Source organism: Sinocyclocheilus rhinocerous, unplaced genomic scaffold (assembly GCF_001515625.1).
Source record: "Sinocyclocheilus rhinocerous isolate Xijiao unplaced genomic scaffold, SAMN03320098_v1.1 scaffold820, whole genome shotgun sequence".
Classification (NCBI taxonomy): Eukaryota; Metazoa; Chordata; class Actinopteri; order Cypriniformes; family Cyprinidae; genus Sinocyclocheilus; species Sinocyclocheilus rhinocerous.
The window spans coordinates 432,546-498,752 of NW_015670386.1; the positions used below are offsets into that span (position 1 = coordinate 432,546).

The window sequence follows — 66,207 nt, forward strand, 5'->3', positions numbered from 1 at the left end:
GCACTTCATGAAGACGCGGAAGTTTCAGCAAAGTGTAAATGGATTTGCAGCACTAAAAATCGCTTGCAGTAGCTCTACTACTAAATTTATTTTAAAAATGGCTATCCCTGTACAGCTATGATCAGCTGTTCCTTCATCTTGGCTGAGCTTTCAATGTTGTTACGGGAAAGGATGAAGCTGATTGGTTGGTTCTTGTCACATGACCCGCGGTGCGCTTGCGGCATTCTGAAAAGTTGAAATGTGTTTATCTCGATGTGGCGCGGTCGCACCTGGAAAAAATGAGCGCGTCGCACCGCGTGCGCGTCGCGACCGCGTCGCTTCCATTATGAGCGCGCCTGCCTCGCGTCTACATTTGAAATAACGAACTTGAGCGCGCAAAAGACGCGATATGTGAACGGCCCCTTATCAGGCATTTTAGGCATGATGAAATGAAAATGAGACTAATCGGACCAACCATCGCAGATTAGCGTCACACAAAGGAGGGGTTTGGAAAATGAATCGTTGAGCGAATCGTTTGGGAGTTGTTGAGCAAGTAAGGTTAAAATAAATGCATATTATAAAACAATGAAAGCTTGCATGCAAGTCAACCTGTTGTTGGGGACTCCCAAAACCAAAATATGAACCTTTCACTACGAGTTATGTCGAACGACATAAGGGGTCTCACTTGGGAGGCCAATCATCTCTGAGTTTAAGAGAAAACGGCAATGAAAATTGGCTAGTGGATTTTGCATGCTGAGCCACTCCCCGTGCTTACGGGTACATAAGGCGACAGTGTGCATCCACTCATTAGATTTTTGCTTCGGAGCCGAGTGGTTGTATGAAAAGCTGTTATACTCCACAAAGCCATTCATCTGCTGTGTGTCGGGAAGCTGTTCTGGTTGGCGGTACGGCACAGACAGCGGTGTCCCTTTCAGCGATTCCCCTGGGCGCTTCAACTAAAAGAGCAGATTTCCTAAAAGTGCAAATCATGGACAATTTGCGTCTTTTTAAATACGCCGTTTTGTCCGTGTTCTTCGGGATGCGGTCGTTTCCTGTCCTCTGACGGCCACGAGTGTTGTCACCTATTACGGCGGCATTCAGCACGCTGAAGACACGTTCGTGGATGGTTCATACCCGCAGTGCGTGACCATGGCAACGCTGCGATCGCGTCTCTCTGTTCTTAAAAGGAAAGGAGCAGACCCCTCTGTCACTACCCGTCCCGGTTTCTCTGCCACGAGCAGAGGACCGCCGGCTAGTGCTCTGGGAGATTTGAGGGAGACAGTGAGAGCTTCTCCGCCGGGCCACGCCCCACGGACCTCTCACTCCTTCCACAGCGCTTGTCCTGTGCGGCTGCTGAGTGATTCTTCTGGGCTGTCTTATGGCCATCCCAGCATTTAATTTGGTGTGCCGCCGGGGGATCAGATGTCGATTGCAGCATCGGGGGATGGGCTATTGACCTCTGTGGATGAAGATTCGGTGGGGCTGCCCCCCTTAGGTGTTGTCGCCACTGCCGAATTGGACCCAGAGTTTGACGGCCATGCTTGTCCGGGCAGCTGTGAGCATCAGGTTGGAGGTGAATACATCGCCCAGCCCTGAGTGCTCGCGGCTGGACGATTGGTTTCTCGTGTAGAGTGCGGCTCACAACCGCATTCTGCTCTGGTTCCTTTCTTCCTGGAGGTGCATGAGGAAGTGACATAGTAATGGACGGCCCCTTTTACGGCCAGAAGCCACTCGTCTCCTTCCTCCGTCCTCACTACCCTCAATGGTGGGGCGGCTAGGGTGGAGAGGAGGAAGGGTGGATTCCCCAGGAGGAGAGAACGATTGCAGTGCACCTGTGCCCGCAAAACGCCACCACTTGGAGGAATAGTCTGCGTCTCCCATCCAAAGCCTGTAAGCTGTCGGCGGCTCTCGCTGCCAAAGCTTACAGTGCTGCGGGCCAAGCTGCCTCTGCCCTGCATGCCATGGCAAACCTGCAAGTTCACCAAGCCAAGGCCTTAACAAATGCACGAGGGTAGTACCGACCCGAGGTTGATGCAGGAGCTGCGCATGGCAACTGACTTCGCCCTCTGGGCGACGGAAGTCACGACGCGGTCCCTCGGGAAGGCGATGTCCACTATGGTGGTCCAGGAGTGCCATCTCTGGCTCAGCCAGGTCGAGATGAGAGACGTTGACAAAGTGCGCTTTCTTGACGCTCCCATCTCCCAGGCTGGCCTATGCGGCGACACTGTCGAGGGCTGTACCCAGCAGTTCTCGGCAGTACAACAGCAGATTGAGGCCATACAGCACATCTTGCCCCGACGTGATCCTCCAGCTGACACCGTTCCGTCGCGGGCCGTGTCTCAGCCTGCTCGTCGCCGTGGGCGCCCTCCTGCGTCAAGCCACACGCAGGAGAGCGATGGCCCCCGTGTCGCAGGCGGCCGCTAAATCCTCAAGAAAGATGATGAAGCGGCCCTGACACGGGAAACCCAGAGATGTGGGAGACTGCTCTTCAGGAGGTGGCGAAGACAGCACCGCTCCTTCCCCCGGAGGAGGGCCGGGCTGAGAATCTTGTGTTTCATTTTTCTGTTCCGCTGCTGGCTCAACGGCCAGCGGTAACCACATTATCAAAGAAAGAGCAGTTTCCTTTTCCTCCGGGTTGCAAGGCTTGTGGGGCGACAGTGAGCGGCGCACCGCTTCCTCACTCTCACCCACGACGCCCACTATCGCCAGTGGCCAAGAGATCACGGTTCGGAGATGCAATGCCTCTCCACGTGTCTCTGGCCAGTCCCTCCAGGGACAGGGGGAGTTTTGCTGGGATGACTCAGAATGCGATGCCTTCTGGGCCACCCAGCGCAACTCCCCATCGCTGCACCACTGCAGGCACGTTGACTGTCCCTTTGGTGCCTCTCGTACGGAGTTTGGGAGCGTGGCTTGCATTGCCCAACCCATCCTGCTGGCTCATTCGGACGGTTCGACTCAGCTACGTGATTCAGTTCGCCAGGCGACCTCCCAAGTTCAACGGCGTTCTCGAGACTTTGGTGGCAGTCCGAGACGCCTCTGTCTTGCGTGAGGAGATTGCTGTCCTGTTGATGAAGGATGCAATCGAGCCGGTCCCTCCAGCCGAGATGAGGAAGGGGTTTTACAGCCCTTACTTTATCGTACCCAAGAAAAGCGGTGGCCTTCGACCTATCTTGGATCTGCGAGTCTTGAATCGGGCCCTGTGCAAACTCCCATTCAAGATGTTGATGCAGAAACGTATTATCAAATGCGTTCAAACCCAGCATTGGTTTGCATCGATCGACCTGAGGGACGCGTACTTTCATGTCTCGATTCTTCCTCGTCACAGACCATTCCTACGGTTTGCGTGGCAGTACAAGGACCTCCCCTTCAGGCTCTCCCTATCCCCCCGTGTCTTCACGAAAGTCGCGGAGGGCACCCTTGCCCCACTATGGGAAGTGGACATCAGGATCATCAACTATCTCGATGATTGGCTCATCATGGCCCGGTCGCGTGAGGAGTTGTGCGATCACAGGGACCTGGTGCTTTAGCACCTCAGTCAGTTGGGGCTTCAGGTCAACTGAGAGAAGAGCAAGACGGTTCGGAGACGCAACACCTCTCCACGTGTCTCTGGCCAGTCCCTCCAGGGACAGGGGGAGTTTTGCTGGGATGACTCAGAATGCGATGCCTTCTGGGCCACCCAGCGCAACTCCCCATCGCTGCACCACTGCAGGCACGTTGACTGTCCCTTTGGTGCCTCTCGTACGGAGTTTGGGAGCGTGGCTTGCATTGCCCAACCCATCCTGCTGGCTCATTCGGACGGTTCGACTCAGCTACGTGATTCAGTTCGCCAGGCGACCTCCCAAGTTCAACGGCGTTCTCGAGACTTTGGTGGCAGTCCGAGACGCCTCTGTCTTGCGTGAGGAGATTGCTGTCCTGTTGATGAAGGATGCAATCGAGCCGGTCCCTCCAGCCGAGATGAGGAAGGGGTTTTACAGCCCTTACTTTATCGTACCCAAGAAAAGCGGTGGCCTTCGACCTATCTTGGATCTGCGAGTCTTGAATCGGGCCCTGTGCAAACTCCCATTCAAGATGTTGATGCAGAAACGTATTATCAAATGCGTTCAAACCCAGCATTGGTTTGCATCGATCGACCTGAGGGACGCGTACTTTCATGTCTCGATTCTTCCTCGTCACAGACCATTCCTACGGTTTGCGTGGCAGTACAAGGACCTCCCCTTCAGGCTCTCCCTATCCCCCCGTGTCTTCACGAAAGTCGCGGAGGGCACCCTTGCCCCACTATGGGAAGTGGACATCAGGATCATCAACTATCTCGATGATTGGCTCATCATGGCCCGGTCGCGTGAGGAGTTGTGCGATCACAGGGACCTGGTGCTTCCTATTCAGCCCCTGGTGGACCTTGCTTTCTATGGGCCGGGGTGCTATGGACTCTGGGTCAGTCCTTATCAATATCTCCAAATGTCATCTCCCTACGGGTAGGATGTGGTCTCTGTAGCTACCTTTTCCCTTAAGACTCGCTTCTCCATCGTTTGGCCAGGCTGAAAGAACAAATAGGAAAGATTTGAAGCAATCTTTGACTGAAGGTTGAAATCCCTTCCAAAAACTTTTTTGTGGACGGAACAGCAGCATGGCCTTCTCCAGCAGCGATGTACTCACCATTTGGTCCCCTTCGGTACCAAGGTCAGTGAATTTGCACTGGGGCTTTGGGAAGGTTACGACCTTAGGGTAGCTTTTGTCTTGACATGCTATGGCTTGTCAACAATTGCAGCGCCACAGGGTTATGACGGTGTTCAGGTTGTGGTGTTTTCCATAGGCCCCATATGTCGTTCGACATAACTTGTAGTGACCGACAGATAGGGAACGTCTCGGTTACGTACTGATGGAGGGAACGAAGATGTTATGTCCCCATGCCACAACCTTGAACCATTCGCTGTTGCCGGAGAGTACAGAGCAAAGACAAGAAAAAAAAAGAAAAAAAAAATTGGGAATAACAATACACCACTATAACGAAACCATCAAAACCAATAAACACATAACAACAGCCTTGGATGGGATCAAAATGTTCAATAACGACAAAGAGTTAACCAGCCAATCCATTCAAATGAAAAAGAAAGAAAAAAAAAGGTGTTTAAAAGCTTCCACCTCATATCTCACCCAGCTCTTTCATTAAGGGTTTCCATTGTTCAACAAACAGACTCCTTCTGAGTCGTAAACTGTACGTTATTTTTTCCATCTCATAGATTTCTCTCACTGTCCGTAAGCATTCATCAAGAGTAGGTGGCCTTCTCTGAAGCCATTTAATTGTAATATTCTTCTTTGCTGCAACTAGGAGTATTCGTAGGAGGTACCTTCTCTTCTCACTTTTTATTAAATCTGTCTTAACTCCCAAGATAGCTATTAAAGGGTCTCTGGGTAAATTAACTTGAAAATTTTTATTAATGAAACCAAATACATTTGTCCAGTAAGGGACTAGAATAGGACATTCCCAAAAGATGTGTGTATGCATTGCTACTTGTTCTCCACACTCCCTCCAACAGGCACTGGAATGACTTGAATTAAACTTGGCTACGATTTGGGGCGTTCGAAAATAATGATTAGTCACCTTCCAATGGTATTCTCTCCAAATTCTACTACATGTTATTCTATGTGTTTCTACATGTATTTCAGCCCAATTCTCGTCAGATATCACTACCTTGAGCTCCTTCTCCCATTTTAACTTTATATAACATGTGTTGTCTTTCTTCATGTCTTCCAGAGCCCTGTATATACAGCTAATTGGTCTAAGGATCTTGTTACCATTCTGCACATTAATCAACAAAGTCTCAATTGCTGATGGGGTAATTTTTAACATTTTCCAATTTGGATGTTTAAAATGGAAACTTCGAATCTGGAGATACTTATAAAAATCAGCCCTAGGGAGAGGGAATTCAGTAGCAAGTTGTTCAAACATTTTAAGTGAGTCCCCTTCAAATAATTGGTGGACATACTGCAATTGCTTTAGGGCCCATACTTTGAAGCCAGAATCCATTTTCAAGGGAGTAAAGTTCTTTATCTGTGTAATATTTGTTAACAAAGAAAGCCCCTTAGGAAGATTATAAATCTTTTTTTTTTTTGTACTTATTTTTTATTAACCAACATCATAACTACATTTTACAGAATGACAAGAAGAGTACAGAGCAAAGACAAGAAAAAAAAAAATTGGAATAACAATACACCACTATAACGAAACCACTATAGCGTTTTCTCTTAAACTCAGAGATGATTGGCCTCCCAAGTGAGACCCCATATGTCATCCGACATTACGTCTCCTTTCCCTCCATCAGGGAACGAGGGTTACGTACGTAACCGAGACGTTACCCATAATAGGGGCACTTTAAGCAACTGTTTTAAGCTGTGCAATAAGTAATGTTCTTCAGCACCAAATCAGCATATTAAAATAATTTCTGAAGGATCATAACCATACATTAAAACACAAAACAGTTAGTTTAAATTATATATTATATTTTATATATTTTTTTTATTAGTAATTTTCTTATTTATTAAACATATGTCTATTTTATTTATTTATTTTTTATCACTAAATTATCATGAAAGCCTGGCATATATGCAATATGAATCAAATATAGTATCAAATACAGTCTATTTGTATCCAAAAGATCTAAAACGTTTACTCTGGAGTTTTTCTTCTCATAGTTGCACTTGATCTTTGCATTCAAAAAGTTCAATGTTCAATGAAAAGCCATTTGCTCTTAGCTACACAAAAGGGAGGAAGCTTTTGGATTTCCTGCACGTATTGGAGAGTCAACACAGCAAGCTAGAAGCTGAAAGGAAATGAAAAAACAGCAACTTTTCAATGAGAAAGCTTAATTGCAAACTTCTGAGGCACAGGTGGACTTTACAGTGGTCACATTAAGCCCTCCGGGCTGGCAAGTGTACAAAAAAAGAGTGTTCAAACATGCACTGAATTGCTGTTACTGTAATTCCTACAAATTTATTCTATTATACTTATTTATCATGTTTTAGATAGTAATAGCATAATAGAGATATATGCCGATGATGATTTGTTAGCTAAAGTATGATGCATCGCTTCAATTCAGGTTTGATTGTATCTTGTGTACACCTACACGTACTCTTATCCTCATCATCTAAAATGATGAGGAACGACCTCAGCAATAAATACTGTAAGTCACGAGGGATCTGGAACATCTCCCCTGAACAATATGTCAATGTATAGTTAGAGACAAGCAGTGGATTTACTGTCTGCACTGCTGTTTAGATAAAAACATCAGCAGCAGCCCTGTCTCTCTCAACCCGGAGGAAAGAGAAAGAGCTCTTGTTTCTGGCTGCTCTTGTCTGTTAAAGGGCAGTGATTTACAGGAGATCCTCCTACTTTTGCTTTCAGTTGCAAATGAGTAATGGAATAATTAAGTGACTCACATGTTACTAATAGGAACCAATCCGCAGTTGCTTTTTATATTGTACTATTATACAAAACCATATAGCTACGTTGTTGGAAACAAGCAGGTCTCACAGTCAGGTTCTCTGAGGGAGTATGGACATGTCATCAGGCGGAGTACTACTGTAAACTAGTACTCCCTTCTGGCCCCCATAAACTAGAAGGCCAAAGGGGAACACAAGAGAGCAAGCAAAACTTCCAATGCTCCTGTGAACAGCTGCCAGCTATGCTTCCTGCTCTGGGCCTCTGCAGGAGAACAGGAACCTTTGAAGTGGTCATGCCGTGTACAGTAGGTGAGCAACATGCAGTGTTAAGAAGCTGTAGAGAGGAAGTACTCAAGTGTGTAAAAACAAGGTTCTTAGAGTGGTCTGCTCTCTAAACTAATTATAATCCAATTTAAGATACCACATAATTGAGAGAAGAGTTTGACAGTATCAGTGATTCAGCTGTAGGCATGAAGCCACAAAATTGATATTTAGGCATTGTGAGTGTAATATTTCTTTTGTACAGCAGTTCAGTAAACATGAAGTTAATATTTAACAACTTATATTTTAGATACAATATTGGCTATTAATGTGTCTGTTTTTGCTTTGCCAGTGAAAACGGTCCCAAACAAACAATTCGGAGACACATACTGGCATCTTATTTTTCTGCCATATGAATATCTAGTCATGAAATTTGCATGGTGCAGGCTGATAGGTCTTTCACAAGCAATCTGCTAGCAATCACATCATTCACTACATGGCACAAGCTGATTGGCCTTTGCTGATTCTGCAGCCAATGAGATTGCTTGCTCAATATCTAAATAGTATGTTCAGTGCAGAGTTCCTCTGAAACCTTCTACCTCCCCCAGCTCCACTTGTCTAGAACTGCTAAGGGATTTATGTACGGAGCCCCTAAAGGGACATGGTGGTGGAAAAAACCTGGGGTGGGAGGAAAAAATATTTTTCAAATGTTTTGCCTTCTCTCACCAAAACTTTTGCATTCTCTCGCAAAGATATTTGCGTTCCCTCGCAAAACCTTTTTAAAAGCGTTTTATGAGCTAATATAGCAGATATGAGCTGAATTGCACGAAAAGCGTTTTCTAATGTGTACATAACATTATTGAACTTTAACGATATCTGCAATACATTTATGTTGGTTTTGTTCTGTTTACCCTGGGGGGTTATTGCTGCTCTCCCTGCTCTCATCCATGCTAGGCTGCATAGATGCGCAGGGAGTTTTTGCCCAGAACAGAACCATACCGCCAATCATCTTTGACGATAGTGGTTCTGACAGAAATAGCCTATACACTATGTCCCAAAACTGTGCCTTGAACTAAGCACTGGCTGTATTTCCAAGTTCCAAGTTCAAAATAAAACTCTATGAACCGCTTCATTGTGAACATACAGAGCTATATGAACCCCTGCAAGCTGTAAAGTAAACAGGAAGTGTTTGTCCGAACGCAACTGGTTTTGCAAAAGAACGCAAAAGTTTTGTGAGGGAATGCAAATATCTTCGCGAGAGACTGCAAAGTTTTTTCCACCACCATGTCCCTTTAGGGACTCCGTATTTATGCATATGCCTATTCATGCAGCAGCATCTTACATGTTCACAGCAGCATGTCTGTATATCTATTGGCAGTAGCGTGCATAGGGTTTTATGCTAGTATCCAGTTATGAATTTATCTGTATCTAATGTATATATACAGTATACATATACAGTGTGTGTGTGTGTGTGTGTGCTTTACATTACATCAGGACGCATAGGCTTGTGTATTTCCGTTATCTAATTTCTATAATCATTGAAGGGATAATCATAACCAGACGCCGCACAGTGTATCAGGGATTACACAGTCCACCCAAAGGAACCATAATGTCTGTGGAAACTAAAAGATGGCATTTTACTCACAGGCTCGTGCTGTCATGATTGATCTGATGATAAAGATGAAAGGAGCAAGAGCATAAAACAGAAATTGCTCAAAAGTATTCCCTGGCAGGTGCAAGCGTTGACTATCAAAAGGATGAAACCATGATGATCTATTTTATTGTTGTATGCTCCAAACAAAATCAAGGTGTCTATTGGCATACTTTTTGTGTGCTGAAAAATATACATTTATGTTATTCTGTTTCCTGCTTTACTGAAATATCTGATGATGATTTAACAATACCACCTTATACTTAACTAATATGATAAAATATTACATTATTAAGAGTATTTTGATTATGGGTCTTTGAGATCCAGGCATCCAGAGTCATGGGTCACAAAAGGCCTTGCCTTGTGTAACTAAGGCTTCTGTAGTGACTATTCAATCATATGCATTGCACACAATTCACTATAGACAGTCTATGTGAAATTGCAATGGCTGCAAATGCCCTGTCTATGCATTTTAATAATATACTGTAGTGTTTAAAAGGAGCCTGTCATCAGCTGTGATTAACTCCTGGGATTCCCCTCACCTCAACATCCTAGTTCACAGGGTCAATGTCCCAGCATTAAATCCTGATAAACACTTCCTCTACTCAGCTTACACCAACTCTGAGTATCTTTAAATTGCCAGAGGGATGATTCTGAAAACTTGAATATTCTATAGTTTGCTGTTTTTTTTTCTTCATGAATATGATGGTCCACCAGATTAAACAACACCAAACCATTCTGGAATTTCCCAGTGATCTTTCCCAAGACTCAAGACTTTCCCCCTATTGTGAGTTAGAATTGGTTACTTACATTTAATTGAATCATTAATTAGTAAGACTTTAGTGAAGAAATGTCTAGTAACTTTGGCTTCTAAAATAATTATTGACTTTTTAGGATCAATATCATCTGTTTTACCACTCTGTAGTCTCATTCCAAAAGCATCTCTGAACAGTTTATAGTCCCAAGTTTATGAACTAGAGAGTAGAGGGTTTATGAAAAATCATCTTGGTGCCCCTGAGCTACTACAAGTAGTGTTTAGGTCCCCTGCTGTCTTTATTTGCTGCTAATAATCAGAGTTTGTGGGGAGCTATGGAAGCACTTACCCCTCTGACATGTAATCATTTCCATTCTCTTTTTGGTTTAGCCTGGAGAAATGGCACAGTAGAGCTTGCCAGTATTGGTTAGTGGGGATGCAGACACAGAAGCCACAAAAACAACTTTTAACCTCAAATCCTTAATACACTGTGACAGATGACTGACAATATAGAGGAACAGACTCAATGACTTTTGTATAAGCTTTCAAAATGTCACATAAAAATTGAAGCACATGTGCCTGATGAATCAGTTTTGAGCATAAGCTACACATTTGCTGTTTGGAGACACACTTGGAAGACACTAGATATTTTTTATACATCCATATCTCCAGTGTTTCTGTTGTTTTGAGTCCAGATGCTTAGCCTATCGCACTTACAAAACACTTTCCAAAAGTGGACAAAATATCTGCTGTCACAACAATTTTTGTATACCAGACTTTGCATGTTATATTTAATATGACTTGAGCCAAATCAAAGCTTTTTGAATGTGCCTCTGATATCTAGGTTAAGATAATTGGTAAGATACATATTACTCAATTATGAGTCATATTCACAAAATTTCATTTCAGTTCTGATTTTAATTTAAATCCAAATCATTTATCGTATACTGACGTGAGAATCGCTAGAAATAATGCTATATTTTCTCTCAGATGTTTCTCTCAGATGTCATTTGTAATGTTCATTTTGATTACATTGTCTTGCATTAGAGATATAAAGATAAAACGTTTTTTATTGTTGCTAATACTGTTACGTAAATTTCACAGAACTGTGATTCAGACTGATTCTATAGAAACTTTTTTCAGCTATTGGATAAAAAAAAATTAAAAAGGTAATTATGAATTTTTATCTCACAATTCTGAGATTATACCTCAAAATTTGGACTTTAAACTTGCAATTCTGAGAAAAACAGGCACAAGTATGAGATATAAACTCGTATTTGTCAGTAAATAAGTCAGAAATGTGCGATAAAAAGTTGTTTATTTTGCCAGTGTTTTTGTTGTAATATGTTCAGGTAAAATATAATTTATTTGCTGTGGTGCAGAAGATTAATCAGCAGGGTACTGAAAGTGTTTTTGAGATATGAGTATGCATGAGTGTGAACCATAAAGCAAGAAAAGCACACAGGGTTAAATCTCAGGTCAGGACATAATGTCTTCCATATGCTGCTAGAGCTAATGACATGTATGCGCTCTCCTCTTTCTACCTGCATTCCTTCATCAACACAGAGCACTAAATCTCTGATAGCTCCCCCATGCAGGGATTGATTCATTGCAAGGGCAATCCTAAGATATCTGTGCCTTTTCTCTGCTTCCTCTGAGTAGCAAATGTGCCCTTACATGGAGCAGCATATCTGATTTGTTCTGCTTTCAGTTGTAGGCTGATTTTGTTGCTTAAAGTCATATCAGTGTGTGGAATCAAAGCTCTCTACACCTCATGACAAAAGTGTAAGGTTGAGTGGCAAGGAGCAACTGCAGCACTCAAGAACAGAACAGAACAGGACAGAGCTCTCCATTGGCCTTTATAAGCGTGTATTAGACATATGTACATGTATGCACATATGCAAATAAGATAAACTAAAAAAAAGTATTTTTAATTGTTTCTAGAGGCGATTTACAGTAAGTCATCTTGTACTACATTTCTATTGATATCAATTATAAGCCATTTTTATTTTTGAAAATTCAGTAAGAGTTCAGAAAGGGTTTGTCAGTTAATGAATAAATGTAGAAATGTAAAATATAAGTCTAAAATGTGCAATTTCAGCCCAAGCTAAGCACTGGAAAATCCCAGCCGGAAGTTTGTCCATCCTGCAGGAGGAATGCTGTTCATTTTCAGGAAGGGGAAGAGGATGCATCCACATGCAGATCCAATCAACGTAAGGATCAGCACTGTCTGGTTCTTTAGGGACAATCCTATCGTCCTCTGTTTACTTTTATTTCCTCTCATCAAATCTGTCTCACAGAGGATTTCTATGCCAGGAGGAGTGTATACCTGTCTGAATTAAAGACCCGCACCACTGCCGGTAAAAACAAAACAAAACAAAACATATCCATCCAGATGTTACGTCCAAGAAACACATGTTAAAGGTTTCTAGCCAAACAGTGGCTCATCTACTATACTATATCAGCATTATCCTGCATCTTCTGAATGTGTGTTAACTCCTGCTGAATAGTTGCTCTTCTCTTTCTAGATTTTCAGCATTATCCTCTCATTTGGTAAATTTTCTATGTGACAATCCTGTTATGGTTGCCACAGTTACTGTGTTCAAATTCAACAGTGAATACACTGAGCTGGGTCTCCGTTCTGAAAATCAATCATAGTAACTTTGAATTAAACAGCCTAACTGGATCCACGGATGAGAGATCACATTTTACATCTCATTACAGTGACATTTAGTCTATGGCATCACAATAACACTGACACAAGAAGCTGTCTGTTTGAAATACTTCAGTTTCCCTCATGCGCAACTGTAAGTGCTATGATTTCTACCTTATTCTTTCCACATAATAAGGCAAACGGAAAAATGTGACCAACAGATATCGGTAGAGTGTGAAAGTCATATATATAATAGCATAATTCTTTCTATATGGCTGATATATTGCATATATTGCACTGTATATCCAGAATGTTGGCTAATATATCAAGCTTATGAATGTCATTAATAGATTATTTCTGTGGTTTCTGTGGTACCACAGGTATATTAAGTGCAAGTTGAAGACTAAACTTTAAGAACACATGTGCAAGAATACATGGAAAAAGTGTATCAGCTGATGAGTTTGTGGTCCTAAAACCTAAAAGACAATTAGCTGAGGGAGTAATTTATGTACAAAAATGTGAAATATCATCAAGTAACGTTATTTTACTTGATGATATTTCACATTTATGTACATAAATTATACAATTAAAATGTAAATTTTGATTTTTAAAACTAGTTGCTAAGTAGTTGACCATATAAAAAGTCTGGAACTGCAACAAAGATATAAGAAGTGAATGAAACCACTTTTTTTTTTTTAATCACAGTGGCTTCAGAATTCATGTTTGACTTTTATTATGTAGAACAAAGCCTCATCAAGTAATGTTAACCAAAGACCTTATTTTACTCTTAAACCAAACCGCTATTCTAAAAACCCACTGGAAATGATCAAGGAAATTATTATGACCTACAAATTGACATCATGACTGAATAGCTCTATTAAAAAGGCCTAAAAAAACCCAATAATCCCCAGATTTTGTTATAGATAAGATTATATTGTGGTTAAATTATATTAGAGGTTCAAATGAAGACCCAGATTTTATTACGAGTGCGTAATGAGGGCTCCTTTATGGATTACATAATCCATATATATCCTTTAGGGATTATATTTTAATCCTAAAATATAGGGATGTATCTTAAATTTATCTCAAGGCAATGTATGTTTGTTCTAATGGAGCACTCGTTGTTTCTTGCCATAAATGACGCACAACAGCGGTTTCTGCATCCTTTTGCGGTGAAGCTAGAAGACATCAGTAGGCTTTTGTTTTACGCCCATGAGTGGCGCTGATTGGTTAGTGACATCTGCATGCCTCTGTAGTCTCCGCCCACTCTGTCTCTTTTAGCGCGTGTGGGCGTATTTACATCTTGAAACTGAACTACAGACTTCAGTGTGGGAATTTACGGGGCGAGCAGCATGGTTTTTTTCTGCAGCGTTATTGCAAACTTTGGATTTAGGATTTGACTATGTAAAATCACATTGCTTCCCTACTGTTTAGTTATGCTTTGACATTACATATCCTCTGCGAAGAAGGTGGTGCATCACACTAAACGCCGGTTAATGAACAAACCCTGCTGCTAAAATCTGAAAGTCCAACAGAAGGTATGGCTTTATTTCACTGAGTCTCTTTACGTCAAAAGTTGCACCCATAGTAACAAATGTAGCATCTTTGCTGTTTGAGACTAGGATGTGTGTCAACTCACGTGCAGCTGAATGCGTCCTAAATACATTTAATAGAGAACAGCATATTGAGCATGTTGCGTTAATTTTCTGAAATTATGACTGTTTTAAAAACTTGTGAGCTGTCTACCTAGACGTGTGCTGACCCAAAAATGTGCTGTGATGGCCAAAAAGATATCTAGGTAGGCAGCTCACGAAGTTTTTGGAGACAGCCCATAAATATGTGCTTGTGTAAAATGGTTTTGCAAAGTGATTGCATGCATCTAATCTGTCTGCATGATAATCTGCAACTGGTGGATTAAGTGGTACGAGCGTCACTGCTTTAGTCATTTTAATGGACATGGATTCTCCTCAGTCAGGGGCTTTTCTTCATGTTCCAGAAGAATTTACTACAGAAGAACCTATGTCAACCAATATTAATAATATATGTTTTATATTTTACACTGTATTTTGCTAGACTATACATCTGTCCTGTTCTTAAAACAAGAATATTGCCCATAAATGTCAGACTGGATCAAACTGTCACATATTTTAAACGTTATAATGTTAAATGATTTTGTTGCCAAAACAATTTATTTATTTATTTATTTTTTACATCTTAGCTGTTTCATGAATTTTGTATGTTGTTGTTTTTTTTAGCTAATTTACTCCATATAGTATACATTTACATTGAATCATTTAGCAGATGCCTTTATCCGAAGCAATTTACAAATGAGGTCAATAGAAACAATCAAACCAATAAAAGAGCAACAACATGTAAGTGCCGTGACAAGCCCCGGTAAGTCAGATGCATTATATGTAGCTAGTGTTAGAGGGTCAAGTTATTATTATTTTTTTATTATGATTAAAAAGAAAACAAGTAGATAGAATAGAAAAAGAATAGAGCATGCTAGAGAGGGTCAAGTTTTATAATAAATAAATAGATGAAAAATCCATTTATTTTATTATTGCAGAAATGTTATGTGGCTAGGCAAAAAAATGACTACACAGACTATACGGTTATTTATTGAATTCCTCACAGAAACTGTCTTCATGTTTATGAAAGTTGCTTCAAATTTTAGTGGTTACAGCTGCAGGAATGTGCAAGGTGCACATGCAAAGTCAATTGAAACATCTGACTTTCCTGAAACTGATAATTTTTTCATTTATTTGAATGGCTACAAATCAAAAGCATACTTCAAGAAATAACACTGGAAAAAATCAGTGGACTTGGAAAGCTTTTTCCACATTAATTCATTCTCACTTCTATTTTACTGACTGTCTTTTACTGTCTTACCAGTGGCACTGAGTATTTAGCCCCTGGAGGCTATTAAAGTGGCCATGAAGGTGAAAGTGTAGCCCAGGGAATACAGGAACACATCCCTGAGTCATTAGTGCTAAGTTTCCTGGTTTAAAGAACAGGTGCAATTTCCTTCCCAGTTGACCTCAGGGAAGTTACTTGCATTTACATTTGTTGTATGTGCCCATTAAAATGCCTGCTCAAAAAATCAATAATTATTCAATAATGGACACACAGAGACAGCATGTTGCGTGCAGATTTTTGTGAAGATGATGGGGCCAACATTCAGCCATCTGGTGACTACAATGCTCCCTGAATCTCATTTAATACATCATAGATTTACATAAATATGGTCATTTACTTCTATATTGAGCTTGGCCATTTTAGAGTTCTTGTTCTGCAAAAAAAAGATAGGTTGCTTTCTCGTGCATGTTTACAGTTAATACATGTCAGTGGCATTTTTGGCTTTTTAGAGATGCTACAGTGTGAGGTAAAGTCCTCTGTTCTGACCTGAGATGAGGCTGTTGTGTGCGAGTAGTATGATCCCATTTGTGGATTTATCGTAAGCTTGGGTGATTTGGATCCACACACTTTACCATAGCCTAGCATCTCTCAATTTGGTAATAGCTTGTCACCGTCAGATGACAAACACAGCAATTGACTTTTACTTGGAATAGGTGTTGTATTATGAAATCACAGCAGACTGTATACGGATTTGTTCCAGTAGGCTGTCACTCATCTCCCTCGAGCTCATGTTAAGTTGTTACACCTCTTCCTTACACAAGATCATATTATTTCTTATGCTTTTTAATCTTTTAAGACTCCAGTTTCATTCCTAGGTGTTTGGTAATCTGTGTACACACCAGTTTTGCATCTGATTGGACTGAATTACCTACTTCATTGACAATATGGCATTATATACACACTATCGATCAGAGGTCTGGGGTAAGTAAGATTGTTTTTAAATTAATACTTTTATTTAGCAAGGGTGCATTACATTGATTAAAAGTGACAGTAGTAACATTTATAATGGTATAAAATATTTCTTTTTCAAATAAATGCTGTTCTTTTTAACTTGTTATTCATCAAATAATTGAGAATTGGAAAAAAGTATGAGTTTTTATTTAAAATATTATGATTAAAGATAGATTCAATCTTTATAAATTAAAGATTCATTTAATTTTAAAGATAGATTAAAATATTAAGACACAACCGTTTTCAACATTAATACTAAGAAATGTTTTTTTGAGTGCCAAATCAGTATATTAAAATGATTTCTGATGGCTCAAGTGACACTGAAGACTGGAGTAATGACTGCTTAAAATGTAGCTTTGCCATCACAGGAATAAATTAAGATATAATAAAATAGAAAACTGCTATTGATATTTTATTTAATGCATTTACGTGCATACATTTTTAGGTGTGCTTAAATACTTTTTCATGTATGCAACATTGCAAGTATTCGAACAGTCAAGTGGAGAAAAAAAGTTCCCTTTCATGGGAACTTCGAACTGCGTCCTCTAGGGGTCGCTATGGGGACATTGCTCTCAGGAAGTATAGACTAGTTCAGACCTATCCCAAACTATCATACAAAAAAAGTGAGACATAAGAGCTGTCAGATCACAGGGAGTGCATTCACTTCCAAATTCCTTTTGAGCAATCCATTCAGTAAATAAGATTCCAAACACCCTTGAACGGATCTTATTTGGATTATTACTTTGTCAACAGATTTTTATGAGACCAAAGTTTACTTGGATTTTGCAAAAGGCCTGTCAGTCAGCCTTTCTGTGAAACCAATTGAGCACCAGCGTATTGTGTCTGGAAATTAAGAGATGAAAAAGTAGATCGGGGATTTGTTGGATGTTCAACACAAGTGGAGAGAATGACATTGCCAAGAGAGAATGATATTATGACAAAAAGAAATGGAAATGAAATGAAAACTGATGATCCAGCTCTTCTGGAGAATCGAATGACCTTGATTCGTGATATTTTTACCTTTTATTATCTCATTCTCTCTTTCTTTGTTTCCTGGCTGCTGATTTTGGAAGAAAGAGCAGACTGTGGCGGGCAAACCCCATGTGTGCATAACCAGCTCTTTCTCTGCTCCTCCGTGTCTCTCTCAATCCTGCAGGTCCTATCAAAAAACTGCAGGCTCCTTCCAGTCTCTGTCTGTTGTCAGGCACTTTTGAAAGGATGCCACATTTGTATTAATTAGTACATCTCTAGGCATCATGCTAACACAGGGAATGGGATTTGACTGTAATTTTATTGTTATTGCAAGCTGATTTATTATCCACTTTGCCTTGGAGAAGGAAAAACTATGAAGATTTGAGTTATCCTGAACAAGCGGGGGGTTTATAATCCCAGTAGCCTTTGTGTGGTTGGGTGGAGCAGCAGAGACATGGGTTGTGTCCGGGCCTTAGGACATCACGTGGCAGGACATGTTCATCTGCTCTCAGGCAATCTGTGCGTCATCATATATTGCTGAGGCTTTTAGGCTCTTGTCAATGACCTGATTATATCTGATCATTCGACAACTGAGGATGAAAGTGCTTCTTTTTAAAACAGAAAACCACTCCGTGAAGGCAGGTCAAAGTTTACACTTTACGCCCCCACATGCACTTTTTGGCTTCAAGACTTTGTTGCAAGTGTGATTGGTAAAGATGATCAGACATCCCTCCAAAAGGATGGCTGTTTATGTGTAACTGAGGCATTAAATCTCACCTGAAAATGAAAATTCTGTCATCATTTATTCACCCTCATGTTGTTCCAAACGTGTATATATATTTCTTTTTCTCCTGTGAAACACATAAGGAAATGTTTAGCAGGTTTCTGAGCTGCTTTTTCCATACATTGAAAGTAGATGAGAACCAGGGGCTTTCAAACTCCAAAATTGGCTTTCATGTGATTTGAGACCTTGTGCATCTTTATTTGATCTTGGATGTCAGATGTTTGAAATTTTCATTTTATTGTCTATTTTCTTTTCAAACCCCACGCACCATCTGCGTACAATTAACATTTTTATTTTCATACAGTGTGATCCAACAGAGGAAGTGTTCATGTCAAATTCACAGCATGAAGATGCCTCATAATGAGCACTATTGTGAAAGCAGCCCCTTCTTAGACAAAGGCGACGAACCACCCGCAGTTCTCAAATAGCCCCTAATACAACACCATTTGCCCATCTGCAGTGCTACAGATTCTCATTCGCATTCTTGTGCCTTCCTTTGAAAAGAAACTGTTTTCAATGTATGGTTGAAAGATGTTTTTATATGAGCACAATTCATGTGCTGCTGTGTAATCCTGGAGCAAGGCTTAGCCTGTTTGTGATACATGTTGTTACATGTTAATGGAAGCTGGGATTGTGCAGTATAAAGAAAAGCTTAGATGTCTATTAATTGGGTGTGTTGGACTCACTGGAATTGCAATGTGAACACAGACGGCATTCTTTGAATTATATCCCCAAGTCAAGCTCTTGGCAGACATGAGTCAGTTAATGGAGCCCAGACAGGTTATTTTTAAGAAATGTACAAAGAGAAGACTATTGCATGTGGTATTTCTCTATAATTTGTTATGTGGGTCAAAGACATATATATTAAAAATGCATTTCGGACATACAATGAAAGGATGGTCCTCCCAAAAATGAAAAATCTGACATCATTTATTCAACCTCATGTCATTTCAAACCTGTATGACTTTATTTTTTCTCCAAAAGAAGATATTTTGAAGAATGTTGATAACCAAACAGTTTTGGATCCCATTGATTTCCATTGTATTTTTTGTCTATATAATGGAAGTCCAATGGGAACTGTTGGTCACCAACATCCTTAAAATCAAACCTTAAGTATATTAGCAGTATTTATTATTATTATTATTATTATTATTATTATAGGATTTTAGGATTTTTTTAATTCACTTTTTTTTAATATTTAAAAAAAATTGTATGCAAATCTAATTCATTGTTAATTCAGGTTGTAAAATCCCCAAACCTTAATGACATTTATAAATTAATAAATCATTATAATTATTTTTTTCAAGATAAATATTTTATATTTAAGCTATTTGTAAGGAAAATATGTTATTATTTTTTGACTTGACGATTACATTATATGACATTTTAAGAGTCATTACATGAAAACCTTTTTTTTAAATAGTAAAAAAAAATTAAAAACATACAGGTCTTGGAGACATGGCCAAAAAAATCAAAATTTTTTATATCAGTCGATATCAATAATTATGATAAATTTCAAATCTTTATAAGTTTAAAGGCAGATTTTTGCTCCTAAATTAAAGTTGAAGAAACCATAGCGTTAATTGTGATTTTAAACTCTTGGGCAGAATGTGACAAACACTTCACGTTTTGAATTCTTTATACTTTTCAAGTAATTTTTCCTTAACAAAATAAATATCTTAATATAGAAATTAATTTCTTAGTTTCTGCATGTTCTAATGAGTGATCATCAAATCATCAAACAGGTTTGTGTTGCCTGACTTTGATGGACAATATCATCTTCAGCACAGTTTGCAGTGCAGGCTGCAGTATTAGAAATACTACATCTTTTTGTCGCTTAGAAATGCACATTTGACAGTAGCTTGAGTTATAACTTATAACGCAGATTTATGTTTATTATCAAAAACAGTAAAATCTGTAAAAATTGCAACAACCTCATTTGTTGCGCTGATTCATCTGGCTTTAAACTAGATTAAATCACTGAGTCATTTGTGTTTGCTGAATTCAAGCGTTTCACATTGGATCTCACAAGATCCAGTAAGTCGCATAACCGAGACTTATCAGCGAGTAAATGCATCTACTCTAGTGAGCTCACACTGCACAGCCTATTGAACTATGAGCTGCTCAGATAAACTGTCCGTGTGGTGCAATTAGCGCTGTTTCGTTCCACTTTTGGCGCATAAACATTATATGTGACCCGTGCTGGCAAACTGAGTCGGAATGCACACAGGCTAATTTTGAGCTACAGGCAAAAAAAGTAAAAAATGTTCATTATGGTCGAATTTAAAGGGGTCATCGGATGCAAAATTAACTTTTACATGTTGTTTGAACATAAATGTGTGTTGGCAGTGTGTGTACACATCCACCCTATAATGATAAAAATCCACCCAGTGGTTTTTATTTAATCCCTAAAAATAATAACCCCTTTTTCAAATCAGGCCGTTCTCAGCTTCTTGTCTGTGTGACGTCACACAGACCAAGGCCGCTCCCACGATTGTTGATTGACACGGCCGTCCTACCTTAGTCCCGCCCTGAGTGAGCTGTGAACAGTCCGACCGCCATTGTTTCACCGCCGGAGCAGATGTAGACAAGAATGTCTCCGTAGCGATTGAGGTGTTCTGTTGTTGGATGTAATAATGAATATAGCAAACGTCATTTACTCCCGACATCAGAGCCGCTGAAGATGCAGAGGATTACGTTTGTTTGTGAAGGGAATGCGCCCCCGATCTACATAAATGCGTTTGTTCGCGCGAATCATTCATGATCCAGCTTTACCTACAGAAGAAGTGAGTATAAGGGTGTTTTTATGAATCTTTGCAAATCGCCTTTCCTAATAATGTGCTAGTTAGCAAGTTTAATCATATCAACTTGTGGAAAATGGGCATCCGATGACCCTTTTAAGGTTTTCACAAAAATTAGTTAATTAAGCCCTCGTCTAGCGATCCCAGTGCTACAAATAGTAATTAAACATTAAAAGTATCTTTATTTGTATGTTTTCTGAGAGGAGTACCTTTTTCTCACTTCTCGTGCTGACTGTCATCCGAAGCGCCTGCATAAAGACGACACCGGCACACAATCCCGATACACTTATACACAGATTTAGAGTAGGCTAAATATATTTAATTATTCACGCAAACATAATCTGTTATATCTTAAGTTAACATTTAGGGAACAACATCTGATGTGTAGCATTATATTAGATCCATGCATTACACTATGTCTTAATATAGGCCGCCTGTCCTATTAATGTTAATCAAACGATAAAAGAAAAGAGGGGATCACTCTCTGCTCTTGATTGAACTGCTTTTGTAGTTTTAATAATCAATTCATTTGTAATGAACACACTTGAGTGATTTTTACATTTTACTATTTGTTTTTCTTACTTGAATGCTTATGTTTAGATATAAAATGAAAAAAGTAATACACTTTACACTTCTTTCTTTATTATATTTGTTCTTTTTTGCATCGGTTCTTATTTATAACAACAAAGATAAAATACAAATTAGCTATATTGTGATTATTAATCTAGTAATGATTATTAAGAAAAGAAGTGGGGGAAAAGATGTAATGTTGCTGGGTGATTTTGCTTTGGAACCTGCAGAAAACTTTAAATCAGTTTTTCTCTAAATTTACTTTGCTGACTACATCAACTTCAAACAGGTGTAGCTCAGTCATTTTTCGTCCGATTCCAAAAAAAAAATCATGCATCATTTTGAAGATCATTTTAAAGGAGAATGTAAAAATAAAAATAACTAATTTTTGAAAATTTGCTCATTGTGACTCATTCTGCCAGCACAGGTCACATATCGAACATTTATCGAACTCTTGTTATCGTTTTATCTAGGAGAATTATATCGTGATAATGATCATTATCATTTTATCGCCCAGCCTTAAAAACATATGAAACCAGCATGAATACAAAGAAGACTTGCCACACATTTTCTAAGTAGGTTTTCTCCTTTCTTTATTATGGGCACTCTTGTCTTTGACCCATAAGTATACCACAGTTAATTCTAGTAAGTTTGGCACTTTTGTGTCCGTCTTACTGGAAGAGACTTAGATCCGCTTGGCTTACAGTATATGTAAATCAGAGACTGGTTTATGCCTTCTCTCTTATGGGTTTTTGACTGCTGTTTCCTGGCAGTTCCATGCAAACAACGTCAGCCTCATGTTTGTGTTGTGTGCAATTCATGTGAGAGCCAGATTTACTCATTTATGACTGTGAGTTTTGGCCTGTTTTAGCTCATTGCCTACAGTTGTGTCTACTGTGCCCTTGGAGAAAAACCTAACCCACCAAATTAACAAAGCGTTCTGCTGGTTCTGAATAAGGCTTGAAAGTTCCCTCCATTTTCAACCATTATTGTGCTGTCACAGCATATTAAGTATAAAACAGTCTGCCAGACCAGCCGCTCTGGTAAAGGTTTGTCTGTTTTTAGAGTTGAGACCTATATTATTCTTAAACAGCTTCTTTGGCAGTTGCAAAGACTGATTCACTTGGGAGCTAATGCATAATTGAAGGGATTTTCCAGAAGTAAATTGCTTTTCTGTCTGAAATATTGCAATTTTCTTCCCTTAAGTGATGTTATGGAAGTGTGGAGCCATTTTCTCCCTCTGAATTAATGACACAGAGCCACTTTATTAGCACGGCTTTGACATTTCTATCAAAAGCCAGCAAGGAATTTTTAACAGCTCAAATCAATACTGACAGCCCACACAGTGAGTCCTCTCTAGTGGGAAATGCTCCAGGCGGCCATCACCCTGGAAAGTATTTAAATGGAGATCATATGTTGTTTAGGCATGCGCTGCTGAAAGTCCTCTTGGCTGGCGACTGATGCAACCGAGACAGAAAGATGTTTGTTGGCAGGTTGGAAGATGGATCTGGAGTCTCCTAGCAGGACCATTCAACACCTCTGCTTCTCGCAGCATGCACTCTGGGATCAGCACCAGTGCCACTCTATCAGCACATTGAAATCCAGGGACACTTATTCTGATGTTTTCAAACCGCATCGAGCTGAAGCACAGCCATTGAGTTTTAATGGACCATTTTCTTAATTTACAGAGTCTTTAAAGAGCCGTATGTGTGTTCAGTCTGTAGCATAGAAAAACAGAGGAGCCCTATTGGCTCTGAATAGATTAGTTTAAATGAATTTCTGACTGGTTTTTGCTGGTTTAGAGTTGATCTAGCTGGTCCACCAGCATAAGCGTCAATGACATGACACAGTTTTTTTTTGTCTGTGTATGTTCATTAATAAAGAAATGAAAATGAAATGCATACATAAATTCAAAAATACAAAAATGAGATGTTTTTAAAAGATTTTATTTGATCAAAAATACAGTACAACACTAGCCTAATGTTGAGAAATGGTATTTAAAATAAAAAGAAATTATTTTAATATATTAAAAAATATATAATATCTGAATAATTCAGAAATCATTTAAATTTGCAGATTGTTTATAATAATAATAATAATAATAATATTTCTTATTAGCAATATTGAAAACAGTTTTGCTGCTTAGTATGTTTGTGGAAATTGTGAAAATGCTGGGTCAAAATAACCTACCGTGTGTTCTGTCCAATATTTTACCCAGCGCTGGGTTGCCAAATAACCCAAGTTGGGTTGTTTTTAACCCGTCATTTTTTAGAGTGTAAAGGATTCTTTGATGATTAGAAATTTCAAAAGAACATTTATTTGAAATAGAAATGTTTTGTAGCATCATAAATGTCTTTATTGTCACTTATTGGTCAGTTTAATGCATCCTTGCTGAATAAAAGTGTTTTATTAAAAAGAAAAACTTACTGACCCTAATGTTTTAACAGTAGTGTATATTAAAATGCATTTCATCTATACAGTAACTTAAATACCTATATTATCTATATGATAAGCAAGATTATTTTAATTCTTATATTAAAATTCAATGTCATATTGCTTTTTTCATCTTTAAAAAAAACATAATCCTTCATTTTTATTTCTTAGGGGGAAAACGAATGTTTTAAGAATATTGTAGTTAAAATGCTTTATTATATGCTTCATTGCTTATTAATTTGTATTATATTTTCCATATGAAACCGTCATGAATACAATTATAGCATGAGTGCAATTATATGAACTTGGCAGAGTTTTATATATAAAGATTTTTTTCCTTTTCTTTATCAAGGACACTCCTGTTTGTCAGTGACCCTTCAACCATGGTCTTTTATTGAAGCATATTGTCCATGTGCTGATGTCGAGCTGAACAAGTTAACTGTAAAAGCAGGCTGACCCATCATGCAGAGGTCAGCTGAGTCAATATAGTGGACTCCATCCAGTCTTAACCTCATTGGCCAACCAAAATAAATGCTGTGAAATAGTGCAGAACGGCTCAAGCAGTCCAGTGGTATGTGTGGCATTTCCCAGAACGTGCAGGGAGCGCTCTGCCAGGCAGCGTGCCCGGATCAGCGGGATTCATGCCCATTCCTAAAGGTACAGGCAAGTTCTTCAACATCAGCAGTTGACTGATGCCAAATGTGCCATTAAAGCTGAGGAACCATCATTCAGTGAGACCAAATACATGGATGTTTCTTTACCTCTTGTGGCTAATTTTTGAAAAGCAACTGCGTAGAGGTTATCATTGGACATTTGATTATTTAGTCTTTCTCTGTTTAAAGTATTAATCTGGATCACTAACTAGAGTAAACATCACAGCAGGCTTTCAGTTATTGGAGTTGAACGAATGTGTCTGTTTTGTGAAGCTTTCTATTGACGTCAAAAGGATGAAAAACCCAGATCAGATTCCTGTGGCTTCTGTATGTCTTTGTCGTCCCTCCTTTCTGAGAGGAACTATTGTGTCTATTGTTGCTCATGGAATGAATTTGACTCAGTTGAGCCAGTGTTTCGAACAAGACCAACGGTTTTTAGGCGTCTTTTACAGAGAAAAACGTGTGTGTCCAATGAGTCAGTCAGCTATGGGTTACTGAGTTATGTAACCATTTTGACCACCTAAATTCATAGATTTCTGATAATTATTGGTTGAATCAAAGCATATGTGCGAATTACAGATAGCATCCACAAATTTGGACATAAGGAAAGGTTGGTAACACTTTATTTCGATAGTCGACTTTAGACATTCTATAGAGTACATTCTGTAGAGTATTAGTAGACTGTCTGCTTAATATCTTCTAACACTTTCTTTGTCAACTTATTCTACTAACCCTAAACCTACCCTAACAGTCTACTCTGAGAGTTAGTAGACATGTAGTTGCAAATTAATGAGAATTAGTTGACATGTAGTTGACATGTAGTTACAAAGTTACTTATAGTTAATAGAATGTCTAAAGTGGACTATCGAAATAAAGTGTAACCGAAAGGTTTGTTGACTCGAAAGCACATCTTTGATAGAACTGTGTATGTGAGAAAGAAAACAGGGCAAAAGCATCCCTGCTCAGGAAGGAAGTGCTCTCCAAATGAGGTCATTCATGGACATCTGCCTTCCAGTCCTGTCCACAAAAACCAACTCAGTGTCCCGCTGCAACATCTGGCCCAAGTCAAAACATCACCCATGTCCTTTCCAATAGGAGGACCTCAGGAAGAAGATCTACAGATTGCAAAGGGGGGGATTTTAATTGCAGCTTTTAATTACATCAGCAAATTAAAAGAATATTCTGTGTTCATAGCAAGCAAAAAGAAAAAAATCAGTGTTTACGGTGAGTCACTTACAATGAAAGTAATTCAGGGCCATTTTTGGGAGACTTGAAAGCAGAAATGTGAAGCTTTTATGTTGCTATTATGTTATCATGGCAACAATACTGTAAAATGTTTCTTATTTCTACTCACATTCTACTCTTGAGTTTTTTTCATATGATCTCATGGTTACTTTACGTTTGTTAATGGCATCTAAGAGCACTGAAAATTGTAAATCCAATACAAAACCTCTCATTTGTGGCTGGTTAAGGTGGATTGCAGGCGGCATGTAAGACGCAGGGTTTTATGCTGTTTAGTGAGTTTGAGCCTCAGATAATTAAAGAATATTGAGGGCCCTGTTGTGTACTTTTGGTGTTAGAAATGTTTCTATACACCACAGTTCTCTGGAAGAATCGGTACATGCAGTATTTTGTTGAAATAACAAACACAACATCCAACTTCCCTGTTGAAAAAACCAGCATATGCTGGTTAGGTATGTTTTGACGCTGGGATGCTGGTTTAAGCTGGTCCTTTGCTGGTTTAAACTGGTCCTTTGCTGGTTTAAGCTGGTCCTTTTGCTGGTTTATGGGCTCCTTATGTCACTTCCTCTGTATATGAGGAAAAATGAATGCTACTGATTAGGTTTACCTAAGGATGTTTCTAAGTCACTACAACCACTTGGTTTGACTAAGCTGTGACTAATGAGTGAATTACAGACAGGAGAATATATTTTGCTTTAAAAACAGCAGTTGTTTTGTATTCTTGGACAACCAGGATAAACAGCTCTGTTTTTCATCTAATGAATAAGAAATGAACACAGCCAGAGTATCAACAGTCACATCTGTGCGTAGGAGTCATTAAGAGAGGGAAAATATCCCCTTTACTGTCAGTATAACCGTAGTAAACCATATTTTACATCATTTCATTTGAGAGTGTCGATTGTATTTTTTTAGTCCTCTGAACATCCTGATTAATATTATGTGAAGTGTTTGCTGGGAGACGTGTATCAGGTCAGATTCATGCTAGTTAGAGTGCTTTTATTGCAGTTTACTTGTTGCAAACAGCTTGGAGCGGAAAGTCTTTATATGGTACTAGCAATTAGGTTACTGCATTCAAGTGGATTTCTGGGAAAATCTTGGTTCCTCTGTCTTGTTTCTGTGTTGGTTTTCAGTCAGTCGCTGTGGTTTTATCAGCTGTGTAAAAGCAAGTCTACCAGTTCTTGTCAGAGAGAAAATAGAAAATATACTGTATAAATCAAGAACTAGTATTTTAGGGGTTGTATCTGTTAGCAAGCTAATCTTTTGCCAGTTGTCACATGCCATGCTCTAAAATGTGCTCCAAATACACAATAAAGTCAACAGATGAAATAGTTCTGGGAAATACTGCATAATTGATATATAAATATAAATGAAAGCTTATATGTTGGTTTATAAGGGTCAGTGCTAACCTTTTGCCCAAACCTGAAATTTCTAACCACATTTAAATGAGTTTTTTTGGATAAAAATGTGGTCTGCACTCTGCAGTAGGATGTGGTGGGATTTTTTTCCACACGGTGTTATTTGAAAGATTGTGTTTAACTTTCTGTAAAAGTAGATGGGCTTGTTTTCGTAAGCAAAAAGTGTTGTTCATTCACTGTGTTTCTGCCATGCTTCATGATCCAAACTGTCTGTAGTCACTGAGAGTGGCTTGTCAAGAGGTGTCAGATAGTGCTTTTGGCTGATGCTTCAGGATCTTTTGGAGGAAGTCATTTTAAATAAAGTCAATGGGTTCGGTAATGATATTACTGATAATGATAGTATTCAGCCATGGATATTTAAAAAAAAAAAACATTGTAAACTGAATCGAAAAAGGCTTTGATTTGTCCTGTGACCATCTGTCGCGTTGAAAAGTTTTCACTTACAACCAAGTGGTAACAGTTTTTAAATGCGTTTATGAAATCTTGAAGTCTGTAGCTCTGGTGAGCCTGCAGAGAACAAATTCTGTACTTCAGTTATTTGTAGAGAATCATGCTTTATGAGTGTGCCTAGATTTACATTAGTGTAATAAAATATTGTAATATAAAATATATATATTTCTATGTTTTATGTGATTTCAAAATTGATTTGTATTTAATATGAATTTAATGTGTTTAATGAAAATTATAATATATTATGTTGTTTCATATATAATTACGAAAATATTATATATATACTGTAAGTGCCTTGACAGTGTAGGACTGTGATGCTACCCTACAGTTCTAGTTACCCCAATTTGAAATTGAACAATGTTTGTTTTAGTAGACCTGACCGCCCCATCCAACATCTTTGAGGAGACACAAATACAAACTGCCCTGCTTTGAAGGGTAAAAAAAACTTTTTTCATAATGAATGAATAAGGGGAGTCCCTATAGCACACTACAAACAGTTAAAATGATTAAACAGTGAAATAATAGGCGAATTTGCATCCTCTGCTGGAGGAGTAGGGACAGTGCACTTTTGTCACAATTCATATTTTTAACTAAACTGAAGACATATTTGACAGGCCACTTTGAATTACTGTATAGTCCATATATGGATATCTTCAAACTTGGCTATTTCTAAAGGCGATTTTAATGTCAGAAGGTGCACGGAAAATATACTGAGCGGATATACTGAGCTAAATCAACTGAGCGGTGTGAGTGCAGAGAGCACAAATGCAGCTGTAGTTTTACACTGTTGTGTGCAGTGTGGATGGAGGACAGCACACTGCAGTCTCAGCAGTGCACCATCATGTCACAACAACCAGATGGAAATGTGGATTATCATGGCGTGTGTCTTATGTAAGGCAGCGCTGCTGTGTGTGTGCATTGTTCACCCATATCTGTGTGTTTATGTGTGTTTGAGCTGTTTATTTGACCCTGTCTGATCTTACAGCTGGCTGGTAAGGGGAGGGGTGGCAGACATGGCCGAACCTGAGGATGAGAGCAGGAACAGCAGCCTGCGGAGAAAGAAACCGCCCTGGCTCAGACTGGACATCCCCATTGCCCCGAACCCTGTGGAGGAACATAATAACTTTCTCCAGGTGGATATTTGATGTTACACATTTCCTCAAGATATTTTGATTTACTTGCGTTTCCATGAAATAAATAAAAATCATTAAAATATTTCACCATTTACTACAGCCCGTCATGCGTAACAGCTTGTACCTGCGGAGTGCCAGCGTACCTACTGAAAACATCCAGCTCAGAAGCCTGCCGGTCGATCCCAATGCCTGCCGCAGACCCTCGGTCCTGCGCAAACCCTCCATCTCACAGACCATCAAAAGGTAAGACCGCACATCCAAAAACACAGATACACTACCAGTCAAAACTTTTGGGTCAGAACAATTTTTATTTTTTTAAAGAAATAGATTTTTTTTTAAAGCAAGGATGCATTCAATGAATCAGAAGTGACAGCAAAAGCATGTATAATGTTACAAAGAATTGTGGAAAAAATGTATCACAGTTTCCACAAAAATATTAAGTAGCACAAATTTTTTCAACATTGATAATAATAAGAGCGGTTTCTTGGGCACCAAATCAGCATATGATATATTAAAATGGAAAACTGTTATTTTAAATTGTAATAATATCTCACAATATTACTGTGTTTGATTAAATAAATGCAGCCATGGTGAGCATGATGGACTTTTTGGCCACACTTTATTTTAAAATTCTCACCATCAACAAACCATTAACTACTACTTTTGGCTCAGTAAACTCCTAATTTGCTGCTTATTAATAGTTAGTAAGGATGTTGTTAAGTTTTGGTATTGAGTAGGATTAGGGATGTAGAATATGGTCATGCAGAATATGTGCTTTATAAGCACTAATAAACAGCCAGTATGTTAATAATAGGCATGCTAATAAGCAACTAGTTAATAGTGAGAATTGGTCTAAAGTGTTACCGACTTTTTTCAAAAACATCTTACTAGCAAAAATCTTACCAACCCCAAACATTTGAGCAGTAGTGTATATAAGGTAAAGTGTGTGATTTCACTCATGACACTGAACTAAGGGTGTTTCCATGACAACGATGTACTAAAAATGGAAAAGTTTTTCCTTTGTGTTTTTGAAAAGTTTTGCGTACAGTCAACAACGTTGTGAAAACAATCCTGTTCACATGGATCCGCAAAAACATCAAAAGATGCTGTATTATGTATGCCAGGCCAGTAGTTGGAGGTCACTTTGTAAAGAAACACTATGTGCCTGCACACAAACCAATAGACTGAACACGTAACACGCATGTGCATGATGTCACCGTTTTCACAAATTTGCATTTTTTTGTAGTGTACATGGGAAAATATTCGTTTTCAAAAACTTGCACTTTGAAACCCCAAACTCGCATCAGTTGAGCCAATGTTTCGCAAAGGCATAGCATTTACATTTTACTGGCTTACGTGAAGTTCAGTGTCTTGGCAGTAGGAAAAGTATTTTAACATTGTTTATTAAGTGTACTTGTATGTATACTGTTTTGCATAGTTGTGTTTTGTGTAATGCTGTGTTGTGTTGGGTCATTTCAGGGTCTGTCATGGTCACAAGCTAATTTGCCTGCAGGGATGTAAATAGTTATCTGAAAAGTCATTTATCTTGTCTTATTGGCAAACAAACAGATACACTCATGCAAACCCACATATAATGGCAAAGATTTACATTAGCATAATGCTTGGTGACGCAGTAGCAAAACTGATTGCATAGTGTTCACAACCTTCTTTATTTCAGTGTCATGTTTAATTTGGTTAAAATCAGAACTTGTTTGTAAAAGCCTTGTTTTTTTGATGCCAGGCTGCTTTGCTGTTTGAAGAGGAGATCAGGAGTGAAAGATTTCTGGTCACCGTTGACCCATTTCTATTCCACGGGGGAAAGATGTTTGTGACACAGATACACAACTTATTCTGAAGTTTATTCTTTATTTAGTACATATGCTGTCTTTAATAAATCATTAGCTTTTTGGCCTCCTTTGAAAATCCATCTTGCGCTTGTAACTGTGTTTATAGCTGATCAGCCAGTCACTATGCTGCAAAAACAAGTTTGACCTCCTGAATCTGGTATGACTAATGCTTAATTACTATCAGAGACCAGTTAAAAACCAGCTACCAAACACTGAAGCTGGATTTTCCAGCAGTGGCTTTTTAGTAGCCTATCTGATACAATGTCATACTTTTATGCTGTGACTGAGCTAAAAGGCTAATGCATTATTAATGACGGTATAGGTGCTAAATAAAAAATAAAGTCAAGAATGTGTTTTGTATCTGTCTTCCGTGCTTATTCTTTTTAAATTGTTGACTGCTCTCTCTAGACTCCCGGCCAATAACAAGCACTGTTTATCTTAATGGCTTTGGATGTTTTATCTTCCTTGTATGACTTGAAGTCCTCCACTGTGAGGAGACACAGCAGTAAATCACGCTAATGTATTTATGTTCGTTTTGACTGCATGTGCGCATTTCTTTTTCAGCATCTGTTCTTGTGCTCATATTTTACAAAACCTGTATGATATAGAGCCTGTCCTCTTTGTTAACCTTCTTTCTACTGCTTTTCTTCTGCAATTAATATGATCCTGTCAGCTTTTTAAATGCAACTCATTTTTTTCCAGCTCTGTTTTTCTTCTGTAACTAAACTGGTTGCTTTTCTATCTTTTCTCTTTTCCCCTGTTTTCTCATCTGCCTTTCCTGATCCTCCTCACCTCATCCCCTCCAGTCCCACAGGGAAGAGGGTACGCTTTGAGCAGATGAGCACCGTCCTGGTTAAAGGCCAGTGTTTCTCACGTCTGGAACCCCCCAGACGTCAGTCACTGCCTCAAATCGTCCTCAGGTACCGTGGAACCAATATAGACCCACTGAAGTCGAAATTCATAGAGTATGCAGTCAGATTAAACAGAGAGAATGCAGAGAGAATTTTTTTTCCACATAGTTTAAAGTAATAATCCGTTTGGATCAGGCATTTGTTGTTGTTGTCTTAACTCTTTTATTAAAACAAATGCATAAATTGTGGTTTTCAACAATATATGGAAATATTCAAAGACTTTTTAATCTGGTTCACCCACGCTTAGTTTAAAGGGGTCATATGATGCTATTTTAAAGATCATTATTTTGTGTATTTGGTGTAACAGAATATGTTGACATGCTTTAATGTTCAAAAAACACATTCTTTTTCAAATACTGTACATTATTGTAGGTCCACACACACACAACGCGTTACTCTGCGCTGGCAAAACTCCGCATTTGAACAGTCAATAGCAAATACTTAAACTGAGTATATAAGTATATAAGTTTTATACATCTAATAGTAATAGTGGGGAGAAAAAGATATGCTGTCATCTCAAATATTTCCACTTAAAAAAAAAAAAAAAAAGCAGTTATGGTGTAAATATTACTATTTAAAATAAATGTATACAATTAAATTAAATTAATTACAAATATAAATTTTTTTAGTAGCCATTATTCTAGTCTTCATTGTCACATGATCCTTCAAAAAATGTATTTACTGTGGATTTGGATCAATTTAATGCATCCTTGCTGAATAAAAGTATTAATTTCTTTCAAAAATAAATAAATAAAAATAAAATTCATATACTGACCCCAAACTCTAGAATGGCAGTTTATATAATAGAAAGACAATATTTATTTTATTTATTTATTTAGTCATTTAGCAGACGCTTTTACCACATGATCAGTGGAGCAGTGTCGTGTGTAAATAGTATAATATATTATTTATTTGGTGAATTCTTGAAAAAACATTACATGAAAACAATAATTTAGGAAACATCTTATCTTTATAATATTATGCTTCATTTTATCTTACACAGTGGGTCCTTATACATGAAGATATAAAGCTGCCTATGTTTTATTAAGGGGTTCTTTATTTTTAGGGGTCCTGGCCATCACCATCAACAAACCCCTGCTCTATAACAGGGTGTAATTGTACCATCTCCCCATTTAAATTCAGGACTCCACTTCTCTGTCATTGACAAAACTATCCACAAGTTAATTGATTCACTGTTCAGACTAATAACTGTTAAAAACCACTGATGTGCACGGTGCTTGTTGGGAATTGCATGTCAGATTGTGAGGGGGTTGAATGATGGTGAATTTCCTCCACCGGAGTTTTTGAAAGACAGAGTAATTTGCAATGGACTGTTATAGAGGAGACTGTATTATTGTTTGAGGTGTGTGTGATTGAATGTGTGAGCAAGTGTGTGTGCTCATAATTGAAGTCCCAGTTCTCACACTTATTTCGTGTTTTGGCACGTTCCCTACCCTCTCTCTCTTTCTCTCTGTTTTCTGTCTCTCTTTTTTAGTCAGATGAGCTGGTATTTTACTGGGTGTTTACACGCACTCCTCAAACACTATTTGAGTAGGCGGCAAGAGTAAAGTGGAGTTGCTGTCGGGATATGAATCACTGCTGTATGGTCTCAGACACATTAAGCGTTTAAGCAAGTACTGATCCTTCAGACTTACTTGGAGTGTAGCAGGTTTTCTGCCTGAACTCTGACATCAAGGAAATGTCTTGTTTGCCTCTCTGACATCATGTGATATAGGGGGTAGAAGGAAGGGCAAGCCAATATATTTCACTCAGTGTGAAGGCTTCTGTTCCCCCTCTACCTCAGACATGACCTTCCTTGCCTCCTGGGATGAGTTAGACAGGTAGGTCAATGGATTGTTTTAATGATTCACAGTGTCTTTATGAGTGATGTGGATTTTTTAAAATCAAATATTTGAGCTTTTTGATATGTTTCAGACTTTTTTTAAACAGTCAGACAGCTTTTTGAACAGGTAGGACAGCTTTTTAATTTATTAGTTTAATTTGTGTTGTAAATGCATAAACTTGATTTTGGAAAGTGTTTGTACTTTTTAGTAGGGTTGTAAATTGGTGTGGTTTATGGTCTTGTTTGGTTTATAGATCATCTCAATGTGTCTGGTTTATTAATTGGTGAAGTATTTGGGTTTTTTCGGTTACACACTGCTATGGAATACTTGATTTTGATTGGTCAGTTGTTGTATGTAGTATATTTGATCGTTGTCAGGTTTAGTTTTGATAGTTGTACCTTTATGAATTAATCTCACTAAAATTTGCTAGCTTTCTCCAAAAACAATTACTTATTTCATTTTACTTCTAAAGTCAATGAATCTTGTTTTTTTTGTTGTTTTTTTTGGTGCATAGTAGTGCTATGCTTGGCAGTGATTTTTTTCATCACCACATTGAGTGCTTACAGTTAAGGAGTTTGCAGTTATTCATTGGATAGCAGAAAAGTTCAAGTTATTTTCTTGGTTGATTTTACTGAAAATGTTCTTTCTCAAATCATTCCTCCAAAAAGAGTCTGACATTAAGATGGTGACTCCCCCTCTGCTACCTTAAAAGGTCTTCCCTCAGCTGGCCTCTCTTGTAATGATGCACAGCCGACTCTGTTATTACTATGTGTCCTTTACTCTAAACACTGCTGATGTCCTCACTGTACTACCAGCATTTACACACACTTCAAACACTTGAAGACTCTGTCCAGGATTGTGTGTTAGGGGGTACACACTAATGTATTTTTTTCTTGTTTTCCAGTAAAGTAACATCTAAGCATCCTTAAAATAAGACCGGTTTATTTGAGAAGCGATATTGCATAAGATATTAAGAGATTATTATATCTTTGAATTAAATGTATATCTAAACCCAGGGGTTTTCAAATATTTTTGTCAGCTGAACCCCTTAAAATCTTAGGGAGTAATTTTAAGTTTAAGTTAATATTTCAATAATTTAACGATATGTTTGTGTTTTTTGATGTTGGTTAATGCTCACTTGACCTGCAAGTGAACAGATAAAAATTTTTATATTTATTATTATTATTATTATTATACTTTTGTAATTAATTACTCTAATTATAAAAATGAAGTTATAAATGTATTATTTTTGTAAATTACACTTGTCTTGTAAAATTAAACAAAATAAATGCTTGATAATTATGGACCCATATTTAATGAAATTGCTGCCATTGATTTGATAATAGCACTAAGCTATATCATGATTTCAGTTTTATTTTGATTAATTGTGCCACATTTATTTATTTGAATTTTACATTCAATGTATAATTATGTAAATAATTATAAGCATTTCATCAATTTTATTTTTCCCCATTTGGGAAATCTTAAGCATAAATAAATTTAGTGAAAAAATAAACAAATTCTTTGATGAAAACAAAGAAAAACATTTTTTGATTAACAAAACCTTAATTCAAAATCTGAAAACAAAATCTTATTTATTTATTTTTTCACAGTTTTGTATCACAAGTGAATTTATTGTGTCTTATGAATGTTTTTATTTGTACTTTAAAACAAAACAAAAATAACAGAAAAAAATCATAGTATGATTTTATCATATTAAAAATTAGTTTTATCCATTAATGTTAGACACTCATGAATCTTTCTTTAGAAAAGAGTTAATTCACGAGATTGCAGTCGACCACGGTTGTTTTGGAGGTCTAGGAGGTTAGTTCATTCAGAACCTCAGACTTGTTTTGACTCTTTACTCAGATTACACAGTGGATTTTATCATGTTTTTCCATTCTCTCACTTTGTACACATGGTGTAGTAAAACTGTTGTTTTTACTATTACTATAATTAACAATAAATGTGACTGCAGGGGCACAGCAGACTGGTTTGGGGTCAGCAATGATGTGGATGCCACTCAGAAATGGCAGCGGAAGAGCCTTCGTCACTGTACCCAGCGCTACGGCAAACTGAAGCCTCAGGTGATACGCGAAATGGACCTGCCCAGTCAAGACAATCTCTCCATGACCAGTACTGAGACCCCTCCTCCTCTATACGTCCCCCCCGCACAGCATGGCATGCAGAGGGTAAGCTGGACACATACTGATCCCTTTATAATGGTACAATCCAAAATAGCTTAAACTGTTCTATTTGAAACCACTTTGTTTCTATAAAACATTGGACTTCCATTAACATTTCCCATTAGCATTTACTATGTGGTTTTGATGGTTTATGATACAGATGGGGTGATCGTGACTCACTGTTTAGGCTTTTTGTGGTTGCTGTCTGCAGATCGTAGACCCACTGGCTCGGGGTCGAGCGTTCCGTAACGTAGAGGAAGTGGACGGTCTTAGTATACCTCAGACCCCCATCACCCCCTGCGCCGCTTCCCTGTGCTCCTTCACCAGCTCCCGCTCTGGCTTCAACCGACCCCCCCGTAGACGAAAGCGTGAGTCTGTCGCCAAAATGGGCTTCAGAGCGGCTGCTGCTCTGGTGAAGGTAAGAGCCGATAGATAGACAGCAATGTTGCATGTTGCGTCTGCCTTGTGTATGATTTATAACAGTGGTTCTCAACAAGGGGGCCGGGGCCCACTGAAGGGCCTCAGCAAACTTCCAAGGGGGACTTAAAACCCCTAATTACCCCTAACCCCTAACCCCTAACAAATTATTTAATTATATATACTAAAATTTAAATAAAATACATTTCTTTTTTTCTCCTCAGTAAACATGTTTTTTTGTTAAACAACATACTGAAAGGGATAGTTCACCAAAAATGAAAATTTTGTCATTAATTACTCACCCTCATGTCGTTCCAAACCCGTAAGACCTTCATTCATCTTCGGAACACAAATTAAGGTGTTTTTGATGAAATCTGAGAGCTTTCTGACCCTGCATAGACCGCAACACAACTGACACGTTCAAGGCCCAGAAAGGTAGTGAGGACATTGTTAAAATGGTCCATGTGACAGTGGTTCAACCTTAATTTTATGAAGCTATGAGAATACTTTTTGGCACAAAGAAAATAATAATAATGACTTCATTCAACAATTTCTTCTCTTCGATGCACGTTCAAGAGAGTACCACGACTCATATAAAATATCTTAATTTGTGTTCCGATGAGGAACAAAGGTCTTACAGGTTTGAAACGACATGAGGGTGAGTAATTAATGACAGAATTAAAATTTTGGGAAGAACTATTCCTTGAATCAGAATCTTGAATTTTCTGGAATCACAATTCATTTGAGTTGTGGTGAATTTTTTTTAAATATTAACATTCCCAGTTTTATGTTAATAAAAATGTTTGAAAATTGTCATAATTCAAGCAAATATCTTGCCCAATTTGGGTGGCCTTCAAGTCAAAAAGGTTGAGGACTACTGACTTCTGCCATTGTAGATGGTCTACTTTAGTTGCATAGAACTGATAGCTCCAAAAACCGATTTCATTTACGGGATTTCCAGGGAAATCATTCTTTAGTTTTATTATCATCCCCCAGACATGAACACAACAAGTTCCCAGACAGGAACAAACAACGGGATAAAGCGACAGACTCAATTGCTGACATTTGCTGGGGGAAAAAATCACCTTTTGATTTGAGTCAATAATCATTCTTTAAAATTCAGAAATCTCCTTTGAGCTCGAGCCCCTAATGTCAAAGTGACGTGAATGCCATTGGAACAAGGCATCGGACATCCAATAAACCCAGCCGTGGTGATTATCATAGATTACTTCAGAGGCTCACTTTGACGTCCTTGTAAAGATTGCAATAAATATTACCCTCCCCCGTATAATCTGTTATGTAAAAGTTTATCTCTGGCTTGACTTGTTGGCTCTGGATTTGGCCCAGTTCCATTTAGTGCCTGAGCCCAGATGACCAGGCTATAGGCCGGGAACAACGCTAACAGATGGCTATGATAATTCCACTGGAATGTTCAGCTGTTAGTCTGATAGAATATTCTGGAGCAGGTTGAGGTAATCCCCTGCTTGACCACAGAAGCAGCACAGCTGCATTGGAAAGGACATTAGGATCTTACCCATTGTTTGAGATGTATAACATGAGTCCTATAATTTCACAGTTGTTATGTTAATTTCTATTCATTATATGAACACTGAGCATAGTAGTAAGCATGATGCTGTTAATGAGGATGATAGTAAAGATTACGGTGGTTTTAGGGACGCTCTCTGCGGGAAGGTGCTGCACGGCGAGTGTATCGGCGGAGTTTCGCCACAGCTAGTTTTCTGGATGAGGACACTGTGGATTTCCTAGATGAACTGGACACCTCCTTCTTTGCCAAGGTGAAAATAAATACAAAACCTGAAGTTTACGACCCAGACCATCTCAGTGCTGCCACCTAGGGGTTGATATATGTAAAGTTTATTGCAAGTGATCTAATGAGTCATAATTTAAATTGTTGTTAAGCTGAAAATGCACCACTAGCATTATCAAAATGAAGAGCATGATAATATCTAACCTTTAAGTGGGATTAGTGTTATTTTAATGGTATTAGTATTAGTGCTTATTTATATATGTATATAATAGTAGTGTTTATGTGTGTGTGTGTGTGTATATATCTTGTTAAATAATTTTAATACTTAGCAATATTTCTAATTTTTGTTATTTCTTGTTATTTTTAATGATTTAGTTTTTCAGTTTACTATATGTTAGCATTGTTTGAATTTCTGAAAACTATTTTTAATTGTTTTTTTTACAATAACAACACTGGCTTGGTTAGGGAAAATGGCTGGGAAACACTTAAGCTAAGAAATTAGACAGTTATTATTTTTGTTGTACACTTAAATGAATCCATTGTATGTATCCAATGTAGCCATTCTGTCATTTTAGGATGGGCTTGCACATGAAGAGCTGTCTACATACGCAGACGAGGTGTTTGAGTCTCCTTCTGAAGCTGCCATTAAAGAAACTGATGCCAGTAGAGCTGGAGACGAGAGGGACCTGACAGGCAGTGCCCTAGAGAGGACAGAACTAGAGCGGAGCCATCTCATGCTGTGAGTCACATGCACACATGACAAACATGTTTGAGCTTTTAATATTATTCGGAATGCTTTTTAAGTGGACTCCCCATCTCTCTTCAGGCCTCTTGAGAGGGGATGGCGTAAGGGAAAGGATGGTGCTCTGATTCAGCCTAAAGTGCGATTACGGCAGGAAGTGGGGAGTGTGAGTGGTCAGCGGCGTGGACAGCGCATTACTGTGCCTGTTAAGAAACTCTTTGCCAAGGAGAAGCGTCCTTATGGGCTTGGCATGGTGGGCCGACTGACCAACCGCACCTACCGCAAACGCATTGACAGCTATGTCAAGAAACAGATAGAAGACATGAATGACCACAGGTATTAACAACAGTATTGTGGGTGGGAGCCTTTTTAAAATGCGTGATTTAGATGGTCTCTGGATATGTTTGAGATACTGAATTATAGGTGTCTGTACAGGGTGATGAATTGGTGTTTTTTATCCCACAGGCCTTTCTTCACTTACTGGATCACCTTTGTCCATTTGCTGATTACCATATTGGCAGTTTCCATCTATGGCATTGCACCTGTGGGCTTTTCACAACATGAGACAGTTGATTCTGTTAGTAAAACCATGTGTATTTGGTTTTGTTTCACTGTACTTCTGTTTAATATGGTGTGTAACAGGTAATGTCATCTGTTGTAGGTCTTACGAAACAAAGGAGTTTATGAAAACGTCAAATTCATGCAGCAAGAAAATTTCTGGGTTGGACCAAGCTCGGTAAATATATACTGTACATCACTTTAATTGTGTACATGGTCACTAAAAGCGAAAAAAGGAGTTGTTATAGAATACAGTTATGAAATGCCAAAAGTGATTATTTTAAAGTATTAAACTAAAAACGATAAGGCTTTTATCAAAGTATTTGCACATGTTGATAGATGTACCATGGTAAGGGGCCTTTATGGTTTATTTTCAAACTAATTGTTTTGCTACATCCATATTCAAATACAACAAATCTTTTTTTCAATCATCATAAACTTCAAAAGGAAAATGTGTATGAGGCCATAATTGCATGTGTAATATTTTGAACATGAATTATTAGGCTATAAAATACTGTTTTGAATAGTCTTGGATAAATAATGTTCTTAACTAATACTAAAACTGTTATAAATTTTTTTGGTAAGTGAAATGAAGCTAAAATAATATAAAATAAAATAATTTAAAAAAAATAGTGAAATATTATAAATATATAAAGTCTAAGCTTCTAAAATTAAAACTGAAATAAAAATAAAGCTACATAGAAATATTTATAAATAAAAATAAACACTAATTAAAATGACAAAAGCACGAAATTAGTTAGCTAAAGTAAAAATTAAAATTAAAAATATGAATAAATACTATTATAGTAAATAAATAATTCTAAAATAAAGTAGATTGAGTTTAGTATGTTCCCATTATGCTCTTGCCTAATATGCAGTTCTTGTTCCTGGCCTGCAGGAGGCGCTGATTCACCTCGGGGCTAAGTTCTCCCCCTGCATGCGTCAGGATCAGGAGGTGCACCAGCTCATTCAGGAGAAGAAGAACATTGAGCGGCACTCGGCCTGCTGCGTCCGCAATGACCAATCAGGCTGCGTGCAGACCTCTCAGGAGGAGTGCTCGGTCAGTTCCTGTGTGACCTCACATAACGACATTAATGTCAACCTATTTTTACACAAATGTCCCTGTAATGTTCTCAGAGTACACTGGCATTATGGGTAAAGTGGCCTCAGCACCCAAGTGCTCCAAATCTGGAGAGGAAAGTGCGTCAGTATGGCTCTGTGTGCCATCAAGACCCCAGGTACAATTACCCTCTTTATTTTTTTACTCTTTAACCCTTTTACTCTTTAACCCTCTTTGATTCTTTTACCCATTCACATCGCCTGTGGATTTAATTATGTTATTTATTTACCACATTTATACCTTTAGGATTTGTCTGGAGCCTGCCTCAGTTACTCCTCATGAGTGGCCTGATGACATCACTAAGTGGCCGGTGAGTTTGCTACAGTGACCGGTGACCAACATGACCACAACATTTCATTTTTTTTGCTTCAATGTAATACTGTTTTTCCTCTCTCAGATATGCACCAGGTACAGCACAGGGAATCACACTAACCTGCCATACATTGATTGCGTCATCACTGGCAGACCCTGCTGCATCGGAACCAAAGGAAGGTGAGGATAACCTGCTGACACCCATTACGCCATGAGATACACTGTAAAAAGGCTTATCTTACTTAGTATCTTTGTCTTGTTTCTAGTTAAAATATCAAAAAATCAAGATACATTTACTAGATCAAAATGACATAAGATATTTAGTCTTTTTTTCTTAAACAAGTCAAATTAAATTGTGGTAAGTAAAATAATCTTGTTTTAAGAGTGTTTTACATACCCCACTGGCAGATAATTTTACTTTTTTGCTAGTAAATTCATCTTGATTTAAGAATTTTTGGTAACATTTTATTTTAAAGTTGTCCTTGTTACATGTTACATGTACTTACTATTATAATAACAATAAATTATGCATAATTACATGCAAGTAACCCTAATACTAACCCTAACCATATAGCAAGTACATTTAGTTAATATTACTCAGTAGGCCTACTTAAATGTATAATTACTGTAACAAGGACACCTTAAAATAAAGTGTAACCAGCAGTGTATTGCAGTGTATTAACAAGTGATTCACAACAAAGACTGATAACAGGGACAAATATAAATCCATAAAATTCTTTTAAGATATTTAAAAAAAAAAGACATTATCTTAAAGTGCCCCTATTGTGGATTTTTGAAAATTACCTTTCATGCAGTGTGTAACACAGCTCGAAGTGAATGAAAACATCCTGCAAAGTTTTAAATCTGAAAGTGCACCGTGTATAAAGTTATTGTCTCTCAAAAGAAAGAGTCGACTCTGAATCATTGAAACGAGTCGTTTTTAAAACGAATCCCAAGCGTTTCATGTTGACGTCAACATAAAACATTAGCATATTGCCCGCCCACTTGTTGGTCTTTTCCGTTGGTCTGAATAAAAATGCAAATTCATTATTTTCCACTAGGTGCGCTTTTAAATAGCGGTTTCCCCGGTAACGCTGTACACAAAGCAGCACTGTGCTCACAAACGCTGCTTTATCAGGCATTACAGGCATGATGAAATGAAAATGAGACCAATCGGACCAATCACCGCAGATTAGCGTCACGCAAAGGAGGGGTTTGGAAAAATTAATCGTTGAGCGAATCATTGAGCAAAAATAAATGCATATTATAAGACAATGAAAGTGTTTTTTGACCTTGCATGCATGTCAACCTGTTGTTGGGGACTCCCAAAACCAAAATATGAACCTTTCCTTACCCATAATAGGGGCACTTTAATGGTAAACATCTAGTATAGCATATGAACTACTGTATAATGTTTGGGCTTGTTGTTTTTTTATTTAGTGTTTTGGAGAAAAGTCTTTTATGCTCCCCAAGGCTGCCTTAATTTAATCAAAGACAGTAAAAACAGTGATATTGTGAAATATTATTACAATTTAAAGGAACTGTTTTCTGATTTAATATTGTAACGGGGCTGACAAGACGTGAGACGTGCGGATCCATAAGCAAGCTTTATTTAAAGCAGAGGAGGTCAGAAACACAGGCAGGGTCGAACAGTGGCAAACAGGTATAAGGCGGGCAAGACACAAGAATAGTCCTAGGGCTAGAAGCACACAAAGAATTCACAAACGGCCTCCATAGCCGTGATAGGACAAGATGAGGATTCCCCGACGGCCTCCATAGCCGTGACAGGAATGACTCATGATGATCAATGGTGACTAGACCTGACTCATGATGATTAATGGTGACTAGACCCGACTCATGACGATCAATGGTGACTAGACCTGACTCTATTTTAGAATTACATTTATTCAAGCTGAATTTTCAGCAGCCATTTCTCCAGTCTTCAGTGTCAGATGACTTTCAGAAATCATTCTAATATGCTGATTTGATGCTCAAGAATAATTTCTTATTATCAGTGTTAAAAACATTTGTGCTGCTTTATATTTTTGTTGTGTTCAGAATAATTTAAAAGTCTTGTATTCCAGCCTTTCCAGTCATTTTGATCAAAGTAATACATCCTAGTATTCATTAAAAAAAAAAAGTACTCACCCCTAACTTTTGAAAGGTAGTTTGTGTTTCTTGCAAAAAAATTATTCTCTCTGAAAACATGAGTAGTTTTGAATGAGAAGGATGTTGTTGGACACCAGATGGTTACAGCATCTACTGGCGGGGGCTGACGAGGGTCATGCAGGAGCGGTATTAACATGAAGTGGTTTGACATCTTGTGGCATATGTCACAAAAACTTGTCTTGTGTCAGTGGATTATGGCATGTGAAAAATTGTAGAACAACATGCAGTATGTTGTGGCACCTTATATGCCGCTGCCTGCCCGGCATATAGATGTGTAACACGCACTTAATGACAGACCGCTATTTATTCAATAGTATTACCTTTAAACATACACTAAGCCAACAATAACTGAGTTCATTTTGTCCTGTTGTATATATTATTACAGAGTGACCTTATATTGTAATATGTTCGTATTAGCCTAGTTTCTCCTAAGATAAATGGCTTCTGCTGTGACTACATTAGGGTGTTTATGATGGATTATATCTCAATATGTCAATCTTTTATCAAACATTACTTAATTGGCCTTAGCTGCACAAAACCACCCCCCCCAAAAAAAACCACAACCATTATTATTGTGTCTCAGTTGTATCGATATAGCTGCCAACTCCTAAAGTCACGTGTCAGTCACTACTGGATGTGCCACAACATTCTTCATCATGTTCTGCCATTCTCATGGGCAAATGCCACAATGCACTGACACACAACACAAGATTTAGTGACATATGCCACGAACCACTGAAATGTGTTTATGGCTTCTGTGCATATGATGCTATGCAACTTAATTTTAATACTGTCTCTCGGGCCATGCTAACCAGCCAAGTCTTGACCCCTTGCTTGTGACATTAATGTTAGATAAATGTAAAAATGGAAAGTCTCATCTAGTAACAAGTCAAGTGTCAGTAATTCTCTATCAGATGGTTTAGGTATTAAGATCATGAGAAACGTGATCAGAATCATACAACAGTTGCAAACTTTTGACTGGTAGTGTATCTCATATGTTGCATATTTAGTGTTTATTGTGTCCTTTGGAAATCAAATTCCTTAAAGGGATAGTTTACCCAAAAATGAAAATTCTTTCGTAATTTACTCACCCTTACGTTGTGGGCTTTGGTTAATCTTAGAAACACAAATTAATATATTTTTAGTTTCTGTCCATTGAAAGTAGCCAAAACGTAGATCCAAAAAGGCTACAAAGGTGTCGTAAAATGGATCCGTATGAATTGAAAGGTCTAATCAAAGTCTTGCGAAGAGATATAATCACTTTATATGAGGAACAGAATAAATTTCTGTTCTGGAAGGTCAGAAGTTACGCACTCACAGGCTTCTGTGTTTACCATATGCGATTTGCTCTGTTATTGTGTTTATATGTGCATAAAAGCCTAAATTAAATCTGTTCATCATAAGAAATGACCACACTGCACCTCTTCAAAAGATTTGGATCAAACCTTGATTCATATGGATTCATTATAATCATTTTGGACCTTTTAAGTTTTGGTTACCTGGACTATCAATGGTGTTTCCAATATTACGTCTTATGGGTTTGGAATGACGTGAGGGTGAGTAAACACTAACAGAATTTTCAGTTATGGGTAAACTATCCCTTTAAATGTGAATTGTGATTTGCACAGGTGTGAGATTACATCAAGAGAGTACTGTGACTTCATGAAGGGATATTTCCATGAGGAGGCCACACTGTGTTCCCAGGTCAGTGAGCATTTTACCTGTTGACATACAAGTATAGATCTATACATTCTGTTCATTTGTTATGAGGAGCAGTAGTGCAGGTTTATGAACTGCCAGCAGGGGGTGTAAAGACCTTCATCTGTACCAGTGTCTGTAATTCGAGTGTACAGTCCTTTAGCTATAAATTGTAATTTGTGTAATTATGGATTAAACTGATTATCTGCTCTCAGGTTCATTGCATGGATGATGTGTGTGGCCTCCTGCCGTTCCTGAACCCAGAGATCCCAGACCAGTTCTATCGGCTTTGGCTCTCTCTCTTCCTGCATGCTGGGTGAGTAGGAAGCGTGATCCGTTGCAGGGGGCCTATTGTGAATTTCGCAATAAATAAAATGCAGTGTCAGATTACTTATCCTGACTGCACTTTCTTGACAAAGGTAAAGCCGTGTTTGATTGATGGCGTAAGTCTCTTCCTGTCTCTGCAGGATTCTGCACTGCCTGGTGTCTGTGTGCTTCCAGATGACCATTTTGAGGGATTTGGAGAAGCTAGCGGGCTGGCTGAGAATCTCCATTATCTATATCCTCAGTGGGATTACAGGAAACCTCGCCAGTGCCATCTTCTTACCGTACAGAGCAGAGGTACAGGACGACTGAGTCTGGATCAGGGCTCTTAAACTCCTCACATTCAGTAATGAAATCATTAAATCCAACCTGCATATCATTTCTTACTCTTTGCATTGACCTTTATTGTTAAGTAATTTTCCTAAAGATTTTAATACAGCATATACATTTTAAAAAACGGCTGCTTAAAATAGAAGATATTCATATTTTTATTCAGGAAGGAAGCATTCAAGTTATCAAAAGTTACATTAAGGACATTTATTATATTATAATACACTTACATGTTTATAGTTATAAAAGATTTCTATTTCAAATAAATGTTGTCCTTTCTAACTTTCTATTCATTAAGATGAAAAAAAAAATGCATTACATTTTCCACAAAACATTAAGAAGCTTTTTTTCCCACATTGATGTTAATGAAAAAAATCAGCATATTCGAATGATTTATGGAGGATCATGTGACACTGAAGACTGGAGTAATGGCTGCTGAAAATTCAGCTTTACTATCCCAGGAATAAAATGTATTGTAAAATATATTAAAATAGAAAAGTTATTTTAAATAGGAACAATATTTCACAACATTGCAGCTTTTTTCTGTATTTTAATCAAAGAAATGCAGCTTTGGTGAGCACTACTTTCAAAAACATTACGTCACATTTTATTTTAAGGTCCAATACTCGCTATTAAAAAAAATGTAACTACAACTTTTTCCCCAATAAACTCCTAATTTGCTGCTTATTAGTTGTCAAGTTTAGATATTGGGTAGGTTTAGGAATATAGAATATGGTCATGCTGAATATGTGCTTTATAAATACTAATAAACAGCCAATACGTTAATAATCGGCATGCTAACAAGCAACTAGTGAGAATTGGTCCCTATACTAAAGTGTTCTCAAATATTGATTATAAATACACATCTATATGTATTATTCAAATTGCTTATTACAGGCCTAAAACACAGATGTCAACGTGCATTTGTAACCTAGATGAAAACAACTCGGATCAGTTGAAAATTTACCGCATGTGCTGATACAATTGCTGTGTTTTAAATTGCGTAATGAGTATGAACTGCATTTGATGGATTACTTGCTTCTTGACTGCTAATAATGTATGTTGTATGTATATAATCCACCATGTTGGAATTGGCATGTGATCTATGATGTCTGTTGAGTCACTGAAACACATGGCATAGTAAATTCTCAATCGGATGCACATTTGGCAGAAGTAGAAATTCACCCTGGCTTTTTCACATGCTATATAGTAGCGAAGTAGACATACTCGGATGCCTAACCACCTAGTTAGCATCCCCCAGGTTATTTGAGTTTCAGACCACTGGTCTATGTGGATAAAACATGATAGTAACTGCTCCTCTATTCTTCTAATGCCAGGTGGGTCCGGCTGGTTCTCAATTTGGCATCCTGGCCTGTCTGTTTGTGGAGCTGTTCCAGAGCTGGCAGATCTTGGCACGGCCATGGAGGGCCTTCATCAAGCTCTCATGCATCGTGCTGTTCCTCTTCGCCTTCGGCCTGCTGCCCTGGATAGATAATTTCGCCCACATCTGTGGCTTTGTCTCAGGCTTCTTCCTTTCCTTCGCCTTCCTGCCCTACATCAGCTTCGGCCGAATGGACATGTACCGCAAACGTTTGCAGATTCTAGTGGCACTTACTCTTTTCCTGGGCATCTTCTCCAGCTTCGTCGTACTCTTCTACGTTTACCCCGTCAAGTGCGAGTGGTGTGAGCTTCTCACCTGCATCCCGCTGACAGACAAGTTCTGTGAGAAATACGACCTCAATGCTCACCTCCACTGAGGCCTTGCAGAAGAAGGGCTAGAATGGAGAACAGTTGGACACCAACTTCATCTTTCTGCATGCCTGGAATGATTTGATTACAGACTCTTTGACTTACAACATACAATCTTTTTATATAATGTACTTTCTAAAGAAGGTTTTATTGTTTTTAATTTCTCCGGCTCAGAGAAAAGCCCACCCCAGGAGGGAACAATAATAATTATGCCAGTCGTGCCTTTTCACTCAGTACCATCTACTGCCATACCTTACAAGATCAGAGCACTTTTGAGGCCAACCTGTGTGTAGTGCTACTACAGTGGTAATGTTCGGTAGTGTTTTAGCTACCTGATCACATGTAACACAAAATACAATGTGACAAAATCTCTAAGTCTGCCTTCATTTTTTTCCTCGTCTTTTTGTTCCTTAAAATAGTAGGATATTGTGAGTTTATTTGCATAGGGACAATACAAAAAACATAATTTAAGTTAAAAGACTAACAAATGATGCTCATTTGCATCTCAAATAGTGCTTTAAGGAAGGCACTGCACCCAACTCAATGTCTGTTCCAAATAGGAAGCAGCATAATTATGCTGTCTTATAAGGGAGGATCACTGTGTTCTTTGTGGAAAAAGCAATCCCATAATGACTTGCAACAAGCTCATTTCTGTGCTAAAATTCATTTGATACTAAAATGTTAACAATCAAGTACAAAAACTAAAATAATCATAGATGCATTTATTAAATCTAATCGTTAAAACATATAGGAGAGATTAACACTAATAAATACATATAAATGATAATATATATATTCACAAAATATTAAGTAGCACAACCATTTCCAACATGGATAATAATAAGAAATGTTTAGTAAACACCAAATCATTATATGAACGATTTCTGAAGAATCGTGATACATTAGGACTTGCATTTACTGACCTAATAAACTCTTTTGGAGACATCCCGTGGTAACTAGGATTTACACAAGCTTCAGTTTGCTGAACAAAACTTAATTTGCTGTAAAGTTGCTTTGCAATGATTTGTATCGTGAAAAGCGCTGTACAAATAAACTTGAAAAATACTGAAGACTGAGTAATTGCTGCTGAAAACTCATCTTTGAAATAAATTACATTAAAATTACATCAAAAGCAATAACATTGTAATGTTCATCAAATAAATGAAGCACTGAGCTTTTTTTTTTTCAAACAAACAAGAAAAATCTTAACAACCTCAAACTTTTGAATGGTATTATTTATAAAATAAACTTATAGACTAGTAAATAGGTTTTTATGAAAATAAGTATGCCTTTATAAGTAATAATAATCTTTATTTTAAGGTCCAGTTCTCACTGTTAACTAACTATTAAGTACAACCTTTGCTTCAATAAACTCTTTAATTTCTATATATGAATAGTTAGTAAGGTAGTTGTTAAGTTTAGGTATTGGGCATTAAGAATGTAGAATATGGTCATGCAGAATATGTGCTTTATACGTACTAATAAACAGCCAATATGCTAGTAAGTAACACGCATGCTAATAAGCAACTAGTTAATATTGAAAATTGGTTCCTATGCTAGTGTTACCGAATAATCATTTTTTGTCATCATTCATTGAGGGTTATTGGCATTAAAAAATAAAAAATTAGTGTTGTAGTGTTAGCTTAGCAAAATGCTAATGACAAGGTCTATTGAAATCAATTGTGAGTCTTGCCTCTGTTCACTTTGTGGAAACAGCATCAATTGTAAGTGTTGCTGGATCAAAAGGACGCTCCCTTAGAAGGAAGTTGTCTGTTTACACAGTAGACAGCAATTCAACTCACTATGTTTTGTAGAAGAGTCATAATGAATTTGATTGTGTTGATATGAATGGAAACTACATGTCACATCTAAACTGTCCTCAGCTGAGTATCAAAATAGTATAGCCTATTAGAGATATACTAATAAATGAATTTCCATTTGGCAAGAAACGTGGTTTTACGGACCCAGAGCTCTGCCACGTGCACACACTCGTCTGTTCTTCAGACAGCTGCATGTGTTTGCATACTCATCTGTGACAGAGGATGATTGGCCCGGGTCTCAGAGCAGCTCTTTGTGCCGTAAGTGTGTGGGGGAGGTTCACGGTTTGCACGCGCCACCCTGCCTGCCATCATCCTGAAGGATCTGCGGGAGTCTGGAGAGCGCATCACTGCATTAATGGAGCTCCATCTTCACGGTCCAATGTTTCTCCTCCACCTCCTGTAAAAAAAAAGGCTTCTCTATTGTGAGCTATGCTAATTACAAGTCTCCCATCCCCCGTTTCCCTAATGTAGCAAACACAACAAGCAAACCCAGTGTTAGTTTAGCCGAGATGGTAATTAAAATCTAACTAATTAATGTGTGCGTTGGGCTCTGGACTCAAGTGCTCTTTCGCTGCTGTTCACAAACAGAGCCACTGTGGCTTAAAGTCTTAGATCTGTCACAAGGAACAGTTCCCAGCATTCCATGTCATCATATGCATTTCGTAACTTCTTCGCTGACCCGGCTGCTCCTTCCCTGATTCTGATAAGGACAAAGGAGCAGCTGAGGGAAGCACTGCAATCAGATCTTTTTAGCAGCTCTATACATCAAACCCCACACAGGCACTTGAGAGGAAATTAGCCATCTCTCCCCCAGCCCCCAGCCTCTCCGTCCACTGGCCTATAGAGATGGTAATTTTAGGGTAAGAGGGCCATATCGCAAATCATTGATCAGAATCAAATCAGCATGCAGGGGGATCCTCTAATCCGGCTACTTCAATTGTGCATAACAGCTATTTGCTGATTAGCGGGCTGCTCGAGAATATTCGAGGTACAGTGCCGTGACGTCTCTCTCCATCAATCCCTCTCTCTAATCTCCTTGATTTCTGTTTTAGTACATCCTCATCTGTTTTTTCAATAGTACTTCTTCAATTGACTCCAGGAACAAAATATGAATATAGGGGTCTTTCTGTCATATTTAAGCATATAATACAGTAGGGTTCAAAAGTCTCTTTCTCTTATTCAATATCTTTTAGATTCATTACAAATCCACAATTACAGCTCTACAAGTTCATGTGAAACCTGATGATCATGTTCTCCAGCATGACTTGAATTGATCCTTAAAGCATCTTGTGCTTCAAAACAAGCAAAAACATCAGAACTTTTGCATGGAGTTCATATAGTCAGTATCACAATTGCTTATTCATTTTCAATTGTTCATAACTCATAAAAAAGCTAATAAACTAGATTTTGCATCACAAAGTGGTCTCTTTTGGACCCCACCATAGGTGGAGCGCGTGTAAGCCATGCCCTGGCCACGGGGTCTTATGGCACAAAATTAAACTATTGCTAACCAAGTGAAAATGAATAGAAAGTGTCGATTGCGGCATTAGATTAAGATCTGCTCATGTTGCACCGTATTTCATTTTAGGCGTTTTTACAGTTTTGCGCATTATAACCATATATAATGCATTATAATCACACACAATTCTGTTGAGCTTAGGAATGCAATGGCCAATCAGAGGCGTTCAGATGAGTCATCGCTGAAACTCATCAGCTTTGTTGAGTGCGCGCGCGTTCGCTGACTGAAATCCGGACTCATGCGAATTCTCTCATCATAAACAACAAAGCGCAGATGTACATACACTGTAAGTAAGAGATTAATTTCGCAGTGTAGACAGCTTCAGTGATTATAACGACAGTTTGTTTTTTTGAGTGTGCTTAAACTCGCAAAGGTAGTGATAATGTCACTTTCTGTAGGCTATGTAATTTATTCGCCGTTTGAATAACCGTGGAAAGGAAACGTTATATAATTATCAATTTCTAATGTTTTAATTAAATTGTAATCACGTTAAATACAAATTCAGTCCCATTAAACATATTTTATTAGCCTACATGACACCCATGTCTGGTTCTTGCCTAAAAAGACATGATGTTTGTATTTAATAGATTTGGCTGCTTTTAGCCTTACCCTGGAGTTGGTTCACCCTCCGCCTATGGACCCCACTATGTATTAGACCAGTAATTCTCAACCTTTTTGACTTTAAGGCCCCCAGTTGTCCAACACAATTTTCAAAGGCACCTCATAAATGGCTAATTCTGCTAAATCAAATTTTTATAATAATTTAAGTCATCCTGAGGCCTTCTAGTGGGTCCCGGGTCCCCTTGGTTGAGAACCACTGTATTAGACTGCATAAAGATGTCTCAGTCATGTTTGGCCTGGCTGAATATAAACGTTTACCAGATTTAACAGTTGACCCCTTCGGTCAGAAAGGGGACATTTTTTTCTTTTAGCTGTTGACAGATTAACCACACTTCTGATCAGTGAAATGAGACATCCTTGCAGTGCTGTAGACCGAGGCAGGATGTGTTTTTACGGCAATACAAACACCGAAGACCAATTCTTGGCTTGACCTCTTCTTGCATCTGTGGCATAGTGGTTATCACATGCTTCAGTCATGTTAAGCTGTGGTGCAGCTTGTCGCTATTCCATGTATTTTTCTTTCCTGTCAACTTAAGACTTTTTCCTAAGACTTTTTTTCCAATAAAATACCCAAAATAGAAATTTAAAAACAAAAAAATGGTTTATTTCAGAATTAGAGCTGCACCAAATATTAAAATTCTGCTTGATAAACCAATAATCATGATATGGCAGGTAATTCAATTTTACATGCAATTTTGCCTTTCTGAATTACAAATGAAAAATCTTGGAAACACTTTACTTAAAGCCTTTATGTATAATGCATTATAATTATTCATAATGTGTGTTGTAATACATTATATCTTGTCGTAAATAATTATAACCTAATTTAAAATGCATAGTGTAACAATTAATTGATAAGTGTTATAATGTATTAACTTTGGTTACAATTATTCATGAGATTGTAGAATGCATTATAAGGTGCATTACAAGGCATAATGCATTAAAACTACTTTTATAATGCATCATACATAAAGGCTTTAAGTAAAGTGTTACCCAAAACTCAAAACTACAATCAATCATTTTATGCCCTAAATTTGAGCATCACAACATTAAAATGTACAGTATGAAAAAATTTACTGTTATGATTATTTCTAAAGAAATTTACAAATATTTTAAAAATGCACACTCGATGAGACTTTGATGTGACTTGATTATTTTATATTATATTATATTATATTATATTATATTATAGATATTTAAAATGTTTGAAAAGTCTCTTATGCTCTCCAAGTCAGCTTTTATTTGATAAAGCCAGTAATTATTCTCACAGTATAACAAGATAGTAATATTATATGCATTTTTTGTCTTAATAATTACAAATAAAACACATAAAATTTGAATTGAATCAAGTTCATTCGAGCATCACAACATTAAATTGTACAGTATGAAAAATGGATATTCATGTTGAGATTTCCTAAACATTACATTCAACAATGGTGTTATTAAATTATTAGTGTTTTAAAGATTAACTTTGAGTCCTAAATGATGGTAAAGGTACTCTACATGTAAAAAGAGAGGAAATGAGCATGCACAATTAAATATTCAATATCTACCAAAACCAATATAAAAAATACATTAATCAGCCGATGACCAATATGGTGCCATTATACAACGCATCTCTAGCTGTAAGTTATGTTCCAGCAGTGCTGTGATGGGGATGATAAACAGCAGTGTGTGCTGTACCTCCATCTGATCAGGCGGAGGAGTCATACTGCAGGCAGAGGGGTAGAAGGATGGGGGTGGGTGCTGAAAGCCGATTCTGAAACAGGAACCTGGCAGCTGCGCAGCAGGTGGTCAGTGGCAGGCTGTCTTTCCTCATTGTCCCTCAGATGAGCACGTAGGCCGCAGCAGACCCCCAGAGCCACTGCTGCAGGTCAGGGGCTTACAGGTGAACGAGCTGGGGGGAGGGGAGCTGGATGGATACCACGCACCTGCTTCAGACGCCGCAGTCATGGCTCAGTGGAGAGAGAGGAGCCCCTGGTCGCAAAATGTGGCCTATCTGCCACCTGTGCCGTGCCCCCGTCATTTTAGAGGGGCCGAGAGGCATCAGGTAGATGAATTTAAAGGTTGATCTGTCAAAACACGCTAAATACAGTCCATTGACCTCACTGTGAATCTTTTTATTATCTAGTGACGTAATTAAAAACCAATGAAAGTGATTGAAACCTCAATTAATTAGATTTTTTTATAGCAAGCACTCATTATGAATGCCATTTAGGTTTATGATGGTTTATGGTTGTCCTTCACGGGTGTTAGTCTGAGTTGACAAGGGAAGCATTGTCTCTTTAAAAAAATGTTGGATTAGAAAATAATTTACAGTCAAGATATAAAAGACATAAATATTATGGTTTACAAAGTCATGAAAGAAGGACAATGTAAACAGCTCAAATTATAGTTCAGGAAGAAGATAACTAGGCGCAAAAAAGACAGTATAACAAATAAACACACACACACACAAAAACGTGAAATCTGTTAGTGTTGCAATTATCTGAGGCAATGTAAACGTATTTTCTGAAACATATCAGAACTTCATGAAACTTTGTGACTTCGTTATAGTGCATTCATATAATTTATGTTATTATATTATGTTATAATAATAAGTGAGTGGTGTGCCGTATACATTACTATTCAAAAGTTTGACATTACATTGATTTTTTTTAATTGATTGATAGGCTTTATTAATCCCACACTGGATTAATGTTTTAGTCTCTTATTCTCACCATGGCTGCATTTATTAGATTAAAAATAAAGCAAAACGGTAATATTGTGAAATATTATTGCAATTTAAATGTACAATTTTCAGTTTTAATATATATTTTAAAATGTACTTTATTCCTGTAATGGGAATTTTCAGCATTTGAAATGTCTTTATTGTCCCTTTTGATCAGTTTAATGTGTCCTTGCATAATAAAAGTTGTTTTATTTTATAAATAAAATAAAATAAAACTTTTAAATAGTAGTGTACCTTGCAGCTGGAAAGTGAATAAACATCAAATGGAAATGGAACAAACAAAAAGTGCAGTTTGGACACTGGGGACTTTGTTGAGAAAAAAAAACAAGGGTTGACAAGTTGCAACCCTTTTATTAACAACCACAACTGTTTCCATTTAACATTTGCGGTTCATTCTGTGTGACAGCCCTGTCGGTTCAGTGTTTCAAGAGTTAACCGTCTTGCTTTCCATCTCTTTTGGTTCTTTCATTTGCCTACTCAGCTGTCAGATCCAGGCCTCAGGCTGTGATGGCTCTGTCTCCCCCAGCAGCACTGATCCTCAACCCTTCATTCTTGGCTCCACAGCCCTCTGTTTGTAAATTACATTTCTGCTAGTTAGGGACGAGTTTAACAAGCTCCTCTAAGCCCACACAATGCCCTCTCGAAGAAAAATGAGTGACCTCAAAGTAGCAGATGTACAGCTGGTCATCAGTACTCGTACAACCAAACTGATGATTGTTTATATTCATCCAATTATCCATACACATATTCTGACAATTGCCTCTAGAAAACACGCATTAAATATTTGACAAGCAAATATGTATGCAAATATCAGACCACTGTTTACCAACCAGGGCTACATCCTTTTTTTTTTTTTTTACTCAATTCATTTTTAAGGAAAGAAAAGAATATGTTGAACCAATATGACTTTTTATGACTGAAATGGATACAGAATGCTTGTAAGGGTCTGATAACTGAATATACAGAACTCATTATTAATTATTGTTTAATTTAAATAATAATTAGATATATATTATAATATACACCATAATTATACATTATTACTATTATTTTTATTATTATTATTATTATTAACTGTACTGTTTGTAATAATATATAATATTGACTCATATTTATTATATAATGTTATTTATAGTTATTATATAATATAAATTATCTTATTAATGACAATAAACATATCTATCTATCTATCTATCTATCTATCTATACACGTGTGTGTGTGTATATATATATATGTTTTGTGATCAGAATGTTACTGATTTATTATATAATACATATATATTAAAGGGGTCATATGATGCTTTTTTAAAGATCATTATTTTGTGTATTTGGTGTAACAGAATATGTTGACATGCTTTAATGTTCAAAAAACACATTATTTTTCAAATACTGTACATTATTGTAGGTCCTCTATCTAAAAACTCCGCATTTGAACAGTCAATAGCAAATACTTAAACTAATAACAAAACAGTAGCTGATTCAGAAGCGCCAGATTGTCATAGCAAAGTCAGAATTACCTCCTCTCCTAGGTTCACGGAACGGTCGTCCATAAAATGCATTGCTGTTCTGTTGTAAGTAATCTTAAAGATTCCTAAATGCATCTACTTTCGGAAGGCCAAATAAAGTGCTTTTGCTTTCGCCTAGAAACACACACCGTCTCCCTGACATGCTGCTTCAACACTAACTGCGGTTACTGAAACCACGCCTTCTTTCTTTGCGTGCACATTTGGGCGGCATTATGCAAATATTTTCCACAGTGAGGTAGATATGTGGGGGCATGTTAGAACTTAGGGGGCGTGGCAGAGTCTTAACTTTGATAAAGTATATCTCTTTGGTTTTGAGACTTTAGTCTTTGCTTCAGGGATCTTATCTATGCACAATCAGCTTGTAACACTCCAAAGAGAAAGGAAAACTTGAAATCGCATCATATGACCCCTTTAAATTATAAAATTTTATACCTTTGTGTTAGAATATCTGTGCTTGTTTTTAACCCACAATTTTTGACACACTGAATATACATTTGTGGTATTACTGATAATTTTGAATTTTATCAAAATATAAAAAGAATTATTGTTATATAATTATTATAATATACACCATAATTAATGATATACACTATAATTATACACTATGATTGTTATTATTATAATTATTATCAACTGTCCTGTTAATAATTATAGTATTGATTCATATATTATTCTATAATATTTATTATATCATAAAATAATAAATAATGAAATGCATAAAGTTCGTACATTTTCTTATTAATAATGACAATAAAAATATCAATATTAATCATATATATACAGTCAAACCAAAATTTATTCAGACACCTTCAACATTTCTCACATTATCACAGTTTATTTGCAATAGTTTAGAAAATGGTAATAAAATATAACAAGAACTCAGAGTTAAACTGTGTCTGAACAAATCTTGATAATGTCAGATAACTTTGATAGAAAGGAATGTAATGGATTAGGCTGAATAGCTGTCAGCAGTCAGCTGTTACATTTAAGTACTCAATAAGATAATACAAATTTAGGTCAACCAATTACCAAGCAATGCTTAATTTTGTTCAGTCTGTGGTGTAAAAAGGTCACATTAGCAATTAAAGAAAAGCACTTAAGCAAAACATGGTCAGGTCAAAGTGAAAGAATAATTTTTGTTCCCAAACTTTTTATCAATTTTACTGGTAGTCCACTGTATGAAGAATTTTTGAGTATAATATGTCACAGTTTACTTTATTTTGCTATCCTCACTTACATAAATGAACTATAGTGTCCTGAACCCACTAGTAAAAGGATATCAGAAATTATATCTGGTGTCTGAATAATTTTTGGTTTGACTGTATGTATATATATATATATATATGCACAGTTGTTACTGATTTATTATATAATATATATTAAATTATAATATTTCACACCTTTGTGTTAGAATATCTGTGCTTGTTTTTTTTAACCCACAATTTTTGACCCCTAAATATACAGTTGTGGTATTACTGATAATTCTGAATTATATTAAAATATCAAAAGAATTTTGATTAATATCAAAAGAAAAAGTGTTTCTGTGTTGATGAACAGGTAAATGAACCCTATTGCTGGGGATGTTGGGGTACATTAAACACTGCATTAGACCATCCTCATGGTTTTAGGAACTCAAACGAATGCTAAATACTGGTTCTGCCACATGTCAGTGGTTACCACCCCCCACCCACTCAAAAGTGGCAAATCTAATGATGAATCCAAACTTACAACTTAAGTGTCCGTTTTCATAACCGGAAAAACAGAAAGTATTACAAGCTGGACCTCCTTAAAGCAGTTTGACCCATTGTGCTGAGGAATGGTGCATTGTTCTCCCTCACGACTAGCGTGTGTAATCAGTAAACAGAGCATGTGTGGGCTTGCCCCGACCCGAGGTGCGGCTTGTGTCTCAGGTTATTCTGTGCTGGATCAGCGTTATGAAAGGACTGGTCGGAGCATGAGGTTGTCAAAGATATTGGAGCGTCTCACTCTGAGGGGGTCATTCTGAATAACTGCATACAGATGATAGTTCTTTAATTATGAAGAATGTTGCAACTGACCCAGCACTGTAGTAGATGGTGTTAATGCTGCTTGTCATCCATGAGCGATATGAAGTCATGGATGCCAAGCCAGTTTGTCGTGAGCCACCTGATTAACATTTAGATTAAGAACATTCATCTCATAACACCTTCAAGCACTTCATTAAAGCTCATCAGCGGCAATAATGAGAGATCAGATACTGCAGCATTTTGATATGAATCACCACACAGATTTTAAGCCAACTGCTTTTTTCCTTTTAATTTTAAATGGTTGTTTCATTAAATCTGGTGTATCTGGTGATCTATCATCTCTCTCTCTCTCTCTCTCTCTCTCTCTCTTCCTCTGTGTGTGTGTGTGTGTGTCTGTCTGTCTGTCTGTCTGTCTGTCTGTCTGTCTGTCTATCTATCTATCTATCTATCTATCTATCTATCATCTGTCTGTCTGTCTGTCTAAGATAACGTTTATATATAAATATAATAATGCAAATGTTTATCTATCTGTTTGTCTACCTTTTCTATCTATGTCTTTCTATTCTATCCCTTCTATTGCTGTTCTGTCACTGCTTTAAATTGGAATCAATAAAGTAAATTTTCAGATAATTTTCCCAGCCTTGCTGACTTCTTACCCCAATTTGTACAGCTGACCACCTCAGTTCTTCTCAAGAGTAACTCAAGCTGAATTAATCTCCAGATGGCGATAACAGAGCAGAACAGCGTTTCCTGCTTCAATAAAAGACATTTCTGGGAACCATTCATAAACCATGTGATTTTGCGTGCTCCGTGAGCTACCTGTTCTGTATTATGATATCGTTGACCATTCATTGCAAGTCAGTCTAAGGTTAGAGGGTTGACGCGGGCATGACATCGCCAGGGCGAGTTGAGACATGCTCGAGAAGCCCTCCCAAGGACCAGGCACTTGGGCCGTCGTACCAGGAACAGCTCTCACCCAATCACAGCCTGCAGTCTCAGTGAATGGCCTGCCAGCTAAATTATAGCTTTGCTGATTTGCACTGGAGTGGCTCTCAAAACAGGATAATCAAGTGTTGTCTTCAAAGCTGACTGATTGACTCGAAACAACGAAACTCAAAGTTCAGAGGAAGATTACTTCAGCAAAGTCACAATCCTCTCAGCTGCTGATAAAGAACCCTATTCATATATGTACTCATTGTTTACCATATTAAAAGCTCAGGCGAACTCAACATTTCTCAAAATTTGGACTCAAAACTTAACAGTTCTGAGATTTAGCCCCTCCTGTGTGACAACTAGCTTCGTTCTCTTCAAAGGATATCCTGTCACAAACACCAGACAGTTCATTCTTGTCCATTTCAAGTGTAACGCATCCAAAATAGTGGCCCTCGCCTTTGAAAGCACCACACAAACTTGAGCCATCTCATAAAACTAACAGGCGTGCCATCCACTGCACGACCGTATGGTAAATCAGGCATGCATTGTCCCCGTTTAAAGACGAGGCTCATCCGTTCGGTCCAGACTCTTAACAAGAGCTTTACGATGCGATGCGAGTCGCTCTAGTGAATGAACACACCGGTGGATGAGGCTCAGCCTTGGGAGGTAGCTCAGCAGGCCTCCATTGTAATGCTAAAACAGAATCATGGAGCCAGGATACACATTTAAAGGATAAGACATGGGGAGAGACTGAGAGGGCCGGAATCACAAAACTACAGACAGGCAGCAACTCCCCTTCAATCAGACCCCACCCTGAGAGGGACAACATGTTCAAGCAGCTTTTATGACAACAGCTTTTTACTGAAGTATTTAATAAGCTGTGTAGCGATTGCCCAAGAAGGGTGTCCGTTAAAAAAAAAAGAAAAAAAAGAAAAGATGTTGATGCAATTATATTCTTTAGCATAAATTGCCAAATATGTGATCATACAGCATTTACTATTATGAATTGTGGTTACGAAAAATTATGAATGTTGTTTTGGACCCAACTGACATTCATTGTATGGACACTAGAATATTTTCTTTGGTGTTTCGCAAAAAAAAATACATACAGATCAGTAATGGATTAGGCTACAATTTGTAAGTAATCTACCCAGCTCTGAATGTTTGTCAATTATGGATTCCAAATTACATGACAAAAATTGTAGTTAGTTACGTAATCAATAAAATTACACATTTTAGGTAATATAATCAGACTACTTTTAGATTACTTTTAGATTACTTTTGACCCAATTTATCACATAGATTTATATAGGATAATCTTGTACCATACTGATATAAAAATACAAAGAGTATTTAGAAGAGTAGTTCTTCCAATTGAAATTTGTCTCTGTACTAACAGTAAATAAAATCCTTTAGGAAGAAAGTAATTTTGCAAATGGTTATTAATTGAGCACATTAAATACACTGTGAGAAATAGTTGTCGTCCACACAAGCAGCACATACTGCACTGTACTGTACTGACTGTGTGGCTTGTTTTGCTCAGGTCTCCTATTTGAACACTACTGGCCCATAAAGAGCAGTCTGGTACTATCAGTTTGAGACTTCAGTAGGGAGTCATTCCCAAACAAGTAAAAAGTCTGCACACACTTCTTTTCTGTGACCTCAACTGGCCAAAAGGCCAGAACAATTGGCTGATTAGTGCGGTGGCCGAGAGAGCTCAAGCGCTGCAAATGAAAAACACATGCAAATAGAAAAAACACCTGCAAATTAAGAAAACATCTTCATCAATTTGACAACACAAGCGCTGCAAATGCTCACAACACAAACAAATTAAGAAACGCGCTGCAAATACTCACAACACAAACAAATAAAGAAACGCGCTGCAAATACTCACAACACAAACAAATAAAGAAACGCGCTGCAAATGCTCACAACACAAACAAATAAAGAAAAGCGCTGCAAATGCTCACAACACAAACAAATAAAGAAACAACATCCTGATCATATGATTCCTTTGCTTCTTCTTCTTCTTCTTCTTTTTTTTATTTTTATTATTAGCCTAAATAAGCTGACGAAATACACAATTAGTGTAACTGTGAAAGCATGTAAGCTGGCTAACTTACTTTACAACTTGCCTTACAAAAATTAACCATATGGTTTTACTATTAAAATTAATCCTCCCGTTGTGGTATTTTATTTATTTGGTTGTGTTGTGAGTATTTGCAGTGCGTTTCTGTGTTTGGTTGTGTTGTGAGCATTTGCAGCGTGTTTTTGTATTTGATTGTGTTGCGAGTATTTGCAGCACATGTGCTGTCAAACTGATGAAGATGTTTTCTTAATTTGATAGTGCTTTTTCTATTTGCATGTGTTTTCTGAAGTTGCAGCACGTTGAGCTCTCTCGGCCACCGTAGATTAGATATAAATGGCACGCAGGAGCTCTTCAGGAACAGGCTGAACTTCATGAATGCATATACACTGTGACCACCGTTTAATGAACATCTGTGTATTTTCTATGTGAGGACCCAAGCTCGCAATGGACAGGAATCTTTGGCATCAGTTTGTACACTGAACAACTGGAGTTTCTTTCGCATGCTCCCAAGTGTTTTTGAGACTGTGTTTAACTGGCACAGGGCAGCAGGCAGAGTTTGTCTGGAATAGAGTCAATTCGTCTCATTATGAAGAACAGAGCTGTCCCATAGTCCTCTCTGAATTGAAGAGTGTGAAGCTACACTTCCAAATGTCCTGGAACTGCTGCTTTTACAGAGCTAGAGGAACAAAACACGCATGTCAGAACAACAAAACTGCATCTTAGTCAATGGCTGCTTTGTCGATTTCAGCTTGTTGGCTCAAATATATCGCAGTTGTTTTGCTGAATCTTTTGATTCCCATCGTAAGGACAACTGCTGTGGTGTTAGCAGTCAAATGACAGAACTTGGATGGTCTTTAAACTCGTTTGCTAAAGCTGTGGTGGTTCTGTCTTCTTCTATACATGCTGTTCTTTCGGTTTGGCTCATGCAGCAGATAACTGGCATTGGTTCAGACCACATGGCCTTCTGTTTCAATGAACAGTCTTACCTGGTCAGGGTGAGTGACGTGTAGCTGTCCTGTGTGAAAGCTGTGATTGGAAAGTACAGGGCCCACAGGACTGTCACTCTTGTTCACCTCTTCTAATGATACCGCTACTATCATTAGACTGGCCCAATGCATGTCATTTTCTCCCCTCCTTGCATCCTTCTATCCCCTGTCCTCTAATTATGCATCTGTGCAACAAACCTGCAAAGCCCACAGAGACATTTCAGCATCACAGGCCCCTTCAGCCAATGACAGAGTTTATATAGTGAAAAGAGCTCTCACGTAAACAATAAACCTTGCCATTTTTTGCCGTGTAGTACTTAAAATGTATTGACATTATTAAATTCATATTCATTGACTGTCAGAAATAAAACTGATATTTGTATTGGTACAACTAAGCCTAAAAACATAACTAAAATACCAATTTATCTCAAAGCAACATTGTGTAAGATGTTGTATGTATTGAATTACATTTATTTTTCTTGCTGTTCTGGCTTTTTTGCTTGTTTTAAAATCTAAACAAAACAAAATCTAACTTTAAATCGATCTAAATTTATCAGGGTTCATCCTTAAAGGGTTAGTTCACCCAAAAATGAAAATTAGCCTGTGTTTTACTCACCCTCAAAGCTTCAGGTGTATATGACTTTCAGACGAATCCAATAGTTACACTCTTAAACACTCTTATATTAAAAATTGTCCTTGCTCTTCCAAGCTTTATAATGGGAGTAGGTGGGTATTTTTGTTCAACAGGCCAATAGTAGTCAAATAAAGAGCGCGCATCCATAATAAAACGTGCCTCCCATGACTCTGGGGGTGAATACATGCCACCTGTAGCGAATCGATGCGTTTTTGTAAGAAAAATATCCATATTTAAAATGTTATAAATACTTTTTTTTCTCATTTCTGCTCATATAGTCATACATACCTAGGATGCTTTGAGGGTGAGTAAAACACAGGCTGATTTTTATTTTTGGGTGAACTAACCCTTTAAAGATATAGTTCACACAAAAAGTATGCTTCTGTTATAATTTACTCACCTTCATGTCATTTTTCAAACCTGTATGACTTTATTTCTTCTGTGGCACATAAAAAAGATATTTTGAAGAATGTTGGTAACCAAACGGTTTAAGATGCGTTCCATTGTATGCATTGTATCCATTGTATTTTCCTTTCTTTTCCACAAAAGAAAGGAAGTCATTAAGTTTTGGAATGACATGAGAGTAAGTAAACAATCATTTATTTTTGTGTATATTATCCCTTTTAAAACAAAATAACAAAATAAAAACAAAAATAAATGTCAATATATTCTACAAAACAAGTCTTATTATCTTTTACAATCAAGTGAATTTATCTTGTTTTTAATTTGTTTAGATATTCTTACTGTAAAAAATTCACACAGCAGAGTACACACTAAAAAATAAAATAAAATAAAAAGGGTTGAATGTTGTCCTGTGACACTGGCTGATTTGTTTTTATTATTTTATTTTTTATTTAATTCTTTTTATTTTTTTGCACTCATATATAGATATTTAGATAAATTTACTGGGAAAAATAAAAGTATAATTTGTAATTATAATAAAGTAAAAGTATACTTTATTTGGCCTTTAATGTATTACAGAAGAGACATGAAAGTTTACGGGGAATGGAACCAGAATAAGACCCATACCGGTCTTGATCCTGAACCAACAATTCATTGTACATATATGTACTATAATGTGTGCCAATTGCAAAATACTTCCTATTTATTTGACAGACACTGTTAAGCAAAGCAACCTACAGGGCATACATTTTATCAGTGTGCGTGTTCCCTGGGAATCAAACCCTGCATGCTCTACCAGTCAAGCTAAAAGATAGCACATATATCACCACAAACAAAATACAAGCTGCCATTGTGGTAAGCCAGTTACAATAACACTTTGACCCTGTGTTTGTGTTCCACTCAAATGACTACAGTAATATTTTTCATTCTTGTCACTGTGGTGTGTTGTCAAACAACATGTATTTAATTATAAACAGTGCAGTACTTAACACACGGGGACACACAAATCACACTCCCAATATATTTCTCTGCTTCAACTTCCCTGTCTTTCTCCCCCTCTACTTCTCATCTCCGTCCCGCAAGACAACTATTATCCACCTCAGTCCTCCTGGGCCCAATTACAAGGCTCTGAGTCGTCAGAGGTGTTCAGTTCTATCCTACTGTACTATTGTACTGACTGTACGTTTGACTGTGTTTATGACTGTATGTGAATCCATGTGTTAAAGGGAAAATGCTTTCATCATTTATGTTGTTGTGGACATGTATGGAACACATGAAGATATTTTGAATGTTAGTGAGGTCCAAACCAACGTTGAACAATATGGACTTTCACTGAGGCCTTTTTCAAAATATATTCTTTTGTTTTCCACTGTAAAAAAAAAAAAAGATTGTTGCAATTAGCTATCACAACCTACAATTTAGCATTAGAATAAATTTCCCAGATTTAACTTGAGATAACTCTAATATCCAAGTTGTCACTTAATAGGCTACAACTTAATATTTCAAGTTGACTAAACTTGAAATGTTAAGGCAGCACAAACAATTTTTTACAGTGCAGAAGACAGAAAGTCTACAGATTTGGAACAACATGAGGGTGAGTAAATGATGACATAAATTTCATTTTTGAGTGAACTCTCCTTTTAAGGCTGGTTCACACTGATGCAACTAAAGTGCTTTTATTAGCATTTGTTGTGAACTATCATTTTATACAAAAATGGCTTTTAAAAAAGCGTCATAACTAATATATCCAGTAGGCTATTTGAACATTTGTGTGCCGTCCTAAACTGTATTTGAAAAAAATATGCAGAGAATTTGTGCAGGATACTTTTCACTATTGCACACTTAGTATTCACTAACACACTATGGGGTGTCATGTGACCTTGTACCCCTATCCACCTGCTGTCAACTTGATTACAGGAAGCCGGGGGAGTATGGAAGCACACGCATGGAAGTGCAGGGAATATAAGCTTCTAGAGATTCCCACTGCTTCTGAGAATCCAGAGCACTCGTGTTCTCCTGATTGTGTATTTGCAGTGTATTAACCGAGTTCCCCTGAAAGCTGAAGTGTGTGTGTGTGTGTGTGTGTGTGTGTGGATCCCAACCTGCCCGGAACAGGTGTGGTCCCTGTGGGTCCAATCAGTTTTAATGAAGCCCTGGTGGTAGTGTTTGCTCTACAGGAATAGGCTGATGTTTGCTCTACCCCTCTCTCAGGTATCAGCAAGTATATCTGCACCATCTCTCTGATTCAGCTGTGAGTGCTAGCAGTTTTATAATCTAATTTACTGCATTTACTCATCAGCTGTGTGCTGCTTGCACCCGAGACTCAGTTCAGCAAACGGACGGGAACATCACGAACGGAGTGATTAATATTCTTTGTTTAATAATTCACATAGACACACACATTGTCATTATAAGCTCTTGATTGTCACGGAAGCAGAACTTATGTTCTGAACTGATTTTTTCAGTCCCATAGCATTCTTAGGGCCACAGGGGTGTATGTACATACAAATGATGTATCTCCAGAGAGCTTTTATGTTTTTATGTGAGAGTTTTTATGAGAGCTTTTAAGAAGAAATCTTTCTTTTCAGCAAACAGGAAAACAACTGCAGCTCAATGACAAATGTCAAACTATATCACCTGTGGCCATAAATTCACTAACACTGGGGGTTTTACTGTGCAGGTGCCTAGAAAGAACAAATCAGATTATTTGTTGAGATTTATTACAAACATTAATACCACAAAACACCAGATATTTTGAAAGGATTCTTAAAACAGTATGACTCCAAGTATAATATAGAGGAGACGCAAACTCTTTTTTTTATTGTTTTCCCACATTTTGTTTTTGTTCAATAACTTTCTTCTTTTTATAATGTTTGAGAACAAAATTTCTGTTTTTACTATTTTTTTTACATTTAAATGCTTAAAATGAAATGGCATGTGGTTAGCAAACTATAATAATTGTAAAAATTTTATTTGAACAAAATAACTGTACAAAATTTTAACTTGTAAATCTTTTATAGGGTTCCAACTCATAATAGGGTTGTAACAAAAATACTCTTAGTACTCGGCATTAATTTACACAGATTTCAAAACAGCTTTAGTTTTACGTAGAGAAATGTAGGAACATTATATAAATTTTTGAGATAAATAGTTTTTTAAAACACCACAGAATTACAGAAATTAAAGGGGTCCTATTATGCTTTTTCACTTTTTCAGCTTTAGTTAGTCTGTAATGTTGCTGTTTGAGCATAAAAAAGATCTGCAAAGTTACAAAGCTCAAAGTCCACTTCAAAAGGAGATATTTTATTTAACAGAAATCACTTTTCAAAAACTACAACGAACGACTCGTTTGGACTACAACGCACATTTTCCGGGATTTGTGATATCACAAATACCGACGAACAGGGTGGTGCCAATCACAACACACACTGGCCCAGCTAACCAATCACAGCACACACTGGCCCAGCTAACCAATCACAACACACACTGGTCCAGCTAACCTATCACAACACACACTGGCCCAGCTAACCAATCATAGCACATTTCGTCTTTCAGAAGGCAGGCCTTCATTTGATACATGAACTATTCGAGCTGTTCATGCCAGACTGGAGAGAAAGGTGTTGTAATAATGTAAAATATGTGAAAAATAATGTGTTTTTCGAACAACCTAGTATGAGAGCCTGTTCTAGTACACCCCCAAAACAAAATCAAGACTTTGTAAAAGAGCATAATAGGACCCCTTTAATATATAAAGCTGTTTCAACAGTTGAAACTGTTATATTATTATAATTATAATTATTATATTACAATTATATTTTATTATAGTATATTATAGCTTTAAAAATTTAAATATAAAATTGTAGTATATATATATATATATATATATATATAAAAATTTTAATATACA

The 66,207-nt window shown here is 37.5% G+C and overlaps 1 protein-coding gene across 3 annotated transcripts; it reads left to right on the forward strand.

Moving 5' to 3' along the window:
- The first annotated feature begins 14,058 nt into the window (after window positions 1-14,058).
- Window positions 14,059-47,171, forward strand: LOC107734220 (inactive rhomboid protein 1-like). Of its 3 annotated transcripts, XM_016546119.1 has the most exons (20): window positions 14,059-14,273; window positions 28,296-28,360; window positions 28,911-29,058; window positions 29,159-29,301; window positions 31,712-31,825; window positions 35,639-35,852; window positions 36,058-36,264; window positions 37,937-38,059; window positions 38,607-38,770; window positions 38,858-39,109; window positions 39,239-39,350; window positions 39,435-39,509; window positions 40,230-40,391; window positions 40,469-40,569; window positions 40,698-40,761; window positions 40,849-40,943; window positions 44,561-44,636; window positions 44,846-44,946; window positions 45,098-45,251; window positions 46,622-47,171. In XM_016546119.1, the coding sequence occupies exons 3-20, from the start codon at window positions 28,939-28,941 to the stop codon at window positions 47,039-47,041; spliced, it is 2,697 nt and encodes an 898-aa protein (XP_016401605.1). In that variant the 5' UTR covers window positions 14,059-14,273; window positions 28,296-28,360; window positions 28,911-28,938; the 3' UTR covers window positions 47,042-47,171. The 3 variants fall into 3 exon arrangements, with proteins under 3 accessions (XP_016401605.1, XP_016401604.1, XP_016401606.1); XM_016546118.1 differs by lacking the exon at window positions 28,296-28,360; XM_016546120.1 differs by lacking the exons at window positions 28,296-28,360; window positions 31,712-31,825.
- Window positions 47,172-66,207: the final 19,036 nt, after the last annotated feature.

Excerpts from the sequence above, each read along its gene's own strand:
- LOC107734220 (XM_016546119.1), top strand. The coding sequence starts at position 28,939 with ATGGCCGAACCTGAGGATGAGAGCAGGAACAGCAGCCTGCGGAGAAAG. Across the intron at positions 39,351-39,434 it reads AACATGAGACAGTTGATTCT|GTCTTACGAAACAAAGGAGT; the intron begins GTTAGTAAAACC and ends CATCTGTTGTAG. Across the intron at positions 40,570-40,697 it reads GTGTGCCATCAAGACCCCAG|GATTTGTCTGGAGCCTGCCT; the intron begins GTACAATTACCC and ends TTATACCTTTAG.